Source organism: Drosophila erecta, unplaced genomic scaffold, assembly GCF_003286155.1.
Source record: "Drosophila erecta strain 14021-0224.00,06,07 unplaced genomic scaffold, DereRS2 tig00000055-arrow-pilon, whole genome shotgun sequence".
Classification (NCBI taxonomy): domain Eukaryota; kingdom Metazoa; phylum Arthropoda; class Insecta; order Diptera; family Drosophilidae; genus Drosophila; species Drosophila erecta.
In genome coordinates, this window is record NW_020825200.1 from 1,386,162 (window position 1) to 1,441,358 (window position 55,197).

A 55,197-nucleotide genomic window follows, 5' to 3' on the forward strand; every position below is an offset into this window, starting at 1 on the left:
ATAGCTTGTAAGCCCCACGAGTGCCCAAAACTTCCCCCTCCAAGCCCATCCAAACCAAACCGAACCAAATGGAACACCTTCTCCGCCAAAAAGCCCCTTTGTGCGGATGCCACGTCAAGCTAAAGAAAACAAATACAACGGACGCTTATTTACATATTCCCAAACGTAAATACGCGCCATTTTTATTTGCTCCACCTTTTTGTACTTTTTCCTTCCAGTTTTTAACGCACTCAGCAGTCCTTGTGGGTTTTTTTCATACCCTGTAAACGCGTGGGGTTAATGGCTGAGATATGCCAACAAAAAATGTGTCTTATACCATAGATATATGTATAGTAATAGGTTGAATTAAACCTCATTCATACTTAATTTTCCAGGGTAAGTGCTGTAATCCTGTACTACAGGATATCCGCCCGTCGATTGACGATTGCTGCCTCCCATTTGATTTCGTCCTTTTTCTGGTCGTTTTTAAGAAAGAATTTGCATAAAGTGAAAACAAGCATTTTAATTTCGCTCGCCGTGGCAAAAATGAAATGTGCGACTGCATATACGGAGCGGTAGTAAACGCTGCCGTTTACCGCTCCTGCTGCTCCTGCTGCTCCTGGCCCCCAAAAATCCCCAGAGCGCTGAAAAGTTTCGCCAGTGGAAAAAAGGCAGTGGAAGGTGAGCTTTGGGGGCGACAGTCGTAATTGTCGAGGACCAGTGAAAGGGAGATATCCTGGCAGTTGGAGCGGGAAAAAGCGCAATGCCAGCAGACAAAAACAAACCAATTTAAATTAGACGACCCCCGCTGGGTGGATCTTCCACGTTTTCCTTCGGTTTGGGGCCAAAGTGTTGAAAACTTTTGGCATCAACTTTTGACATTTGCAGTGCACTAAATGGAAATGCTGGCCGGGATTAGGAGCAGTGGAAGCAATGATAAATGTCTGTTCTGCTGTTTGCCGCTTATAAAAATAGTACACCTAGAGCAACGGGGGTTTTACCCTATTTAATGACTCAGTAAGCGAAAGCCAAAAAGGATATACACCCAATTTTTCCCAGTGCCTGCGGTGACATTATGAAAACAATTCCTGGACTGCCCTGTCCTGGCTCTCGATTGGGAGTCCTCCACATTTGAAATGGGACACATGCCACGCTGGCAGTTTAATATAATTTAAACCTAAACACATACCACCACACTCACACACTCACACACTCACACTGCGCCAGGAGTCCTGTGAGTTGGGTTTGTCAAGTAGCCGCCGCGTCTGCCATTTGACGCCCGGTCCCATAAATTACCAGACACTTGGCAGGGACCGTGAACGTACAGGGATATCCTGACCGAAGGCATCTTCACATTTCTGGTTAGTCATTTGCCTCTCCCAATGCTGCAGACACAAAAACAAAACTATTAAGTGGGCATAAAACTGGCTACGGCCTGAGTCCTTGGGCATTTCCCCACCGGGGCTCAAGGACCTCCACTGGATTCTCCGGGAGGCGGGGACAGTTGATGTTTGTTGTTGCTGCGGCGCCACCCTCGGCCTAATGGAATATGCAAAAACATTCCGGCAGATATAAAACAGGCAAAGAGGCTTAATAAATCCCACAGATACTCTGTGCTCATGGGCGGATCATAAAACTAAACATTTCGTAGAGAACTCCAAGTGGCTGAGTGTGGGCGGCGACTTACTGTGCGATTTATACTTGGCTATTTCTATAGATTGCGATGTTTAGTTGGACTCATTACCTGTTTATTTATCATTTACTTGCTGCACCAACTGTTTCCAGCTAATTTAAATTCAGCTGCAAGTGCACTCGTCAATGGCTATTTATTGGAAACTAATTTGGCGTTGATTTCAATAAATGCGCATTTAATTGATCGAACTCGTGTTTTTTGCGGGCCAATTCAGCGCGCTAATTGACAAAACCGAGCGAAAACAAATGAGTTGGCCTGGCTTGCATGTGCAATGAGCCAAGTTCTCAATTGGATGAACCGGGCTGATGAAACCCCTGCCCTTGCAAACCCATCAATTGGCGGCGAAACAACTCTGCCACCTTTTTGGCGCACTGTATCTGCCCTCCGTTTTCCAGACATTGTCAAGTGCACAGTTCCTTCTTGGGCTGGTGGCAATGGCATCTCCTGGGACTTTAGCACCGCTTTGGCTCAAGGACTCGCAGGATTCGGGGGTTGTGCATTTGGCTGCTGTCAAGGATGCGCCGTGCAAGGGGGTTGGCTGGTCTAAAAAGTCAATCACAATTCCCAGTGCAATCACGGCACGCGTATTAATATTTAAAGAGGTCATCGGAATTGGTTTCTCTGTCTTTGAGCCACTTATTGCCGCCAAAGTGTGCGGAGTTCGAGATAAGACGTAGCAATTTGTGGCCTGCAATATTTTCCACTTATTTGCCGATTTGTTGCAGTTAAGTGGCGGCGGCATCAACCCCCAGATGTTCCCAACCAGACGTATTTTATGTCTGGCAATTTCCTGCCCACTCTCTTTTTTATGATTTGTCTTGGTGCTGCTAGGATTTCGCTTTCATTGTGCCCGGGCTGTTGCATCTTTAATGCCAGTTCCCGGATTGATTTCGCATTTGCACTCTCTCCGATGCCCCACCTTGTATTTATGATTTCTCGCCAGGATATGCATCTTGTGGATTCACAATGACAGCCACTGTCTGCTCGCCGTCTAGTCGAATGGCATGGAAAACTGCCTGTTGGCTCTGGGGAAAGGCGAAGCGAAGTGAAAACTTTCCCTTTTTGTCACTGTCTATTCAGCTCCGCCGAACTTGGCGGCATTTCAATTACGTTTCCCTCGCAATCAATCACACTCAAAGTTGGAAAAGCGCTCCTCCACATCCTGGCTGCCAGCGAGTGGAAAAACATTTTGCATTTCCCTCGCAGAGTCGCAGTAAGTGATTCGCCCATTGATCATTTGTCTGAGCCCTTGGACATTCCGATTTACTTCTGATTTGATTTGGGCGCAGTCAAAACTGTAAGCCAAACTACTACAAGATATACGCATTTAAGCCGCAGTTCGTTTCCATATTTAACACTTGTTTTTTGGGCCAACATTAATAAGTCGCACTTACCTCGTGCACTTTTCTTATAATTTGTTATGCCAGTTGCTGGCCAAACTTTTAATTCAAGAGCCAAACCCGAATGAATAAAATTATGCCAGGGCAAATGAATTAACACTTTTGGCTGTGCTACACATTCCTTTGCCGCCGACCTGCCACGCCCCCCAGCATCCCGCCCACTCCCTGTCACCGCTCAACTTTCAGATATAATTCCCGGCTGAAAACTTTTCGCCGGGAAGACAGAGTGCGAAAGGGGAAGGAGCCCGGCTCAACCGGAACTTCCGTGCACTGCTCAAGTTCTGGGCCGTCGCTTCGCCTTGGCTGAAAAGAATCTCTTCCGCCCTCCCCCATCAGCCCCTTTCTGTGGGCGTGGCGCAAAATAAATTTGTATTGTTTTGTCTGGGGGCGAGGCGAGGCCAAAGAGCAAACAATTCGAGCTGCGAGAGCTCAAAAACCGCAGCCACTAAATGCATTACGTGAGGGAAAGGCGGCAGGAAAAGCGGGGAAAACGCGGGCGAGGGAGGGGGGGAGTGGCGGGAAAACTGGATGCCGTCTCCCTTTTGCGGCTACACTGTAACGGCTTTTGTGTGCGGGTGAGTGCTGGCTTTGGCATTGTTTTCCTGCACGGATATCCTTAATGAGTGGAACTGGGCTACCGCTCCTCGAGCAGCAGCAGCAGCTGCCACCCACAACCGTCATAATTACCCCGCCCCCGCGGGCAACCACCACCCTCCACCATCCCCCACCCAACTGACAAACACACTCGAGCTCCTTGGCACTCAAGCATCCGAAAACGTCCTTCGCTTCTCTGACCACATGAGCACATAAATCTTGGGGCACGGCGGCAGTGGCGCCCCCTGACGGACGGACCCAGCTTGACGTCCGCAACCACGGTGGCCGCCGGGGTGTCAAGGAATGCGGAGGAAGTGCTCCCTACTTTTTATGACAGACGGCTCATCTGCCATCCAATAAACGCGTTTCGAACTAAATTAAAAGTTCAGTTAAATATCTATAATTGTCCTTAAGATTTTAATTTATGCTAATATATAATATTTAATATATAATTATGCGATTATAATATATGCTGCTTTCGACCCACTGTGCGGCAGCCGCATCATTATGGCCGTGTAATTATCACGATGATCACTTTTCAACATCAGCAAAGCGAGCAAACTTTTATATTAAAAGTAAACTTATGACAAACGAGCACAAGAAGGCCAGCTGCGGGAAAAAGTGGAGTCCTGTCCAGGACTCCACACACACGCATGTGGGGGTGCCATTGTCAAGTGTAATTTATCATTCAGTCAACGTCCTTCGATTGCAGTTTATCTTCGGAACTTACTTTACTGGGTCGTCACTGTAATTTCTCACTCCCCGCGTCTTTCGCTTCTGTTCTCCGCTTTTCCTTTTCCCTCTTCCTGCTTTCCCATTTCCCCATTTCCCACGAGTAAGGCAGAGGAAAGTGAACTAGGGGAGCAGCAAGGATATTCCCACAGAGTTGTTATTGTCCGTTGGCTGGCTGTAGAATGAATGGCAAATCAGGAAAATCTGACCCCCAGGTTGTTAGTTTTCTTGCAAGGATTTTTAAAGCCAATGGGAGCAAAATAGCAATTAACATGGATTTTGAAGCATCCACCTCGAACTCAGCCACCCTCCCATCCTCCTGCTTTTCCGCCGAGTGCCTCCTGCTAATAATCGCAAATAATTGAAGAAAGAGAAAAACAGCGGGGAGCGGCCAAAGGAGGATACTTACCGGACTGAAAAGCTAGGGCCACATCCTTTGAAGGATGTCTGTGGGTGTGTGTGTGTGTGCAATTTGTAGCGTTTTAATTGTTGTTTATGCGATCTAGAACGGGGCCGAGGGAATGTTGTGGTGGGCACTCCTAGGGCGTGGGGAGCCAAGTGCATCGGCACCGCAAGCCACTGAGCTAATTTTGATTGCGGTGCCTGAGGACGACAGGAATCAGCAGGTGAAAGACGATGTCGGCTGCCAGGATCCTAATTAACTATGCCACTGATGTTTGGTTCGATTCAGCAGATTGCCCTCAAATGCGGGCTGGCAGGAGTTTAAATGCCTAGTGCCCCAGTGAAAACAGAGCAGTAATGAATATGTAGAATGATTGGTGATTAATTAAAATATTAGCACAGCCTTGGGTTTCAGTCTTGCCATATCTGTAAGCAGAAGCTTAAAGGACTTTACTGTAGCCACATTTTAAAGGGTATGTAGCTTACTGAATATAACAATTGCATTGGAATTTAACGGCCATTTCGAAATGTTCAAACTTACTCGCTACTTTTCCGGCTCTCATTCAGTGAATATATTTCTCTCTCAACTGTTGTAAGCATTCAGAGAGCGAAGGAATTCCGGTGGCAACTCCGAAAATGTTGTTTATTTGGCCAGTGCGCAGACTCACCACTTTTGCCGGCAGGATTCAGCAACAAATGTTTATGCTCGGAACTGCGATGATAAACAAACCTGCCTGGGACCAGAAACTAAAATGTTGGCTAGCCAATTCCATACCTTCAACTTTGTATATATACTTCAAATTTATTGAAATTAAAAAAGGGATTGAACTGCAAATTGAAGGATTGCCCTTTCGTATCTTTAGTATCTTAGTATCTTTAGTATCATCACACAATATAGATTGTGTATCTTAGTATCTTTAGTATCATCACGCACAATATAGATTGTGATATGATGGCACTGCCTTATCAGCCAAGTGCCCAACGGAATTCTATTACTTTTCGTTTTCCCGAGCTTTCCCCGCGGAAACAGCTGATTCCCTGCAGGAATCCACTCCGAAAGTTCCGCCTCCGCCGACTTCCCCAGGCGAACTGGCCACGAACCGGCCGAGCTGCTCCGAAGCCCGGAACTCACCACCCAGCGAACATGGCTGCGGACTGTTCCCGGTCGCCGGATCTGAGGAACCCCATATCAAGTTGGCCGTGGGACGCCGTTCAGTTGAGTTTTGGTTACTGCCGCCAACGGTTATCGAGCTGAAAGTGAGCGCGTGTCGAGCTTTTTGGCCGCCAGTTGTTTGGCCAGCACACTGCATTGGCAGCAAACATAAACAAACGAAGTGCGGAATCGCTCGGAAATCAGCTAATTGACACTGCGGACATGCGACGGCCAGATTTTGGCCAAATTTGGCCTGGCCAAAAGGAAGCGGAAGCACTGTGGCCGCAACATACATTGTAAACTCCTAAACTGCAGGGGAAGTGTTGCGAATTGTGTGCGAATGGAAGTCGGGTAAAAATCAAGCAACTCGAATATAAATATATATAAATATATATATCTATATCTATATATCCCCTCGCGTGGGTGTGTCGGTGTGCATTTGTGTGTGTGTCTGGAGTTGGCTGGGCAAATAGTGCTCGTGCTCCGCTTTTTAGCCAGTTTATCTTAAGGCGAAATACTGTAAAAAATTGTAAAATGGATTTACGTTTCGTATTCATCGTTTTCCTGCTCAAGTGGACCCATGCACAAGGTAAGCTCGCATAAAAATATAAAACTGGTGCAAAAAACCCATCCTGGTCAGGGACTTCCCTACTTCCTTCCTCTCGGCCGTTTGCCTGGCATTCTCTGTTTGTGCAGCTGCCACAAGCTCTGGGTTCCCAGTGGGTTCCCGGCGGGTGGCTGATGTGGCTGATGTGGATTTGGATGCGAATGAAAAGCGGAGACTGGTGCAATTCAAGTGCAATTCAGCCGGCCTGCAATTGCAAATATTCCATAGAAAATTGCTCAACAGAGACAGAAGTGCCAGCTCGTGAATGCACGACATTTTGCCATACAAATGCGATCCGTAATGAGTTGCATTTAACTCATCCGACTCGACTCACTTGGCCGAGATGTTTGGGAGCCTGGCATATTTATGATGATTGCCGACAGGTGTTGAATGGCTCGTCCCAAGGATTCCCAGGATGTCGGATGTCAGGCTTGGATTCACCTGAATGCTGCTTTATTGATACGGACGCTTGTCTGGGCGCCTGCATTCCAGAGACAGACTTGTCCAGAAAGATAAATACTCCGAGTTAGTAGACAAGGTCCTGCTGACAGCTGAGGGAGCCACCCTAAATCTAGAGCCTTTGCACAAAGGGGAGCTAAAATACAATTTATACATAATATTTTAAGTAGAGGACTCAGTTTGATTGGACTTATTGTGCGAACAATTTGGCCTAATATCTGCAATCGGAGTGAATCACTCATCCTAATCGCTAGCAAACTTTAGCTGCAGATTAGCATATTTCCTGATTTGCATTTATTGGCCTAAACTGGCAGATAACTTAAGGCATTTCCCGAATCGCTCCATCCGCCCAAACAAGCCTATGCCTAATGCATTGATTACTTCCTCCCGAAAACTTTTGCCAACTATAATTCATAACTCTTGCTTATCTCACCATTAAGTTGTAGCCATCAAATGGGAATTCGCATGTGCACAACTTTTGTGCCAGACGCAAAACAATTTCCGCTGCTTTCAGCCCAGCAAATTAGTGGAAAATGTTCTGCCAAGAAACGAGAAACAAGCCGCCGAGTTCCCTCGGGCTGCCTAACTAACCGAAATGAGTATGAATTCGAGTCGTGGGTCTGAATACAAGTGAGTACTCAGGGGCATTACTCATGCGGCCTGCTTTTGTTGCATAAAATATGCGCATTTAATAAGCGGCTTCCCACACCTTGCCCCAAAAAGCAGTTGATGGTGGAGCCCACAAAAAGCATTGCGGCCTGGTCACAAATGATACAAAAGATTATTCATATTTTTGGGAGGTAGCACGTATGTATATGTTGCCGCTGTGCAATTTGCGTTTTTTACGCTCGGATCGCCTTTTTTGGCTGGGGGCATTTTTATTATGTAGTTCATGCATGTAAACGAATTCAATTGAATAATATCCTGTCATTTTGTTGTTACATCCTCTTCGGGCCACCCATTATCCCCACCGAGCTTCTTGTCCTGGCAGCTGCCCCCTTTTGGCATGTCAAATTTTTATCAGCGCACAAAATCCGCCAGTGCAGGATGAAGGATATGGCGGAGTAAATAAATAAATCCCGACAACACGCGTGTCCTTGTACACCCGTCCTGCTCGCGCAGTTCCTCGCTGCGCTGCAAAGTATGCAATAAATTCGAGCAAAAAATATATTGGCATTTTAGTGGGTTGGCTGCCTTGCTGCGTGTGCGGTGTGTCCAATGAAAGAAAATTAAATACTTTCGGCCAGCGATTTTCCTTTGGGTGAATTACGCGTACCTCTGTATTCTGTCGGTGTTTCAGCACCCAAATATGGATTACAATTCAGTAAAAGCGCTTAATTGTTATGGTCTTTTCCCAGCTCTTTAGATATAGATACAATATTTTGCCATATCCGATACATCCTTTGCCAACTGGCTGTGCCATACTTTTCGTTTCCCAACTCGGCCCAAGTTTGCTTAATTTATAAATTATGCATTTTGTAGACTGCGTTACCAGGCAATTATCATTTCCCTGCGAAATTGCTGGGCGGCTTGTTTTGGTTTTGGTTTCGGTTTCGGTTTCGTTTTGTCTTCGCTCATTTTTGGACGGCCCCAGGAAAGTAGGCTACGCAAAATTAATTTCTTCTGTGTGTTTTTGCCTGTGTGCTCGGCTCGGCTCGGCATGTGCGTGTGCTTATTTATTTGGCTGGGATTCGAGGAAGGACTCGGATCGGTTGTCTTGTATTTGGCCCTTGTGCCTGGCGGCCAGCGAAGGCAAAGGGCATAAATTTATTTGGCAAAAACAGGGCCATCCGCACGGAGTAGTAGGAAAAAGTTTGGCAGACCGGAATATTAATGAGTGTTTAACCTAAATTGTTGCTGCCTTTGATAAGTGCCACGAAATATTCCCCATGCAGCACCGAATCTATTCTTGCCCCTTAGCCTGCGGCATCAATGGCAGACGGGCAACTTGCGTCTCTCTGCGGAATGTGTGGGCTTCCCTCGTAACTGAGGCATTAAATTACTTTAAAAGAAAGGAGAAAAAGGGTTAAATTATTTTAGATGCAGGGGCGAGCCCCACCGGCTGCCTTTAAGACTTTCCTGCCACAAACTCAAAGGACCTGCTCGAGCTTTGCTCTTTTGCGACTTCGGGTCGGTGCCAAGAGAATAGGTATTATTATTTGGCCAGACTCGAGTTAATTGAAAGGACGAAGGTATTTATTCCTTGAGGGAGAAGGACCCGGTCGCCCAGTAATAAAGTAATATGGAATTAATTTGGAGTCCATTAAATATAGAAATATTTCAGAAATTGACAGTCAGCCGGGTGAGGATACAGTATTTACTTGTCTGTTTATCGAGCACAGTGGTAATTGACAAGGAACAATTTCTACAGTAAATAATAGTAACTAATATACTTGATTGAATATATCAACATATAGAAATAACTTGCATTAGTTGAAACTACAACCGAATTAGACAAATGAAACAACAAGACTGTGCAAAAATATTTGGCTTAGTATAAAACCCATTAGCTAGTCGAATATTTATTTTAGCCAACTCCCACTGCTCTTACACACACAATTTCCATGCAAAGCAATTACCAGTTTCCAGTTGTATTCACAACGTCCTGGCAAATTGTAATTTATCTTAGCCTTGGGCCAAAGGACAATCCAGGCAGATAGTCCTGTGGCAGGCACACAAGCACACGAACATGCGAGGGAAAATTTTAATTAATTTCAGCATCAATTGAACGGCTGTCATAATACAAATAGAAGAGATGCGCACAAAAACACACAGGACACTTGTTTATTTGCTTGCTGGTGCAAACGCACTAGGCAAACAATGCCCACAAAGGACATGCAGGACTCCATTCAGAGCGAGCCCATAATCGCCATATTTTGATTAACTTAATTAAGCGATTTCTCGATGTCGACGTCGATGTTTTGTGTCGCCCAATGCTAATCCTATGCCCCCGCTGAGTTGGAGTGTTTGCCATGGGAAAACATAATTCACTCCATTATTATCCGAAGTGGGGCAACAACAAAGGAACAGCGGGTAACGAAAACTGCAACAACATAAAAACAATAATGAAAATAACAACATCTCGGAGCGGGGCAATTGAGCCTAATGAATTGCCATAGTAAACGCGGCTCTAAAGCAGCTGCCAAGGCGCTTGGAGGCCATCAAAACTTTAAAGTGCTCCAGTTCCCCATTAAAAATGGAGGAGAGCAAAAAATAGCACTGGCAGAAACACGGATGCAAAGCAGGGGTTTTCCATAATGAAACAATGCGAAACTTTCATGCTCTCGGTGCGAAGCGGAAAAGTTTTCGGAAAGCGTGTTGTGGGATTGGTTATCAGCCAAAGCCACCAAAACAATACTATCACTATGGAACTATAGGTCCAATGTGGAGCTGTATGCTCGAGAGGATTCAGTGGAACAATTGCTTAAACTTGGGGAGAGAATGAAGTTTAACTTAAAATTCAAACGATCTAGTTCGGCCTAAGCCGGAATATTTATGAATATTTTGTTAAAATCCACAGTATATATAACGTTTTCTTGTATAATATTACATGTTGTGATATTTAGTTAGCCAAACAACTTGTTCAACCCTTTTCCAAAGCCATGACAACCGACTGTATCCCCTTGAAAGTAGAGTGCGCGAATATGACGACGTAAACAAGTGTCGAGCACATTTTTTACGACAACTTTGATATTTTCCAGCCCCATTTCCACCATTTCCACCAATCTGCCAGCTTGCGACGCCGTCAAGTAATCATAAAGCACTGCGAGGGCGGCGGTAAAAAGTGTGGAAAAAATAAGAATGCCATGCGGTCAGTGATGATGGCTGGGCACCACCATCCATCCAGCCATCCCATCCATCCATTCCGCCAAACAACTGGTTGTCCGCATTCCTCGCGCATTTTTCAAATACTTACCCTTTGGCCGGGAAATGCGGGAAAAGGGTCTGCGGACCAAGTGTCATTGACATTTTAATGTGCTAATGAAGATGGCGACCCCAAAATGCGGAAGAAAAACGCTTTAGTTCATAATATAATTAAATTGTTATAAAAATAGTCGGCGGTGGCCAGCCTGACAGGTCCGTCGCCTTCCTGGCCAGCTTTTTATATTGTGATTTTCTTTCTGCCCAGGTCGCTTTTCTGGTTTTCCGGGCTTTTAGTGGATTTTTATGCTTTGTGTTCCTGCATTCAGCTGCTTAAGAACTTGCAGTGTTTATGGGTTGTTGCAATTTATTTATTTATTTCTCGGTTTTTACATCCTCGCATTCTGGGTCCTTTGGTGTCTTGGTCCTGGCAGTCAATTATGTCAAAGTTGTCAATTCAGCAATGAAAATTGCAGGGCGTTGGCGTAAGCAGCTTTCCACCAAGAAGGTCCCTTTTTATGTTTTTTGTAAGCCGGAGTGCGGAAAATGTTAAATGTAGGTTATAATTTCAAGTGCAGCAAATGGAAGGCTGAAATGGAAAAAATTAAAAAAATTGAGTGCTGCTGGCAGAGAGTACAGCTGACAAACTCAAATTGAAGGGGGCACGAAAGTTTTCCCTTCAGTGCATTTGGATTGGCTAAATAAACGGAGCTGCAGTAATCAAGAATGAAGTTTTTAATTGAAGGACTTCATTCGCCGCACAAGTTTATGAATAATGGGGCCATTACAGTTTCAGTTGAGTGTGCAAAGGAAGGGAAATATTAATCGCTACATTTAGGCAATATTTTCTGTAGCATTTTTGCATAAATATTAGCAGCTTTTTCTCGCCCAGCTGCTTAAATATGCTCCACGTTTTGTGCCCCTCTGGAAATATGTAACTCCATTAAATTTGAAGTCGAAAACTCTTATCAAGCGCAATCCCTAAGCGGCTTCATCTCTGGGGCACTTAAACTTTAAATGCCATTTGTTAACCCTTTCGCCGCCTTTTTATGACTTATAATTTCTGCCAACTCATTGCCTTTGACTTCGCCGAGGAAAATCGCAGCCACACTCTTCGACTTCACCATTTGTTGCGCCGGAAATATCCGAGTAGGCTGCATAATTTATCAATGTCAAAGCTGCCCGATGATGAACGCCCGAAAATTGCCAGGACAGCAGATTGTAGCCGAGCCCATTTCATTGTCCTTTCCCGGCAAATCGATAAACTGACTTGTTGCCCCAGCCAAGAAGTCGGGGGAGGCCATAAAATTTGAGCTTTTTAACAAGCAAATCGAATGAAAGGCCGACGACAGGGATATTGTTGATATGAGAAAAGAAAAGAAATGGTTTGAAATGAAAAGGACATGCCTGCTGACCCGTGTCCAAGCTGCTTATCAATGGCCTAAGCTAAGCATTCCATTCCATTCCAGGCCGCTCTTTTGTTGACTTACCTTTTGTATGGCAGGCAGTCAGGACATTTTATATTTATTAAAAAGAAGACGGCACAACTTTCGCTCCGTTTCTGGGTTTTCGGGTAATAGGCATCCGGTCATAAAAACATGAATTGCGGCTCTTAGCAGCAAATCCAATTGGGCATAAATCGGCTTTGTCGGCAGCACATGAGATGGATCCTTCCTCTCAGATAGGTCCTTTCACCTCCCCGGTTTCCTTTCTCCTTTCTCCTTAGGTTCTTAGGTCCTGGCTCGTTTTATGGCTTTGCTCGGCTCTCCATTGTGGGCTTTATTTTATGTGCATTTAGGCACAATGCGCTTATTGACTTAATGACAAATGTAGTTAGGCAACACAATGACTGACAATGCACTGCGAGAAATGTGCCTTTTTTTGGGGGCTAGGTGATGACAAATAGGTTAGTTTCTCAAGGAGTCTTTTGGAGTCTTTGGTAGTGATATCATTAAATATTGCTCAGTAAAATCTGTATTATTGCAGCCCAAATTCTGTCAGTGTTATATCCCCCGCCCGCTTCCCGCTGCCGTTAACGCTCCTGCTGCTGTTTGTGAGCCAAAGTGCTTGAGTTTCCTATTATAAGAGACTTAACTGAAATTGCATTGTGGCCTGCATCCTGCACTTGTCACCGCCAGCGCCCCGAGCTATTTTCTTCTTCATTCTCCGCTGCTTTTCTCAAGGATGTTGACAAATTTACAAACGCGAAAGTGAATTTTCTTTCAATTTTGTTGCAACGACGGCAGCCAGGAGCTGCTATTCCGATCGCCCCTCTCTTTCGCCCCGCCTGCTGGCGTCTCTTTCACGCCAACTTCCCCTCTCCCCCTCTTATTCCTTTACCGCCCCCTGCCCCTCCTCACAGGCAGGATGCGCGCCTAAGTAGTTTTTGTATAATTGCACTCGTCATTGTCGCCGTCGACATCCTTGCCGCGGATCCTTCTGCCTCTCCCTTTCCCGTTCCCCTTCTCGCCAGTCAACCCCTCTCTCTTGCACCTGGCCGCCCCTCTCTTTCACTCCTCAGCGGCTGTTGGCCCGCGGCAGTGACAACAACAGCAATTAAGGAATGTTAACAAGCGCACTTTTCAACTTTGGCTCGCGGCTCTCTGTTGCACTTCAAAGGTGTGCAGCTGTGTATGTGCTGGTGCCACGCCCCTCCGCCTCCTTTCTGCGGCTTTGTAAGGACGCAATCTTGTGCTCACTCTTCAGTTTAGCGACTGATTGGTTGGGAATCCAGTCGGATAAGATACCGGGGGATATATCGAGCAGGCCCCATCATTAAATAAAGTGGAAAATGACTCTTGTATTCGAAATTTGAGCAATCGTGTACATCGATTAAATAGTAAGGACTCAAATATGGACAGGGCCTTTTAAATCATCATTAAACCGATTCGCTAACCCACTTCCAGTGGGTTAACCCCAACTTCTGAATAATTCATAGAGCCATATAACCCGATTGCATTTTCAAACAGACGATGATTGACACGTAGCCCAGAGCACTTAAAATACCCTGCCAATTAAAAATCAATTTCAACAGGACATGACTTGCTGGCAGCGTATGTCTTAGTTTAACAAATCTGAAAATAATTGAAAGTTGGCAGCATAAGTCCCCAAAAACTATGGCATAGTTTTAAAAATTCCCCTGTTGACAATTAAGCTAAGCAGAAAACACAACAAGGACCCTGGGAACTCGAAGTAAAACCAGTCGCAGACACAACACAAGCAAAACAAAAGCCAACTGAAATGCGTCAAAGGCACGCAACCCTAAACACCGAAAAAGGATAAAGGACTGCGAGGAACGGGAGGATTGTTGAAAGGAGCGTGGGTGGGCTTCAGATATATCCACCCACCCATGAGAAAGGAGGAAAACTGGTTTCGGTTTCGGTTTCTGCTGGTTAGCAACCCTAATTTACTTTTAATAACTTCATAGGCAGAGCTCAAAACAGGGAGCATTAAAAGTGTCCTTTTTCACATGGCCGAGGAGCAGGACGAATGTGGCGGCGTTAATTTCGATTTTGCTTAACGAGGGTTAAATGCCTGCCCCACGCCAACAGTTTAACGCAACTTGTCAGAGTTTGTCAGCCGCACCGGCAGCCAACTGGGCGTATGAGCGATATCGATAACGATAATTACACATGCAGACATGCCCCACCACGCCGCAACGCATTCAGGTGAAAAATTCAATTTGCAACGTGCAGATAGGCCCGCCAGGCCGAACATGTCTAAGTGTGCGATTGGGTTTCACTTGGTGTATTCTGCGTGTTTTTTTGTTTGGGGCACAAACTTTGTGGGGCAGACATTCGGTATTTGGATGGCTGCTGGCTTGGGGCGCATCAAGTGTGCGGCTGCATGACTGAGTGACTTTGCTGTCGGAACATAGATTTGTGATGCAGGAGATGCCGAAAAAATGAGTTGAGGCAAGGCAGCCAAGACAGATGACAACCACAAGTGTGTTGCAAGTAAGGATGGCACCGTGTCACGTTGCGTTGACAGCTCAGTTTACACAATTACTATACTTGCAGTACTACATCATTAATTCTACGTTTACTGCATGCACTAATACTTGGTCCTTCGAGTCGCACTCCATTTGTTGTAAATTTAGTGGCGATAAAAGTCAAATAAGTCGATAAAAGTAGTTTCAACTCCCATCTCTAATCGCCTTAGCAGCTGCAGCTGAACACTTGGTCCATCGAGCCGGATTCAACCTAGTGTAAATTAAGTAGCAGAGCGGAAAATTGGTTAAAGTTTCGACTGACATCTCTAATTGAGATGTCCAAGCAGTTATTAAAAGTGGAGGTTAGCCGGAACAATTAATATTAATTTAAATTAAGTGCAAATTCAGTGGCGATGCGGACAATCGATTAAAGCAGTTTCGACTCCCATCTCTAAGCGTTCCAACAGATGCGACACTCAAAGCGAAGACGAGCGAGAAATCGAAAAGACACAGCCCAGAATCGATGGGAAAGCAGACTTTGAGTGACTGAAGCGGAACTGTGAACGCAGATCCTGTGATTTGATGCCATGTCCTGGCGGCGGTGGGTGTGGCTGTGACGACGCCTTTGCCGGCTTCCAACCTCAGATTCAGCATCGTTCCATCAGCTCCAACAGCTCCTTTCCATTTCCATCTTGGCCGACCAGCCCAATGCCATTGCCATTGCCATTCCACATTGCCTGCTTTTGACAGTCGTTTTGCAAACATGTCGAAGCCATTAAGACAATCATGCGTTCCCTCTGCTCCGGGCCCCAAATCCCCCATTCCACTGCATCAAGTGTTTTTTCGGAATGCTCCTTCTGCGCACACTTCTCATTCCAATTTTCTGGGTTTTTTTTTTTTGTGTGCTGGATCGTTTTGTGATGCATGTTTTGTTTTTGAAAAATGGCTGTCGCGTCACTTCTATTGTGTTTTTGAGAGTCTGTCCTTCATTCTCCTCATCTGCCACTCGCTTTCGTCTGTTTGTCACAAAGATTTATGCGTTGCAATTTACACAGGAACAAAAAGGGGGAAAAAATGCAGAAGTGCGGCAAAAATGTTTGCCCAACGCTTAGATTGAGTGGAAGTCCTTTTTGTGGGCACTGCGGAGGTGTCGAAACGGATTCCAATACTGCGGAAGGACCTCGTCCTATCCCTCAGTTTTTTAGCTGTCTCATTCAAGGGCTTTGCAAGTCGAGTGGGTGTGTTTCTAGGGACTCATTTTTACCACCTACTGTTTATTCATCGGGGTGTTGAATTACCAGAGTGGAAATACGTTCATTGATATTGTTGAGGCCGAATAATGCAAATGCAGTACAGATACTATGCATTTGAAGATACTAAAAGTTGCGTTGTTAAAAGTATGCATTGAAATATTAATAGTACAAAAATACACAACTCGTTTCCCTTTTTTTATTTTAATTTGGTTTCATGCCGCCATTAAGCTCAAAAATAATGTCGCCATGAATTTTAATCAACACCGAAAACAATTCAAAATAATATTGCGCCGGGCAGGAAAACTTAATGACTTATGAGTGGCATAAAACGGGGCCCAAACTAAATTATCCCACATTTCAGAAAGGCCCACGTCCCCACGAAACACCCCAAAAGTGGAAAACCGCTCGGCAGTTCCCAAACCGAAAAACACAAACGCATTGCAGCATAAAAAGTTTCGAGGACCATAAAAAGGCGGGGCGGGGAAAAACTAATGAAAGGAGCGCAGTGGGGTGGGCACTTTCCCAATCGTTATCACAACAAAAAACAAGGACAACGCAGGACAGGACCGGGACAAGGACTATAACGACAGATTGAACCCTTCGCTTTTAATGCAATTAAGTTTAATTGAAAATTTTCACTCCAAAATTATGAGCCGAACGTGTTGCTGGAGGAGTTGGGCGCTGGGAGCTGGGAGCTGGGAGCTTCGGCAATCAGGCAGATAGAAATTAACATGAACACACTGTTATGGTGGAGTGCCATATCCTGGGTGCTCGGCACGTAGCCGTCTCATACTTCGTCCTGCGTCCTGCGACCGTCGTCCTGACTGAAAGCAATCAAGCGTTCAAATCACTAGCCCCAAAAAGCCCAAGTTTCTTTGATGCTGCGTGGTGGAGCAGGGCGGGAGGGGGCGTGGTTACCCGGCAGGACTTTATTACAAAACAAACAAGCCAGCAGCCAAGTGAGACAGGAATACCAAGCCCCCCAGCATTTAACTTATCTTTTATCTTGATTGCTGTTGACGATGACAGGGATAATGATGATGATGGCGCCTGTTCACGGTGTCCTGTCCGCCGACCGATTTCAGTTTCAGTTTACCTGTTCCCGGATGGGATTTGTGTTTGAACAAGCGAATGGCGCTTGATTTTAATTAGCATTTGACACAGCGGCCTGTAGCCTGACAGCTGGCAGATCCTTGACTCCTGGCCGCTGTAGCTCTGCTGCTCCTGCTTAATGAGCCATCACCCACCCAACTGGAATTGCAAATGTCCCCGTGTGCAAATAAGTGTATCCTTGTGGCTCCTCTGGACCAAACAAAACGCTGCGAATTCCCCTCGTAACATTTTACGCTCGACAAAGTTTCCGAACACGAAAAGTAGTTGCAGTCACTGAAATTAAGCTTGAACTTGGCTAAAATTCAAAATACTCCAGCCGCATTATGACAGACTTTAAAGGACTGCCTTAATAGAAATTTATTTAGACTCATTTAGACACAACTCAGTTTGCTGTAACAGCGTTACCTTAATTTCCCAAATCTCACTGAATTTCCAGCTTGAGCTGAAGCCCGGCTACAAAGTCTGCACGCTTTTAGCAGATAGATCTGGCTGGGAATTGTAACTGGGATAACTGACACTTTCATCCATCCACCCAAACACACGCAGGACATGGAAGCCCGTCCAAGGATTTGTCACCGGATGCGCTGCGCCGGAAAATTCAATGTGAAAACTTTGCATTCGCCATGTGCGATGTGCGATGTATGAAAGTGTTTGTGTGGGAGGATGAGGATGAGGTTGAGGCTGAGGATGAGTGTGTGTTTTTGCAGATGGCATAGTGTCAGGCATGCTTGGCTGGAGACTAAGCTGCCGTTAAGGCTCCAACTGAAGCCAAGCCAAGTTGCAGCTACTCGTACCTGAATCCAAACGTACATACGTGTATGTATGCCAGATATTGGACACATGCTATTTGCCAAAAATGTGGAGCAATAGCTGGCAATGATTCCCTGCAGACAAACTAACCCACATGTGGGAGCAGCAATAGATATGCACAAGACTGTAAAAGCTAAGCACTGGGAACAGAGTTTCCTATTTCATATGCCATACGGTTTAATGTGTTGCAGTTTATTGTTGGTCCTTCAAGGCTGCATGAATTTTGGATTGACGGCGCTAGATTGCAGTGTTCCTAGCTCCTTTCACATTTGGCACTTTTCTCCCAGTGCATGTGTATATGCCACAAGTACTTGCACAATTTTGCTTCTCCCTTGCAGCATTGTAATGCATTTACCAAGGGGCACAAAACTTTCTGCTCAGCGCTCAATGCAAATGTGTGAGCTCTCCCGTGCGCCCTGAATTATTTATACTGCCGGCACTCTATATGCAGAAGTCGAAGTTGCCTAAGCATAAATAAAGTTGGCAACAAAAAAACCGGGAAAATTGAAGTTTTCCTGGGCTGTCGAATGCATCATGACTCTTGAACATTTCACTGGTCAAAACTCACTTCGAGGGGTGTTGCGAACAATTAGAAGAAGTGTCACTTCACCACACCCCCGCAAAATGGGAGGGGAAACAACAATAGGAAAAACAAGTTAAAAGAAGTGAGTCATGGCCAAACACCCAAACACCCTTGTCTGCGATTGGAAGAGTAAAATGGTAAAATGGCACAATTTATGGTTGTTTCGGGTTGTTTCTGCCGTTGTTATAACGATGGGTGTGCGTCGTTATGATTCATAACTAAACAAGAACAACCAAAGAACTCTCGACAACATCCCCGGAAACAATTTGCGGCACACGAACACGGGGCGTTTACAAAAGTTTAATTTTACTCACTTTTTGTGGACGGTGGTTTCTGGTTTCTGGTTCCTGGCAGTGGGAAATGCTCACAAAAACTTGGCCCGTTTTGTTGTTTCGCTCGCAATTTACATATGAAATATATGCTCGAATTGTGCACGGTACTTTCAGACTCTCGAAATGGAGTCACCTAATTTAGCTTCGTGCGACTGCATTAAACTAGAGCGATAGCAGATTCTAATATCTAAGATATTTCCAGATACTAAGATACTTCCTCAGCTGCAAAACCTTCTACTTAATTAAATTGCTTTGCTGGTAAGAGCCTCTTCCACCAACGCAATCATGGCAGCCATCATTTAGGAGCATGAACATGAATATACATATTAGGTGTACATATTCAGTCCAATTTGGAGAGCTCCTCCATCGCTAAATGCCCCACTGACACCCATCCGCTATTGCCGCCCTCGCCTTTGCCTACAAGACACATTTCCCAAGCAGCTGTTGCTGTGTCTGCTGCTTTTCACGTAAATGATGGCAAAATTTAATTATTGCATTGGCCGCTCTACTTTACTTGGCCTGCAAGGACGAGGGACGACTAACATAGTTCCTTAGCCGGTGGCAGCAACAAACACGATTACAACAAAGGCCGTATGTCGAAAAGTACGCTACTAAAACAATTAGCAAGTCTCAGAACGGGGCTATAATTAAAACAACAATGGGGCTAAGGAGTCGCTGCTGCCTCTACACATACTTGCCGCCTTTGATTGATGATGCAAAAGCAGCTAAGCCGGCTGCCCCTCGAAGTATGCAACACACACGCTTGCAAAGGCGCCGAAGGAACTCGCACTTTTTGGGGCAGCAGCTGGGAATGGCGGAAGTGGTGGAAATGGTGGGGTGGTGCAGCTCCTGGGAGCCTTTGCTTTGTTTTTGACCCGCCAGCAGCGGCAACAAACTATGCAGTGCCACAAACAACAGGAAAAGGAATCGGTGGCCAGAGCTGGGGCAGAAAGGAGAACTTGGAATACCCTAGTATTTCCCAAAACCATTAGTGCAAGGCTCGGAAAGTTGGCGTATCTCTTCACCAAGCTCTCTTTAAATAATAATATTGTAGAATTAAATAATTGCTCAAGATGCATGACATCGGTCATATCCCGATCCACTGTGACTCGTCTATGCCCAGGAGGTAGCCAGGAAAATGTGTGTTGTTATACACACATGCCCCGAGAATACCCCTCTTTTTGCAGTGTCTGCCAAAAGCAAAAGAAAATGTTTAAGGAAATTGCAGCAAATATTTTGCTTGTTAAGTGAAACCCAGTTTGGCGAAACGTTTGCCCAGCAATTTCTTCGGGCATTTCGACAACGTCTTGGTCCTGGAGCTCTGGCGTCCCGGAGTCCTGGAGTCCTGGAGAGAGCCCTGCACTGGATGTTAGTTGCTTACTCCAGAAAACCAACGCCCCTCCACCAAATGCACTGCACACAGCACTATTTGATGCATTTTGCATAAGCGCTGGGCAAATGCCTTTGCTGCTTTTATGCAAATTTCTAGCATTTTCCATGTCGTTACATTCCTCGTCGTGTTTTAGTTGCCCGTAGATGCATATATGCATGGCTGTACGGGGCATATATGCGAGTGCAACTTTCCTTTCCTTGGCATGCAATTAAATCTAAATTAGTAGGCCTCTGGGCCACATCTGGTCGGTTGCAATCGCAGCCGCTGGCAATTCGCCCTGTTTACTAATTGAATTATTCGGCTGCAAGTCGCCAAAGTTGCTCCGCCTTTTCGTTGGGCTCGAGGAAAATGAAGCGCAATCAAAACAAAAGCCCCCAGCCCCCAACCATTCGTTTGAACCCTTTTTTAGGTGTTGAACATCACCGCAGGGCCCAAACCGCACAAGCCAACTTTCGTCCTGGCGTGGTCCTTGTGCCTGGTCAGCAAAGATATGCACAAACAGGAGTAGCAGCCAAAAAAATTATGTCCTGGTTGAGCAACTTTCGGTGGTAAACACGCCCTCAACGCCCCTTTTTTTTGCTTTTTTTTTTGGTTTTTTGGACAACCCCACATGCGACATTTAACCCTCGAATTGTGCTCAACGGACACATTGAATGCTTACACTTGGTCACGAGTTGTGTTCCCTCTGCCGAATAAATGTGTGTGAGGAATGGACGTTTTACGTGTTTCCCTAATATAAACAACAGCAACTTTAGTTCAAAAGCTTAAAGCACAATACCTACGACTGCAAGGGTCTTTTAGTATCTGCTGAATCATAGGGTATCCAGAGATCGTTCTTCTACCAGCTTTCTTTCACTTAGAACTTCTGGCTGCCATCGCTTTTGATGCTCCCCCACCATTTGCAGTTTTTTGTGTCCTTGCATGTTGATTTTTCGACTGCCATAACTCCCATTTCCATTCCCATTCCATGCCCACTCCAGCTCAGTGTTTTATTTTCATTTTCGTTGTTGAAATAACATTGACATGCCGTCTTGCTGGCTGACCCCTGGCTGCCCCACGGGGGTGGCAAGTTCTCCTGGCAGCAGGACATGCAACACGTCTATGAGGTCCCGCCCCCCGAATATTTTCCCCGAACTGCGATCCGGAATTCGATTTCCAGCTTGCGACTTGCTGGGTGCAACGTCTGCCGCTTTGTTGTTGCTCGCTCCGGATGACATGCAACTTTTGCCCCGGGCTGTTTGTTGCCGTCGTTGTCGTGTTGCAATCGACAACAAACTGGAAGAGCAACAAATGCTGCCTCGACTGCCTTTTATTAAATAACGTTTCAATATTCCAACATTTTCTGACATATCAATTTTCGCGTGGCGCAGATATATAAAGTCATGCACTGGCAGAAATAAATGCAACTATTTCGAGTCTCCTGCGAATTATCAGCACCTTATCGTATCTCAAGATTGACTTGACATCTAGTATCTAGCTTTTTCTGCTGACTGAATTTCTCAGTGCATAGGAAATACGTTTATAGATTTCAGCTGCGATATGAATAAAGTTTTGCATCTTGCTCCGCTTGCTGGGCGAGTGTTTGTGGGTGACAGCAAATTGTTTAGATATGGCATGAAAATTGAAATTTATGTCCTTGCGATTGACAGATTGCTAGCAGCAAATACTCGAGAGTTGGTCTGCGGTTAGCAAATAAAGATTGTGCGCTTTCGCAAGTGTTCCTGAATGGTTCGCTGGGGTGTTGGGCGTGGAAAGCGAGTGGAAAATGGATTTTCTTTCGATTGCGGGGGTGGTGAGTATTGCAGAAGGCTCCGATCAATTTGAGCAATTGAGATTGCGGAATGGCGCCCCAAAAGCCATCCATTTGTAGATTAACCGCGATTTCAGTTTCAGCAATGCTGCGCCAAAGTTGCTCTTTAGCAGCTCAGCAAATCTTTCTTAAAACCTTTTCCGCCGGCGCTTAAGTTCGAAATAAAGTTTTTAATAGGAAGGCCAGAGCATAACAAAAGACTATGCTAATCCCTGGCTTATCTAACCTATGAACGGAGCCCTTTTGCTACCTTTTCCGCCCAGTTAATTTCCCAGCGTTTGCATTATGCAAAACAAAGCAAAAAGGGGTGAAATGTACAGAGAAAAAAACTACTTAGCAGCTAAGCTGCCGGCTCCTTTGCCGCATATGCAAATCTAAACAAATTAATTCCAAACTGAGTCCTTTGAGCGGGTGTCCTGCGCCCCCCACATTCAGCGCCCATTTGCTGCAGTTTCAGCTGCAACTTCATTTGCAACGTCAACGGCAATGCGCATTAACATTGTTTTCCTTTGCCAACGAGCGTTTTTCCCTCTTTTTGAATTTTTTCGCTTCTTTTCGCATTTATACAAACCGCTGACGATGACGACGCCGCCGCTGACTGACGCAGCGGAAGCGGAAGGCCCCATCCCCATCCCCATCCCCATTTACTACACACATTTATAGGAGTATCTATCTGCCACATTCCTTTCATGCCCACCTCTCCCTCGCTCTTTCAGGATCCCATCCGCCGCGAATAGTGGAGCATCCCATAGATACGACGGTGCCGCGACACGAGCCAGCCACGCTTAATTGCAAAGCCGAGGGCAGCCCCACGCCCACCATCCAGTGGTACAAGGATGGGGTGCCCCTGAAGATCCTGCCGGGCTCCCACCGCATCACCCTGCCAGCCGGCGGACTGTTTTTCCTCAAGGTAAGAAGCGGGCGGAAAATTGAAAAGGTTAAGTGCAGCCAGGGGGCAAATGGAAGTTGGGATACCTGGATGTGCAACTTGAACGATTGTGGTATTTGTAGTACAGCATGCTTAGCATATAATCTTAAAAACTTATGACATCCGGAGCACAAATATAATATGAAATAAATTGTTCTTAAAATCTTTATCTAAACAATATCTATATGAATTTATAAAGCGAGTTGCTGAAGCGTTATCCTTCCAATGATAATATCCTGCCTTCTATAGGAGCAGCCCTAATCAAATGGCCCGCGGTGTACTACATTATTTCGCCAGCTTGGATTTTCTCCACTTCAGTTCGTCCTCCTGTTCTATTTGCATGCATAATTATTATTTCAGTTGAGTTCCATGCTTTCTTTCATAATGAAAGAGACAATGGAGGGGAGTGAAGGAAGGTCCTGCGAGTTGCTTAAAAAATATTCATTTTGCCAGGCCATCTGTTGAGTGATGAGCAAACTAATTGCTTTTATTTTTAACTCTCCTTTGCCGGCCAACTTTTTCCGTTCGTATCATTTGGCGGCAAGCTGCAAAAATATTTTTGCTGAAAAATTGTTCGCCGCTCGCTGGCAACAACTTCATTAACGCAAGGTAAACAAACATTAAGCGGGGAAGGGCGGAAAAGCGGAACAGGCGGGGAAATCGGAAAAGGCGGGAAAAGCGGGAAAGTAAGAGAAACCGGCAGACAGACAAATAAAGACGTAACGGAAGCCGACGGAAGCGGAGGCAGCAGAAGTCAGCTGCAGCCTGATGAGTTCTGATTGGGATAGCCGCACACTGAGCGAAATTTGTGCATGCTTCAATGCATCGGTTATTAGTTAGATTCGTTGGCTATTCAAAACACTAAGCACTTGGGCTGTGGGACCCTTTTTAGCCCAGTTGTGCGCATAGATTCCTAAGAAAAGTCGCCATAACTCAAAATTCTGATATTTCGCTATTAAAAGCTAGTAATTTGTCCATAACTTTCTTATAAATTATCTGAAGAATGAATGTCATACCTCGTTAAACTCGTAATAAAATTTAGAATCGAACTGCATTCACACCTAAAAACCACAAATTTTAGCCATTTTTCGCAAAAAATGATGATGTTACCCCTTTCCAAATTTGCAAAATTTTGAAAAATTTTTTTTTTTGTGAAACTTTCAGAAAGCGATTGTATTGGTAAGTTTAGGTCATTGGAAGTTCGGAGCAGTCAGAAACTCGACTGTGCGGCGCTTTTTACACTTGTGGCGATCAAGGATCTGCGCTATATGGCAGATGTCTTATGTCCTTTGCAAGTACGCTTTTCTCCCAGTGCAGCAAGTATGAGTGACTGCTGCGAGTGACTCCCTGGCCACGGACTCTTCGCTGAGCTGAGCAGAGCACTCAGCAAATTTACGACGCAAAAAGCCAACGGGAGCCGCGTTGATTATGCTGATGATGCAGTTGGAATCGCAGCCACGACTGCGTGGGATGGGGATTCGGGTTGAGTGCGGCACTCGGGAAGGAGGATTCGGGATTCAGGACTCAGAAGGCAGGATTCATGGGGCAGGGAACTGGGGATGTGGAGGCACTCCGAGCTTGCCACTTTTCACACTCGATCTGCCGGGTGTCTGGGCGCTTATGGTTCTGTATTTGTGCTTGCCGCATGCCACTGTATTTGTTTATCACTTAAGTGCAAAAAGGGATTTGAGCATTTTCCTTCAGCCATTGCCACTGGCATTTCCCGACTCCGGCTTCCGCTGATGCCTGCGAAATGTCTCTGTGCCAGCGCTTTTTGCGCCGCTCTCCTAACGACTTTTAAATGAATTAATTCCACTGGTGTCCTGGCACCACATCCTGCCGTCTAATGTGTCCTTTGCCTTCGCTGAGCCACGTTTTATGGCATTAGTGGCAATGCTGGGTTCGCCTTTGATGCGCTTTGGTTCTGAAATCACTCTGTTCCAAAAGTTAAAGTAGTGGAAATGAAATCGTTTCATATTTAGCGCAAAATAGAGGCCTGCGTCGTCCTAGAATTTAATAACTTTTTCGAAGGTCCCTGACCTATCTTTTACTGTATTTGCAACTGTTCCGCATATAAGAACCTCCGCAAATGTTCCGCAGGCCCAACGAACAAATATACTTCACATCATTTCATTGCTCCCCAGAGGCATAATTTAAATTCTAATTCCGGCAGCCTCCCACTCCCCGAAAAGGACATTCATCTTACTTATAAGTGCCGGGCCACTTCGAGGGAACTTCAACCAGACATTATTGCTACAACGATGGAGCCCAGTTGCGAACGAGAGGGGCAGAAAGCGTGCAACACTATCGAATGTGGCGCCTCAAAACAGGGCGAGCTGAAAGGAAAATCCCTCTTTAATTTGGGGGCGAAAATAAAGTTTCCCTGTTCTTTTCGAGCTTTAAGTGCTGAAGGCAAGTGGTGTGTGGTCGGAAAATGTACGGGCGAGTAGGGAATATGCAATAAAATACAAAAGCATGTACAATGTGTATATTTGTGGGGCATGGAGTTTTGGCCAAAAAAATAGGAGCGGCAAGCTGGAAGCGTAGTGAGAAGTGAGAAGTGACACGGAGCAGCGAGCGATGGCAAGACAGACAATAATTTACGTAACTCCACGACAGGAAAATGGGCAAAAAGGCAGAATCGAAGAAAACACACACACACTCGCAGTGGAAACAAATGTCTGCGTGTGTGTGCCCAAGTGTGCGTGTGGTCGTGAGCAGCACTTTGCGCACATCATCTGGTGGAAGGTCCTTAAAGCCGGCACTCGTGTTGAGTTCTCAAGGAGTCACTCTTCCGGTCACGAAAACGGCAACGGGTTATTCTACGAAACTAGTTTTCGACAATTTCTTAGGCGTAGCATGCATTTTTAAGATAGGAAATCAACTGGCATGTTTATTGAAAACAACACTAATCTAAGGAAACAGCTGAATATGCTTAGCATACCAGGTGGAACATTTCACGGCTAGCCATCTCCAATGTCGCCGCCTGCAGAGACATCCTTGCTTTCACGTCCTTGACTAAAGTTACCCGACTTCTCTCAGTTTGGTCTGTCTGACTCTGAAGTCCTAGCACTTACACATACGTACTTTCGAGCCACCCCACTGCCACGACTCTGGTCCACCCTTGACGTTTATTTAAATGTCTGCCACATTTGGCCATAGTTGCCTGCCGTCCGTAGGAACTTTAAAAAGGCAATCAGCGGACGGAGGACGAATAAATCAAAGCGCGACTTTGGATCCTGGCTGATTGCATTTTCGAGGTGCTGCCCGGGAACAGCTTAATTAAAAAGCAGTCGAGGCTCAAAAGTTAATGCCTCCCCTTTGGGGCGGAAACAACTTTATGCACTTCACTGTACAGTGAGCACATTTTAATGAGTTTACAAACGCTCGACACATTCGCAGGGCCATAAAATAAAAATCCCTCCCTCTATATGCACATAAATAAATAAATACAGGGCTCAAGCCCAGTTGAGTGGTGTTGGGGCCACGCTGCGTATGAGTTATGTTTTTATGAGCAGGGCGACGATTTTTCCATCATGTGCTTCTATTTTTTTCTTTTTTTTTGCCGCTGCCTCAGGGCTGTTTATTAACTGAAGGTGTGAAAGAAAAATGCTTTTGAGTCGCGTTTAATGAATGAGTGGAGGGAAATGGGGTGAGCGGGAAAACAGGGCTTAAGAAATTCCCCTGGATGATTGAATTAGTAGCGGAGGGAGGGAGGGGAGCAGAGGTTAAGGCGGGTTTTTAATGAGCAGATTAACGGGGAAGTGGGGTTAAGGCCTGAATGATGCAAGACTTATTAAAAGGAATAAACAAGAAGTACACTTGCTTTCGCAACACTTTTTTAATGGAGTTTTGGTGCTTTGCAAAAGTTGGAATCCTTGCAGAACTTTGATTGACATGTTTTTAATTTATTTGTATCGTAATTGTATGAGCGACAGACATTAATTAAAAAGAACTCCTTCCTTTATTATTTAATAACTATATTACGCTAATCTAATTCATATCTCCTTTTCTACTTTCATACAAAGGGAATACGGGAATACCCTTATTTTTTAACTGTGTTCCAAATTGAAAAAGTTGTAACCCTTTCGCTTTCCAAATTGAAAGTGAGAGCGTTTTGGCCAAAAGCAGATTTGCCTAATTCCACTTCGTTTCAGACTCGTTTCGGGCTCAATTAAAACCATTTACACGTCGCACTTTACACGGGCTTTAAAATTTAAATCAAATTATAAAACACTCAGCAGTTAGAGGGGGATTCCCCCTCGTAAAAAACGAGCAGCTGCGAGTGCGAGGGAGGCGGCGACAGATAGGCCATCTCCCTCTGCCGCACGCAGCAGACAATTACGAAATGTTGCAACATGAAAACGGGAATGGCTCCCAAATGAAATGTTTGGAAATTTATGGGTATTTTAAATTAAAACGGAAGCGTGTTTTCAACGCGCTCCTCTCGCACAAACACAGCGACACTGTGGCAGTCACACAGATACAGCCAATATATTTTATAGCTCCCCCTTGTCACCCGAAAGCGCCGCGCAAGAGATTCCCCCACAAAAGTTGCACGTAGAACACGGCAAATATTTTTCCCCAGCTGCTGCTGTTTTATTTTTTGCTCTTTGGTGTCAAATCAGTTTCAATGTTTGCACGCACAACAGCAGAATAACAACAATAAACACAAGCAACCAATTCGCTGCGATTCGCCTGGCTCAAGTCATTAAAGATATAAATAAATTTATGTGACTTCTGGCCATGTTTCCTCGCTTTCCTGCTGTAATCCCACGTTGTTCCTCTTTTTTTCGGCTCACCAAGACGGTTGCTTGCAAGTCCAAATTAAATTTTCAGCAGCAGGAAAGCGGGAAAATGGAAAAGCGCAAGACACAGAGTTCGAGAACAGCTTAGTCACCAGTTACTTCCCAGTCTACTGGCTGCTTTTTCAAATCATAATACTTTTTATGGCGAAATTCCTATTTGAATAAAAGTAGGTTCCTTCATCTCCGACGGTTGCCATTGCAACGAATAGTGCTTAATTTTATTCGAGATCTGTGCCACGAAAGGATAGTGAGCACGGCTCCTGGGACGCAGCCTTAGCAACTCATTTCAATTTTTAATAGGAATCCGCCCTGTGCCCAGCTAATGAGCTTAGCTTCGGCTTACCTTTGCCAGGGACCACGTTGCGTATGCTGAATATTCAGCTCGCCGGTTGATGATGGAAGTGGGTCAGTGGTAATGGCTAGATTGAGTTGGCCAAGTTCCCTGCTTGGCTGATCAGAGTTGACAAAGCCGAGTAAGAGTAAAAGTTCAGCTGGAAAGTGGGGTTTGACTTTAAACTGCCCTGACTTGAAAGCGGGTAAGGAAGTACAATAAATTAAGGAAAGTTCTGGCCAAACTCCCCCTTTAAGTGCGGCTTTAATGTCCTTTAAGACTCTGTAAGCAAGCGATATCCTAGTAAATGTATCTGTCGCACTTTGTGCCACGTAATCTTGCAGCCTTTGAGCTGCCGCGTCTGTTGTTTCTGTTTTTAGTCGCTGTGAAGTATGACAATCGAGGAGCCCGAGGCGCTCGAACTTATTTGTTTTATAAAGCGCACCCGCGGCTCGGGACACGGGATTCAGGACTAAGGAGCAAGGACTCGCCGACGACATGTGTGTATACAGCTGGCGAGGGAAGATTAAATGAAAGAATAATACAGCTGAAGAACCCTTTTGTCATCTTCACTTAGCGCAACACTTAATTTCACTTGGATGAGGCACAAGTTGTGTAAATTGTGCGAACTTTGTTGCCGCTGCTTCTTCTCATTTTCTCCTGCTGCAAGGAGCAGATAAATATGCCACACACACACACACACACGCAAGCACACTTGGTTTGACATTTAATTTTAAGCGCATGTTGGGGAATTCTTTTGTGCTCCGAAAAACAAATAAACAAACAGTGTAGACAACAAACCCAAAGGGGGAAGGGCTCCCTCAGCAGGGGCATGCCACGAGATGTAGTAACTATAAAGTTGCTCGAGAGACATTTTATGATTTGAGCACTTGAAGGCAGCAGACGCGCAACAGACAACAGATTGCCGTCTGTTTTATGGCCTCGCATAACCGAGGGGTTCAAGGATGTGCCGGACGGAAGCCCATGCCTCCAAGGAGCAGGGATCTAGAGATCCTGGAGAGGCGGCAAATCAACGTCTTAGGGTTTCTGGCTCGTGTATCTCAGAGTTGTGTCTCCGCCAGTTGCCATTTGTGAAATTACAAATTTGTGAAATTACGGATTGACGAGGACAGTCGAATGGAAAGTACCCCTTGTATTCAAAAAAAGGGCATACCCTTTATACTTAATGCAACCAACATAGAAACGACTATTTTGGGGTTGGGACTCAAAATTCAAAGGGATAATGCGACGCAAATCAAAGTCCAAGTATGTCGGCTGAAAGCCTGTCCATTTACTACTAAAACGTGCTCATTTCAATTAAAATTACCCACAGCTTGCCCCTGGCCCTTGATCCTTTCTCAAGGTCCTTGCAAACAATTTTTTGCCAGCTTAACTCATTCTAATGCCACCATCGTTTCTTATCCGCATCTTTTTGCAGGTTGTCAATTCACGTCGCGAAACAGATGCGGGAATCTACTGGTGTGAGGCGAAGAACGAACTGGGCGTGGCAAGGAGTCGAAATGCCACGTTGCAAGTGGCGGGTAAGTCATCGCCATGTCCTTACACTGCTAAAAACACACTGACTGGTGCGAAGAAATGCGCGAAAATGGTACGAAAACTGTGGGCTGGAAAACTTTCAAATCATATGGTTCAAAGGCGTCTAAAAGGCAATAAAATATAATAGTACTAGCTGCACACAAATGATTTCGAAACGACTGCAAGTAAGACCCTATTTTTCTCTCTGCATCAACTCCTCTCTGGAAGCGTGTGGTGTGCGTTTTTAATATTCTAAATTGATGTTGATTTTTGCTGCTGCTGGTGATGTTCTGGATGTTGTTGTGGGCTGAGCGGGGTGGGGAAGTGGGGCGTACTAGCCTTGCCCTTTTCCCAGCCAGCAGCCCAAGTCACCCGCCCACTTAACTAACTAGCTGCGGAGCTGCTGCGTATACAAGTTTTCCGCTCGAACGCACCCACTTGTCTTGCCAGAGGTCTGCTGCCATCTCGCTCCGCCCACTGGTGCCGTCTCTTTCTCTGGCCACGCTCTATTGCCGCCTCCATTAACCCGTTTTCATTTCAGCTTTTCCTGCTTTTTTCCTCCTATTTTTGGCTATTTTTGCCAGCTATTTTTTGCGATTCCCATGCCTTTTTAGCTCGTCTGATGGCCCAAAATGGCTGCAAGGGTGAAGTGTTCGCTTGAGTGTGTGTGTGTGTGTGTGTGTGTGCAGGATTTATTGGACCATATGCAGCAACAAAAAGGCAGTGGTTAGCCATTTCCAAGTTGGGTCAGGACTGAGATGAATTTTGATGGCCTATGTCATGGATTAATGCGTGGCCAAACAGCAGAGGGATTTAATTAAAATGGGTGCACATCTTCCCTAAATTCTTTTCTATGTTTTTCGCTACAAAGCTATCAAGATGGTTCATTATGTCCTGGCAATGGAGAACATCTTTGGTTGTTCAATATTTTTAATAGTTAGCAGATACTTTTGTTTTAGGAACAGTTTTCCTTCTCAACAGTTGGGTGGCTCCTATCCACAAACCAACGCCACCCACTCGGCACCGCCACTTTGTCTTTTGTTGGCTAATATTTCTTTTATTTGCCGCTGCCTTTTCACTCCTGATTGTCTGGCCGCCTGTCATGTCCTGGATCCTGGATCTCCTCCCACATGAAAATCGATATTGCTCAGTGTGGAGTTTGTTTTGCCTTCGTGCTGGATTGCCCCTTCCCTTCTGCTTCTGGCGTGTTTCCTGCTCTGCGAGTCCTGTTTAGGTTCAGCCCGAGTTGGGTTTGCTTTTTGCGGTATGTCCTTGGGGAATATTTTTCAATATTTGCATGTAAATCACGAAAAGCACGTCAAATTTGTTTGCTTGGTTAAAACGTCGTTATTGCGGCTTGCGGTGTGGGTGTTCCGAAGGCAAAAGGCGTTCACATTGATTGGGTTAGGCAATAAAAGAGCGAGCTGGCAAAGGAAAAGGAACAGGACCTCCATTCACGTGGCTTTTCCTACGCTTTTTCCGGTGGCCGGGCGCTTGTCAATAGTAAACATAAGTTGCACATTGTGGGCACATAAGTATATACATTTGATGTTGTCAGCGCAATTTCGCTTTGAGGGCTGTCAACGCACATGAAGCCTTTGACCTGATATTAAAACGAGTCCTTTGGAGGACGGGCATGTGGTAAATGCGAGGAATTACAAAATTGTAGGGGCATTATTTCCGCCGTTTCGCAATCATATCTGTAATTTGGTCGGGCATTTACTTGGTCGGATTACAGATATTACAAGCTGACAAAACGAGAGGTAAATGCAGACCTCCCTTCTATTCGCATGTTATTAAAGCGACTTTGAAATGTGGTAAAGGTCCTTAAACTAAATGCACTTGACACCTTACTTAAAGCGGCCAAATGCCCAATTCAGCGGCTGTCAATTACACAAAAAGTGTCCGCACAACTTGGCCCTAGTGTTTCTCAATTAAGCCCGAAATGTGTGTTCATTAGCGTAAATGGATCACGTCGCCGACTTGAAGTAGCATCCAGTCATAAATCTCCCGTGAACAGAAACACAGCAGGACTGATAAATATAGATAAGCGCTCATTTATTAACTCATTATCAGCAGCTGTCCGAATTCGGCCGCTGGAAGCGATTTGCACCTTTGGAACCTTGGCTTTTCCGCTCCGCTGAGCGCCTGACCCATGACCCCTGACCCGGGGGACCCCGACGCGCACAAGGACGAGGCCTACACAAGTTTTGCCCAGTGGCACTGAACCTGACACTGATTATGACTTTGATTAATTTATTGATGGTTGGCGTGTTTCCCGCTGTGTGGGCTTCCTTTTTTCCGTTTGCTGCTGTTTTTCAGGGTTCTATCAAAAGTTTGCCACGACTTCCATGGGCGGGTTGAAGTTGGCTGCCCTCTTTGATTCACGCTGATTTATTGCGCTTCAACTTTAAATTTAATAACAGTCATGGCTTTAGCACATTTTTGCATAACCAAGACGGGCAACTAAGCCAAAGCAAAAACCAAATCTCAACCGAAAAAATGTGTAAAGAATTCGCTTATTCACTTTGTAGATTAAAAAAATAAAGGAAGAGCGAAATTTAATTTACGTAAAAGCTGCTTTCGCTATGGATTTATTCCTTGAATATACCATCCACATATATATACTACACTATATTTTTAGCTGCACAAAAGGTTGCTTTTGAGGGCAGACGAGAAGAGTCGAGAAAAGCGGAGAAATTCGCTTTTCAAGTGCCTGAAAGTTGCTTGATTTATTACACCAGAAGCACAAATAGTACCGCAGTTGGCCAACTTTCCTTGCCCGATATGCACACAGGACAAATAGAGCTCCACCTGAGGTGTGTGCGGATTACCCCGCTCCCCGCTGACCACGCTCTCAAAGGACACGGGACAAAGGACGATAAGAGGCAGGAGCAGCCGAATTATCCTGCCGCTCCGCGCAAATCTGCAACTGCCGAGGCAAAATGTTGATAGTGCTCTGATTTACTATGCAAAGGGAAATGCGTTTGGGGAATAAATGCAGTTGCGCGAAAGTAATGGCAACTAAAGTGAGATTTTGGGGATAAAAACCAGTCTTAAAGCGCTCTTTTGTGGCCTAGGAGTCCAATAAATTGCCCACTTCTGCGCCTGGAATATCGAACCTAATTAAATTAGCCTAAAAGCTGCGTGCAAATCCCTCTACCCGATGGATTTTTTACAAATTAGAGGGTCGTCTTTCTGCAACTTGTGGGGCATAAAAATCACATTTATGCCATTTACCCACGATTTATCTTTGCTGTCAGGCCGCAAACAGGCCGAAAGAGGGATGGCCGGGGGTCAGAGGTCAAGGCAACGGCGGGAGGGACGCAGAGACACCGACGTGGGGCATTTATCATGCAAAACCCCACGGTAATTTATAACCGCCAAGCACCAATGGACAGGGGCCACACACACTCCGTAATAATCATTTGCTCATCTTTCAACCAATGCCCCATCTTCTCCATCCCGCCATCCAGTTCTCCGCGATGAGTTCCGCCTGGAGCCGCAGAACACCAGGATCGCCCAGGGCGACACCGCCCTCCTCGAGTGCGCCGCCCCCCGGGGAATCCCCGAGCCCACCGTCACCTGGAAAAAGGGCGGCCAGAAACTGGACTTGGAGGGCTCCAAGCGAGTGCGCATCGTTGACGGCGGCAACTTGGCCATCCAGGATGCCCGACAGACTGACGAGGGTCAGTACCAGTGCATAGCCAAGAATCCTGTCGGGGTGCGCGAGTCCTCGCTGGCCACACTCAAAGTGCACGGTAAGCGATTAACCCTTTCGTCAAGTCTGTATTATTTTAGCAGATTTTTAAAAAATCTCTTTAAATAATGGGGTGTTCCTCTTATTTGAATAATTTTTCCTGCTACAATAAGCTCCTCCTAAACAGGCTCCTAAATCCTACAGTTAGGTTTTCATTTTATTCCTCGTTACTGGGCTTGTGAATCCCGTGTGCGCTCATGGGTTAACGGCTAGGAAAGGGTGCTCAGCCCAAGCACCTCCAATCAATGTGTCATGTCCAATTTGCCGGAATGTGACTAGGGTTGGGTTCGGCCCGGCAGAGAGCGGACTTGGGGCTTGAGGTTTTTGATTAAATTGCCGCTTATCATTGCCACGTCGGTGCTTCCATTGCAGTCAAGCCGTACATCATCCGGGGTCCGCACGACCAAACGGTGCTGGAGGGCGCCTCGGTGACCTTTCCCTGTCGCGTGGGTGGTGACCCCATGCCGGACGTGCTGTGGCTGCGCACTGCCTCGGGCGGCAACATGCCCTTGGGTGAGCTGAGACAAACAGGGATTTCTAATTGAGTTGGAGCTAAGTCATGTCTTGAAATTCTTGAAGATCGCGTGAGTGTCCTGGAGGATCGCAGCCTGCGGCTGGAACGGGTCACCATTGCGGATGAGGGCGAGTACAGCTGCGAGGCGGACAATGTTGTGGGCGCCATCACCGCGATGGGAACACTGACCGTTTACGGTAAGTTCTTTTCGGGGGATTCCCGATATAGATAGACAACCGCTAGCTGGGCACTTTAGCTAATTAGTCTACCCATGCTCCTCCACCCCGCACTCACACTGTAGCCCCCCCGAAATTCATCCAACGTCCTGCGAGCAAGTCCGTGGAACTCGGGGCCGACACATCCTTCGAGTGCCGAGCCACTGGAAACCCAAGGCCCACCATCTTCTGGACGATCAAGAACAACAGCACGCTGATATTTCCGGGCGCACCGCCCCTGGATCGGTTCCACAGCCTCAACACCGAGGAAGGTCACTCGATACTCACGTTGACCAGGTTCCAGAGAGCGGACAAGGACCTGGTCATCCTGTGCAACGCCATGAACGAGGTGGCCAGCATTACCTCCAGGGTGCAGCTGAGCCTGGACTCGCAGGAGGACCGACCACCGCCGATCATAATCTCCGGTCCGGTTAACCAAACCCTGCCCATCAAGTCCCTGGCCACTCTGCAGTGCAAGGCCATCGGCCTGCCCAGTCCCACCATTTCCTGGTATCGCGACGGCATACCAGTGCAGCCCAGTTCCAAGCTGAACATCACCACCTCCGGCGACTTGATAATATCGGACCTCGATCGCCAACAGGATCAGGGCCTGTACACCTGCGTGGCCAGCTCGCGGGCTGGGAAGTCCACTTGGAGCGGCTTCCTCCGCATAGAGCTGCCCACCAATCCGAACATCAAGTTCTACAGGGCGCCGGAGCAGACCAAGTGTCCCAGTGCCCCGGGTCAGCCGAAAGTTCTGAACGCCACTGCCTCGGCACTGACCATCGTCTGGCCCACCAGCGACAAGGCGGGTGCATCGTCGTTCCTGGGCTACAGTGTGGAAATGTACTGCACCAATCAGAGCAAGACCTGGATACCCATCGCATCGCGGCTGAGTGAGCCGATGTTCACGGTCGAGAGTTTGACCCAGGGAGCGGCTTACATGTTCATCGTGCGAGCGGAGAACTCCCTGGGCTTCTCCCCACCCTCGCCCATCTCGGAGCCCATTACGGCGGGAAAACTGGTGGGCGTGCGGGATGGCAGTGAGAGCACCGGCACCTCCCAGCTCCTGCTCAGCGATGTGGAGACCCTGCTGCAGGCCAACGATGTTGTGGAGCTGCTGGCGGCCAATGCCAGCGATTCGACGAGCGCCCGGCTGTCCTGGGACATAGACAGTGGTCAGTACATCGAGGGCTTCTACCTGTACGCCCGGGAGCTGCACTCCACCGAGTACAAAATGGTGACACTGCTCAACAAGGGCCAGGGCCTGAGTTCCTGCACCGTGCCTGGACTGGCGAAGGCCTCCACTTACGAGTTTTTTCTTGTGCCATTTTACAAGAGCATCGTAGGCAAGCCCTCGAACTCGCGGCGCATGAGAACCTTGGAAGATGGTAAGGATCTGGTGTGGCCCTCCTCTGCTCGAACATGTACTCAATCCTTATATTTCTGATCTATATTAATTACCTGCTCCTACTAAATTGGTTGCAATTCTTTCCACAGTTCCGGAGGCGCCGCCCTATGGCATGGAAGCCATCCAGTTTAATCGCACCTCGGTCTTCCTGAAGTGGCTGCCTCCACAGCCAAATCGGACTCGCAATGGTTAGTACACATTTGTATGCCAATAGGCAGTTTCTGTGCGGAGATTAGATAGATCCTGTTCAGATTCCACCAGCCAGTCGCTTTGTGCGGCTGAATTCGCAGCCTTTGTTTACATTTAATTTCATTTTCTCTGTCCAACTTTCACCGCCCGAATTCGCACGTGGCACAGGCATCCTCACCAGCTACAATGTGGTCGTCAAAGGGCTGGACGTGCACAATACGACGCGGATATTCAAAAATATGACCATAGACGCGGCCACGCCCACCCTGCTCCTGGCCAACCTCACCACAGGAGTCACCTACTACATCGCAGTGGCGGCTGCCACGCGGGTGGGAGTCGGACCCTTCAGCAAGCCCGCGGTGCTCCGCATCGATGCACGCACCCAATCCCTGGACACCGGCTACACGAGGTGAGTGTGCTGCACTGCGAGAAAAGGGATCTACTCCATTGCAGTTACAAGTTGTGTCGTAACGAGTCCATTTCGTAATATGGGCATCAATAAGTTGGACTTACTCAGTATGTTGGTCAACTTTCGCTTCACACCCGAACTTTCGCGCAGTGCAAGTTCCTTTGTGTGGGCTTTGTGGGCGTCGGGCCGGCGGAGCTGCTCATTTGACTGCCAAGTGTCGCATCGGGGTCCACATCAATCCATTAACGGCCAACGACAATGGCCAACGACTTTTGCGACCATTAAACTAAGCCTCCGCCCGGCACGTACGGAGCTCCATCCTGGACAGCGTTCTCATTCCGGGTTCTCTATTGTGTTGTCCATTGCAGATACCCCATCAGTCGTGATATTGCCGATGACTTTTTAACACAGACCTGGTTTATCGTCCTGCTGGGCTCCATCATTGCCATAATTGTGTTTCTATTGGGCGCATTGGTTCTATTCAAGCGCTACCAATTTATCAAGCAGACCTCGCTGGGCAGTTTACATGGTGAGTGAACTTTAATTTAAATTTATACCCATTTCCCCCTTGTGCACTTCTTTTTTTCGGGGCAGCTTGTGTGGGGATTTACGGCTGAGTTCGAGTTTAATTTACTCGCGAAACGGGGGATGTTTAGCCAGGATAATGGTTATAGTATTTAAGGTTTAAGGGGCTTAAAAACTGTGTACACTGTAAATGAACATTTATGCGCATCGTTTTATATTCCACTATAGAACGCAATTTGCATTCTGAATTTATTTCCCTGTATTCCACCTCTGGCTCCTTCATCTGGAAGTGCTCCCCACTTTTATTGGACAATCTCCATTCCAGTCCGGGACATGCAAGCGTTTTGCTCCAGCTCCTCCGCTCTGTAATCTATGATTTATGACTGAGCATTTATGGCCGGTCTCAATTAGGTTGCCATTTTGTAAGCCACAATAACTGCAGACATCGGGACACGCACTCATAACATTGTACAGACTCGAGAACCAAAACCAAGGGTAATAATCTTTGGCAGTAAGCCACAGCGCCAAGGTTAAACCGACTATAAAAAGATAAACAAGCCACGATAACTGGAGCAGAGGTCGGGGTCTCCTGGGGTAGTAAGAGTCGGGAAAATGGGGGCTTGTGTAGCTTATGAGAACGACAAATGCTCACGTGAAAATCACATCAATTGTCTGACTGGAAAACTCCAAATATACTTAGAAAGCAACTAGATGTAGCTGCCGAACCAGGGATACCCTGCGAAACATACTTGTAAGGGAAAGGTTGAGCTACACTTCTTGTGTTATTTACGGACAGACATACGGACAGACATACGGACAGACATACGGACAGACATACGGACAGACACACGGACAGACACACGGACAGACATACGGACAGACATACGGACAGACAAACGGACAGACATACGGACAGACATAAGGACAGACATACGGACAGACATACGGACAGACATACGGACAGACATGCGGACAGACTTACGGACAGACATACAGACAGACATACGGACAGACTTACGGACAGACATACGGACAATGCAATGGCACCAACACACAAGCAGAATAATGAGAACCTTGCTTAAAGACCAAGTTAAGACAGATTTGCAGACTGAATAGTGAACACACAGATGGAAGAAAAACCAGAATATGAAGCAGATTTACATAAGGACCTTAGCTCGTTTCTGAAATCAAATGCCAACTTACTCGTACCGACCATCTAGCTTAGCTGAACTGCAGGGCATTTGCAATGCTGTTGGAAAAGAGCGTGCAGTAAGTAAGGAGCCTCAGCCTTGGCCAATTGAATATAAAAAGTAATTTCCGTCTTTTATTATTTGCACGTTACAGCAAGCTGGGCGATTTTAGTTTTAACGAGCCGTAATCATTGCCAGTAACCAGCTCCCCCACATGGAAGCCATTTCGATGTACTCAGTCTCCCGTATGTATTTTTTTATTTCAGGCAATCACGCAATCGGAACCGTGCGAAAGTTTCCAACATTGCCGCTAAATGGAGGCGGAGCCGTCGGTGCCGGTGGCTCAAATTCGACAGCCGCCACCGGGCAGAGTGGCCATGGGTTGTGGATCGATCCCACCAGCGGCGCTTGGCGACAGGGAGCAGGAGGTGCGAATCCTGGCGGAGTGGGCTCGTGTTCGACAAAGGAGCAACTTCCGGGATACGCACAGGCCACCGCCCAACAGGGACAACAGCCCACGCTGCTCCCTGATTACGAGAGGTGAGTCTACCCGGCTGTTTATCTGCCCAGGAAGTTGCCTTAATATCCTGTCCACGCCTCGCTGACTGTTTAATTACAATAAAAAATTGGCCAGCACTGGCAAGGATATGGGGTAGCGATTGGTGGCGGTGCACTTTGAAAAAACTGCAAAAAGTGAAGCTATTATAGGACCATGATCAATCATCTCTGCCACTTCCTAAGTGACTCTTAAGAGCTCCACCACATTTGTTATTAAAGCTGATGTGATATGTTTTTGGCTCCGTGTAATAAGTTGCTGCAAGTAGAAGATCCATGGCACTATTTACGAGCCGGCTCGTAAAAGATATTTTGCGGAGCTGCAACCGCCGCCACCATAAAGATTCCCCAGCCAAACCGAGCCACCCTCGGAATGGAGGACCTGAACCCTCTGCTCCATCCAAAAGCCGCCGCAGCAACACAAACGCCATTAAATTGTTACACTCGAACGGGTTTTACTTTGGGCCATGGTAACTTACTCCGCCACGAAATGTTTACGTTGGCAGGAGCAGCAGTGCTGCCGTTATTTAATTTCCATATACGCAATTCGTTCATATTTCCTGGGGCTGTTTTATCTCCTGTTTTCCTTTTTATTTTCGTGGGGTTTCCTTTAAGGGCTAATGAATTTTCCATCTGGGAAATGCATTTCAGTCGAACGGACTCTTAACCCACTTCCATTTAAGTTTGTTGCAAGGAAAACATGTTGATCTTATTACCTTTAAACTAAGCCCTCAAATTTGACAGTTTGTAGCAGTATTAAGCAGGATTAGTCTGTCGGCGTTTTTCGAAAGTTTTCGATCCCAATTTCAGATTGCGACTATCAGCCAAATAATTCAGTCCCATTTGTCAAATGACTCTTGGAAAATCCCTAGAAAGTTTCGATGAAGGTTTTCGCTTAAGCGCTTTAATTCGGGCTGCCCATTCGTACTTACCCATCCCATTGGATTTTCCTTTCGGTTTTTGCTCAGGAATTTATATGAAAAACAAATTTTCTTTTGTTTCCCCGCTGTTCCTTTAAGCTTAATGTACCGTTGTGGCAACAATAATAAAACAAAGGCAGTAATGCAAAAAATAAAACAAAATCCAAACAAGGGGCAATAAAAAGTGGCAACTGCTGGCGACATATTGCCATCCCGCTTCCACCTTACACCTGTCCCACTCTTTCAGGCCGGAAAACTTTCGCGTATTTATTTGCGGCATCTTACGCATTTATTTGTTTAGACTTCCTTTCTGCGTTCCATGAGTGAAATATCCACCCTCCACCCGCTTTTCCTTCCACTTCACCTACAATTCGGAACAATTGCTGCCACCCTCGCAGGGCGAGAAGGCCCCCTCCCCCCGGAAAATGCGCCACCCCCAATGCCGTTGCCACTTCCGTTACGCGATTTTCATTATTTCCGTTTCAATTTTTCCGTTGTACGAGTTTTCCTGGGAACCGAACTTTCCCGCCGCTGCTCACTTGGCTCACTTGGCTCAGTTTGCCCGCTTTTAACAACGCTGTAAAGTCGTAAAAAGTATGGCATAAGTGCTGGAATACCCAAACAGGATCTTCTTTTATTCTCCTTGTTTACATAAACACTCCCCAGAAGTTCGCTGCTGAAACACGTGCGTCATTACCTAAAATTTCCAATTAAAATATTTAATTTCCTTCGCGGGCTGTCTGATTCGAGCAGTTCTAAGCAACCCGCGGAAAACGCAATTTTCACCGCTAAATTAACAATTAAAAATTGATAGTCCTCGGGGAAGCGACGCAAACTCCTCGTTTCCATATTTCCCCAATGTCCTTGAGGTGGCCGCCTTCCAATTACTTGGGGCGACTTTGGGAATATGCCATTTAATTGGCTCGAGTTCCAACAGTTTACGACTGTGACATATTTCAGATATTATCATGCAAAGCACCTGATAATGGAAGAAACCCAAGCATTACCAAATCAATCTCTATTTTGATGCATTCATGTGAGTTTCATTCCCGCAGCTATTGGCCAACAAACCCAGCCAACATGAAATTGCCAAAACTCTTCGCATTTCAAACATTTAGTAAATTTTTACGAGAACTCATTGGAAGCGCAGAGCGCTAGATAAGCATTATATCATTAGCTAATTAGTGTGCGGAAATTTGTGCAATAAAAAAGTTTTCCCGCTTTTCTGTCTCGGAAACGTTGATTTTTCGTGTTGGCAGCGGAACTCGCACGGATAAAAGTTTGATTTGAATGGGAGTCCCGGTTTTTCCATTCCCAAATTGGTTACTCCTCGTTCCTTGGCTGCTCCTCCATTTCCATTTCCGGTGCCTGTACCTTCCATGCGCAGCTCCCTCTAATTACGAAGTTGAATTGCTAATGGGGGAATTTTTGTATTGTATTTGCCATATTTAACCAAATTGCAGCGGCAACGGAGGTGCGGGGCGCTCAAAGGGAAATTGCAACGAAATTTTTAATGAGTAGGTGTGAGACGGGCACAATTTCCGGAGTGGCATTCAGTGCCTAACAAAAGCAATTTCCTCCCATCAACAACAACATCGAATGATTTATGAAATCGTTGATTCGAGCGCCAGACGAACATAAATCCACATAAACCCGCTTGCACAGCAATTTGTGGCAACCTCATATGTTGCATGACTACTCTCCGATCTCCCAGATGAACTCGATGCACGCTGAACTTTTTTCCAGTGTACTTATCATTCCCATGTCTGCACAGAATCCATTTTAACTGCTGATTTCAACACCCTCCAATTCCAGACTATCGCCACTGAATATGCCCGATTACGCGGAAGTCGCCTGCTCCACATTCAAAAGCCCCACCCATGGAGCACCACTGATGGGCGGTGGTGCTGGTGGCCAGTCGGCCTCCCTGTACGACAGCTGTGGGGCCTACGCCACCACCAATGTGGTGGCCAATGTGAAGCTCTACCAGAACCGCTATGCGACCAAGCCGGGCCAGAGCAGCGGCAGCAATAACAACAATCAGCAGGGCAATGATTACCAGTCGACGGGCATGTACTCCGCTCCTCCGAGCGCCCACTATGGTTGCCTGGAGCCGAAGCAGCAGCAGCAGCCCAATCTGATGACCACCTCCACGGCCAGCACGGCCATACTGACCAACTCGCCGGCCAAGGTGAAGAAGATCAACATCACCGAGAACAAAATGGAGCAGCTGGAGGGCAAGTCGGAGCGGACGAACCCGTTCAACCAGCAGCAGCAGCTCCTCCTGGCCAGCAACGCCCTGAAGCAGGGACTCGGCGCCTACGCCAACACCACCTTGGCGGCCCAGATGGCCAGTGGCGGCGGAGCGGGCACCTTGAGGCGCCAGCGGCAGCCCAAAACGCTTTACAAAAGCGAGAACAACATACTGGGCAAGTCCGGTCTGCGGCAGAACACCATGAATGCGAATGCGGTTGCACCCAGCAACGGGCAGATGGACTTCCTCACCGGAGGTCCTGCGTCGGAGGGCGGCGACTTCTCCGGACTGGGCCTGTGCAACTCCACCAACCAGCTGCTCAACGACTGGGCCTCCAGTGCCTCGATCGCAGCTCCCGGGGATTACCATTTCGGCAGCAAGCAGCCCAGCAAGCAGCACCTGTACGTGAAGGCCAAGGACGGCACCTGGTCGGCGGTCAGCTCGGATGCCTATCAGTCCTTCAAGCACCAGCAGCAGCACCATCCCTTCCTGGCAGGCTCAGGTGACAACACCAAGTCCCTAGCTAGTGTAAGCAGCTTAGCTGGCGATAGCAAATTCCTGAGTAGTTTTGGCTCCAGTGCCAATGTCTAAAACCCTTGCTTAGAAGTCAACCCTTGGGCTTGGGTCAATCGAAAAGTGCTCAATAGGTTGGAGGATTCTAGAGGATTCCCGGAGGATTCCCGGAGGATTGCACTACGCAGATGGGTTTTGTGGGGTGGAAGCTGGCTGTGCAATGTTGTGGGGGTTGACCTTCTCTAAGAAATGTGTAATACCTTTCCTCTTGACAGCAGCATCATAATATTCCAGCTAACCTGGCAACTTATCACCCATAGAGCAGTATGTAAACGCCATGGCCCTCATTTAGCAACCCATAGCTCCACTAGACTTCACCCAACCGAAGAAAACACCCAAATCAGAATCAACAACGAAATGTATGTAAAGCGATACAGAAGACCCGAGAAATTGGCTTGTAAATATAACTCCCCTAACTATATCCTATATGTAAAACCCTAACCCTAAAGCATTTAGAATATTGCATTTGGAGCAAGCAAAAATAACATAAAACATTAATTTACACAAGAAACCAGAATCCAGAAACCAGAATCCAGAAACCAGAATCCAACCCCAAATAGCACAGACGTAGTTAAAGTAAGTAAAGCGATGAAAATCCCTGAAAGTTTGCAGCAAACCATTACGAACTTTTGCAGAAGCGTTCCCACAGATAAGAAAACCAATGTCGAAGCCAAAAAGATGGATGCCCAACCCTAACGAAAATATTACTTAGACTTATATGAAAGCACGATGAAGTTAGTTGTGTGTTGAAAATATTAAAACTCACCTCCGCAAAAGCTAAATAAATGCTAATAATAAGGCTGTTAAATGTAAAATATCATAAACGAGTCAGAAGCGAGTGGCTAAACCTACATTTAAACCGTGTAATTAAAGCATTAAAATGTAATTAACTGACACTAGACTTAGTTTGAATAGCTAAAATCGGAAAACCGAGAGGAGAGAAGAGAAAAGCGAAAGTGCAAGGATTACAGCAAATAGGGGATTTAGCTGGAAAAAGACAAAATAAATTAAACTAATCAATTAATTGATAAATTATGCAATGAGACAACTAAAAATAAAGAAAAACATAAAGCAACCAGTATCTGACAAAGTAACGTGCGTTTCGTATTGGTAAATCGGATGTCCTTTGAATAGAAAACTCGATTCGTAAAGCATTATTTCAAATCGATCGATGGTAAGTAATATTCTGGCTAACAAGCTTGTAGTTCTCATAATTGGCAGTCATTGGCTTCATTTAGATGGAAACTAGCGTCCCAATTAGACACTGCGCCCAACATAGTTATGAATCGCACTGTACTTAGCCGCAGCCAAATTTTTTGTGCGAAAACGCGCTCTAATTTGTGCGCAAATTTTCCATTTCAGCAAGGACCATTTGGCGGCGACACAGTTGTGCCTACATGGTCCTGGACAATTCGATGGATTTTGTGATTTGAATTCATTCGCTCGCCGTGTTTGTGGGCGGAAAATTCAGGTAAGCCAACTATTCTGCGGCCTGCCCACAAAACTTTTCACTGATTTTCGGGCAGCGGCAGTATTTTCCCGCCAACCGACCAGCTAATTAATTATGCACTCCGCCTCCCAGAGCCAAAATCCCAATTTGTCCTACAAAATCATTAATGCAGGGCTCCCTAATGAGGCATTGTCCTTTCCCGCCGAAGCCCCTAAAAAATATTTGCAATTGCGAATTCATGATAAACCGAATTATTTTAGCTTGCTGTCCCTCTTTGTTTGCCAATGATTTTTTATTGCTCGATTTTGAATTGCCAGCATTGTTTCAATTTGTTGCTGACAGTTTATGATGTCTGTTTTTGTTGGCCATACACTGGCTCTTTGAAATTGAAAACCAACGAGGCTTTAAAAAGAGAATGCATCGTGTTTGCATGGGAAGAAGTCAAATGAAATGAATATCAATTTGATTTAATGAAGCGTAATGTTTCTCAACTTTTTATCGCCATTGGCTCGCTGAAGTGCGGAGTGCCAATGAGTAGTGAAATAATCCATAGTTGTGTATGGGTTTTCAAGGGATTTCGGGCAAATGCTACTGAAGTGCATTTGAAATATGGAAAATAGATGCCATACTAACTAGCATTCCCATTTGCCTGGCAATGCGGATCTTTAACTGCACTGCCAGCTTATTACCCTTGGATGAACTTTAAGCTCTTGCCGCTCGAGCAGCACCAGCTGCACTGGATGCCAGAATGCCCAGGATAATGTATCAGTGACCAGGCCCACACCATTAGCCTCGACACCCCGAATGGATGCCCTGCGATTTCCCATTTCCCCATTTCCCGCTTTCCACATCGCAACCCACGCATCCACATCCCCATGCCCAGTCGACTGGCCAGGCCTAAACTGCAAACAGCCTTGGTGTCCGAAACACTGGCTACCGATTGCCATTGCCACTGGCCGCCAGCCGATAAATAAGCCCAAATTTATCATGAACATGGAGCACACATTCTCCGGACTGTCCCATATATCGTGCGACTATAATAGCACTGGCAGCCTCATAATTTTGGCACCAAATTGCCCGATAGGCGTTGAAGCGTTCAATTGAATGCCGTCTGGCCGAGGAGCTTTCCTTGGGCCATGTCCATGTCCACGTCCATGTCCATCCACGCCCACTCCGCCCAACTATTGTATAATCAAAACTAATGGTCTATAAAGAATCAATTCTCAATTTGTTTAGCCAGCTGCTGCCCGATCCAATCCGAGCCGAGGACACGAGCGACCAGGACAATGACACAGGATAATGCTGCAAAGCGCTCGCTTCCATTTCGCCAGCTAAAACTTTTCACTTCCCTTCGATTTTCCCCGCTTTCCCGCTTTCCCGCTTTCCCTGGTGTGTGTAACACATGCGACGAATAAAATTTAAATGCATTTTGTAAATAGTTTCATACTGGAAGTGGTTATTGTTTTGGCCGTGGGCAATGTGTGGGCTCACAGTAAGTACCATAACTTTAGGGGGTTGTGTGGAGCTGGGAATTTAGAAATATACTCATGTCGGTCATGTTCATTTCAGCAACAGAAGCGTGGAGTAATTTCCGCTTTCCAAAAGAGTAACATCGCTGGCAGTGAATGCAAATAGCTGGCTTATTAGCGATATTGGCACAAATAGTTTCCGCAATTTGATGCATCGTAAAAAGATGGCAGCTGTGGGGTGGGACTCGAATTTTTGATGTAATTCTGCTTAGGCAGTCGAGTGTCGAGTGTGAGGCATTTTGGGAGGGGCGGGGAGTGGGCGTGGCCGAAGGACGAAGCACTGATTCAGCAAATTCGCCATAAAGTTTAATCAGCAGCTTTTGGCAGCATCGCAAAAAAACTCGTAAAAGAGCAGAGATACTCGCATGCGGGGACAAAGTTTTATGTGCATTTGAGTGACCATAAAAGTGCTCCATGGACTCCATGGACAGTGAAGTGTCCTGCTAGTGCTGCGGAACAGAAGGATAACGCACAACAAATTGGCGGACAAGTCCTGCGAAACCAATGGGGTTCGCCATGAGCTGCGATAAGAAAATTATGCCAGGGCAATTTGAAGCAAGTTGTGGCCACAGATACGAAATTCAAACAGCAGCGCAATTAAACTTGGAAGATACAATTTTTGCCATTTCTAGTAACAAATCACGTGCAGTGCTGCCAATCAAGAATTCGCAAATGCCGGGCATGGTTTAAGCCCATTGGTTGCCTTCCATGAAACAAGTGACCTTTGCTATTGTTTCCAGCCAAAACAACACTAGCTTTTAGCACACAGCATGCAAAGCAAGGAAATTCGGGAAAACCAATTTCATTTGGACCACCCGACGGATAAAAAAGCAGCAAGAATTTAAGTGCAGCAGACAGAGAATCGAAATAGGAAACTGGCCAGGAATGTGGAAAGGGAAAAAAGTCTGCCAAATCTAGTGGGGAATTTTCGTTTATTGTGCGGCAGGCAGAGCAAACATTTTAATTTGTCCATTATGTTATTTTTGATTTTTCGGCTTTTCCTGGCATTCTCTCGGATTTCCCGCATCCCGAATCCCGAGCACAGTCACAGCTTAATTGAAAATGGTCTGCTTAGCTCGCAAGGGGCGCCCCAAGGGTTGATTACACATTTCTCCTTCACTTTCGCCCCAGAAGTTGAGTCCTTTGCTACATGCACACACTACACTAATTAAATGCCCCCGACAGAAAGTTTCGGCTTCTAAATGAAATGCTGGCCGTGGTTTCGGCTTTAAATGGCCAAACTTACATGCCAAGTTAGTCAAAAAGTTTAATTTGACCGTTGCAGCCTGCACATCTTGTTCTGGCTCCGCTTCCTGAGCAGATCCCTCCTGGCCACTCCCTTGGGTGGGTAATTAGCAAAATGCATTAAATTAAACGGGCTGGAGGGCGCCAGGACGAATGGAAGTCACTTGGAGCGGACTCACCTGTTTTGAGTGACTGCGCTGGAAATATTAGATTCATTTTCGTGTATTTTGCTGCAGAACTTTGACCTTTGGCATTTAATTATGCCAGAGTGGCATGTTTTATATTTAAAGCCAGTGTGTAAGGCTTCTGCTTTAATGGTTAGTCAGGCCATTTCCGCAATGCTTCTGCTTTTACACAACTTTTTGCGATTCGCTTATTCAATCAACACATTACGCTCGTCTGGAATTCGGGGTGAATTGCGCATCCGCCCCGTAGACCAAAGCGACATGACAACCTGGACGTTTCGAGGAGACAGCGCATTCAGCAGGCCATAAAACACATTTCGGACGCCTTTGTGAGTCCTTTGCCGCGGGCCTCGGGCGCTGTAATTTCTTGAATGTGTCAGCCAACGACGTTGTCATCCTCCAGTCTGCGTCTATTCTAATTGCAAAATATGGCGACAATTTCAAAGAAGTTAGGGCCATTGACGCCCCTCGGACTGGCTCGGACTGGCTGCCAGGGGATAATACGATTTCGAGTGACATTTTCGGAGCCAGTTGTAATAAATATCCGGAGAACCCGAGGGGGAGTCGGGGTCACCTACCCACTTGAGCTGAACCGAGCAGGACTCGCCTCGTTATGTAATGGATACTTAGTGGCCGTAAGGAGGAGGGAAATGCCAACAAAACTATTAAGCGGGCGTAAAAAAAGCGGGAGAATGTGCAGTTGCGACTGTAGCACACCCTGTAGTCGCGGAAAATGCCAGACCTTTTGGGCATTTTAAAGAAAAGGAATTCACACATGTAAATAACACTTGGAGTTGTCGATGCCGGCGAGCCCACTTTTCAGCCAACTCGAACTAGTCCGAAACCCAAGCCGTTGCGCTCACCCCGCGCCCACTGTTTTCCCCAGTGTATTTCGGCCCCACTTTATGAAACGTTTTATTATACTAATTTGTAGGATGGCAATGGTCGCAATGGCAGCCAGTTTCGGTTACATCGAATGGCCAACTAAAAATGGCAATTTGCCATTGCATGAAATGAGCGTGCACTGCCGGCCGGCTGGATGTGGATCCTTCACTCACCCGGGCGTCCGTGGTCCGTTGTCCTGAGTTCGGAGTCCTGCGTCCGGAGGAGCAGGACACTCCAGTCAAGTCTCTATTAGCAGACAATGCTCTTGAGGGTCGCACAAAGTGGAGGGGCAGCTGGAAGCAAACTGGTTTCGGTTTGATTCTCAAACGTGGCCAGCAAGCTGTCTGCTAATACATATGGAAAAGGTAGTTATGTGCATTAGTTGCAGGGTAGCAGCGGGCGTAGTCGCACCTAGTTGCTCACCTCTTACACTTTAATATTTGTTGGGAAATTACCTATGAGTGCCTAAAGGTGTGCAGCCTTAAGCCCGGTTTTTAAGGGATATCAGGGGTGCCTTACTCTCGCAAACTTTCAATCGCTTAAATGCGCTCACGAAAATTGTTTAAGTGTATTCGGGTGCGAGTGGCACAGTTAAGGGATTTTCGCCTGAGTTTTATTAAAATGCCATTGTACGGGTTGCAGACCAAGGCCCACAGAGCGCCAAGTGGACATGGCGCTACGCACAGGGACCCCACTTGGTGACCCCTGACCCCCGACCCCCCCCACACACACACACACACACACACAGCAGGAGAGGTGCTCGTTTGGTGGATCGTTAGCATTGCATCTGGAATGCAGGGAAGGCGGTGGCAGTTGGGGATTGCCAAGTTTTAACGACTTTGTTTCCGTTACGTCTAATTTAATGAAATTCGTTTTGCTTTTCGGTTGGCCTGCTCCTTTTGCCAAGTTTTGCGCATAACATTTTCCAAAAAGGAATTCTAATGACTGGGCGTCGTTGCAAATCCTTCACCACTCCAGTCTGCTTTGGTTTGGGTCCAGTCTGGCAGTATATGTGGTTCGGTCTATAATATTTTGTTTGGCTTCTGATTTAATGATGGTGGTGGGTGGGAGTGCCCCACTTGCGGGTGGCCTTGGTGCCCCCGAGCTCTGCGGGGAAATGAAGACATCGCAGTGGGCAATGGTGTGGTATGGGGCAGTATGTGTGCTCCAGGGGTATCGACTGGATGAAATGTTAATGTAGGGGGCGTAACCTCGATGGCTTCTGCGATAGGCAAACGATTATGGAGCACTTAGCAATTAGCTTACTTTCGCTTTGCGGGCTGCGGATAATGGATGAGTTACTTGCACTTTGTTTGCCCGTCATTTTGGTTGGCAAGACACATTTTTACCAACTCCAGATAGCTCAGCAGAAAATCTAGTCACAGAAACTCAATTTCAGCCAAATCGCCTGGCAGCGCATCCAATCCGTTGCATCTTCAATTACGTGCAACCCATAACCAACCAGCGAATTTCAATTTGGTTGCATGTTGCACTCGGCCACGCCCCCGCCCCCGCAAAAAGGGCAACAGCATAAAAGGCGAGTAAGAAGTGGAATAAATTTATGCGGGGTGGCAGTTGCACCGCCTCAAAAGTTATAACTATTTGGGCAGATATATGTGCGGCATTGCGCGGGTGGGGTAAACAAACTGATTTGCATTTATGGAAATGGCATTTTAGCACACATTTCGCCCCGCAGCCCGCAGACTTCACGTAATGGCGTAAAAATGCAAAGGCAAAGGGAAATGTCTGCAGGAAGGCGGGAAAGCCCTTTCGGCCAACTCAAATAGAAATGTCCAGGGAACGTGTGTGTGTGTGTGTGTGGCATAAGTAAATATTTATGTTTTATGTTAATGAGAATATGTCTGACTTTTTGCTATTTGAATATTGGCAAACGGTTGCGAATGGCTGGCTGGTTGTCCTCGTTGTCCTCGTTGTCCTGGCCCAGGACTTTCCCTGCCGCACATTTGTTTGCATTTGCCCTGTGTGTGTGTGTGTGTGTGTGGGTGTGACTGTGTGGGTGTTCGCAGTTTGTTGTCCTGGCCCCAAGAATGACAAATGCGTCGGGTTCTGGTTAAAGCTGCGGTTGCAGCTTGCATATTTTTCATTTAAACAGCAAACAAACAAATGCCGGCTTCTGTGGCTTTATGTGGGCGTGGCCGGGCTTCGGGCTCTGGGGGCGTGGCACATCGGAGGTCGCCTTCATTACTTGGTGGGCATGACTTTCGCTGGCAGCCGCCTCCCAGTGGCTTGTTTGCCAATAATTGACAATTTAATTTGGCCAAAGTGTTTGGGCGGCGATATGCGCGGTGGAAATAGGGAAAATAATATGCTAATTAGGTGGCGGAGTTTCGCATACGCTCACTGGCAAAATATGTGCTTTGTGTCCTTGAAGGCGTTGATTTCGGGAATCTGAATGGGGTATGGTATCTGAATCAGAAAACTATTGTCTACCCACAAGTCACGGTATAATAGCTAAAAAAGCTGGCAAATATAAACAATGATGCTTTCAGTGTTGATTTCAGCTTAAATTAAAGCCTTCATCAGCTTTGTTTGCCATAATTAGTCACCTTATAATGGTATCCATTAAATGGTTGAATTTCAGTTCTATGCACATTACTTTTATGACGCAATGAAATGCGATACAAAATGCCGCCATTTCGGTCTATTTAATCAATCAGGCACTTTTGTCAGCCATTTTTGCAGGGCATTTATTGTTCGATATTTTGGGGCTCAAATTAATGCATGCATTTTTTCCAGGCATATTTAATTAGTTTGTTGTTCGCGGCCTCCGTGAAAGTTGTTTGTTTTGTCTTTTTGTGCGCTTACTGATTTTTGTTTTTTGTAGTTTGTAGTTTGTACATGCTCATATGGTTGTTTGTGGTCGCTTGTTGTTGTTTATTTATTTAACCCTTTTTCGCTGTTAATTTATTAATGCTGCACTGATATGCCGTTTAAGCTGACGTTTAATTAATTTTATTAATTTTTTGCCCGGCCGGAGTATCAAAATAAAAACTGCATTATTTTTGCGGCTTTTCGTGTTAATGAAAATTGTATTTGTAGTAAAAGAAAAATCGCCATTAAGTAGACTAATTCAATCAGAGCCAGCATGCGTTTTAAATACTAATAAATTGATTGAAAACACGGCTGGCGCTTTAAACACTCGAGTGCGTCATAATTTACTTAAAGCCAACGAATTAAAGCACTAAATGCGGAATAATTAAGTTGAAATATTAAAAATACTAGAAGCCCCATAACCTGCAGATTTCGCCCTGTATCCTGGGGCAGTTTTCCAATGCGATGCCATTTATGTGGCCTTGGTTCAATAAACTTTTATGCTAAACCTGGCCATTCATTCGGCGTCTGAGGAAAAGAAAAACAAGGAAAGCGGGCATAAATATGCTCGGGCATGTTTCGAGACTCCAAGTGGGCTGGGGAGGATGGGGTGTGTTGGTGGACACACACCGAAACCGAGATTGTCAACAGGAGGGGCCCAAGCGAAAGTGATACCGGGATTTGCCACAACGGCAACACGATGTGGCAGAGGCCCAAAGTAGACAGCGGGAATCGCTGCCGTCACTCCATCCCGGCGATGATGATGATGATGACACGCGGCGGCCGAGCAACTGGGGCGGAAGCTGGGGAGCGGTCTTATGTTTGACTTCGGAGCTGAAATATGCATTATAGTTATGGTAATGGCCTGGCTGGAGCTGGAACTACCCACACTCGCCCCATCAGCAAGCTGATGTCAAAATGATGACAGGCATATTTACGCTCGCTTCGGATACCCTCACTGCAGGAGAGGATCGCGGGATTTACGTGGGGATTTTCAGATATCTGCTAGGATGCTTTCTCTCGAGACTACCCACATACTCTATATAGAGTAATGAAATGAAGCCAAGCCACTACAGCGTCAGAGATGCACTTCTTACTAACTTTCAGTGGATAGATACGTTCAGATACATATTCCCCTGAATGTATATAGATGTCACAGCTGACTAAGGATGCTTCGATCATATCCAGATACTTTGCGTTCAGGGAAAGCAATATTCGTTGCGTAACTACGCTCGTTACAGTTTTGTCTTTTGCAGCACACCGTCATTGTTTTTTCCTTCGGCTCTCGGTTGTTTGCACGCCGCGTCGTCTTTGGTTTTATGGCTTTTCTTTTCATTTTCCACGCCGCTTTGCGAAAATTTACAGACCCACGAGGAAGCGAGAGGCAAGGCGCGCGAGGGAGACGGCACGGGGGTGCAGATGACAGGCCGTGCAAGGTTAAAGTGACAAGTGCGATGATGTGGCGCCCAGCATAATGCCCAGGTGCGGGGTGGGTGGGGCGGAAAACTAAGGGGTTTTCCGGGGCCCTGTTATGGCCAACATATTTGCGTCGCGACAAAAACAAAATTACGTGCAGCCATCAGCCGGGAAAAAATATGAACGAGCGGAAAAGCGAGCGGTAGACGCATAAAAACTTTTGCAGACTGCAAAACGGGCGTGCTTCGGGCTTACCTGCTAGTAACTGGCGTCGAGGGTATGCTGTACTCCCCAGCATTTCGAATTATCAGAGTGCAACCTAAATTACTCAGGGAAGTGCCACATTAGGTTGCCGCATACTTCGAGACACCTTTACAGCAGTAAGCCACTCGAGTTAGAGGGTGTCGTCTAGTCGCCACTCGCCGGTGCGGCTCGTGTTGCACTTACATATCCTCCAGTTGTTTTTGCCGCTCGGTGTTAGCTCGCTGTTTGACTGCGGCTTTCGCCTTTTGTTTTTATGCCACAGTAAAAACACTGAAATGCGATACTATTGTTGCAACAATTGTTGCTGCCTCGTTGTTTCTCTTGTTGCTGCCGCAGTTACAGGCACATTATCCAACACCTCGATGTTTTGTTGGCTGTCTCGCACAATGTGTGGCCATGTTTGCCACGGCTGCCAGCATGAAATCTATGGATTTAGCAAGCACTTAAACTTTGTCATATGCCACACAAACGGGTTTCAGCCTGATGTCGTTGATGAGGATGATGACGATGTTGTCGCCGGCTTTGGCACTGCTTTGCACCTTCTCCAAGCCCTAAACACTAAACACCTCCACACACAGCCATGTGTGCCATATGTACACTTAGCCCTGGCCATTTGCACTTGAAATCCATTGGAGCGGCCACCGAGGAGACAGTTGAATGGTGCATTAACCTTTGGCATTGCAGTCGCCACTGCCAAGGCTGGAATGAAATTATGATGCCAAATGGAATTACAGGAGCTAAATGGCTGAATGGTTAAATGGTTAAATGGTCGAAACGGAAAAAGAAAAGGGTCGAAATGCTAAATCGATTAGGGAGAATAGAAGTGTCTGCTGGAACGCTTCAAAACAAGAGTCTCCTTAAAGTAGTGATGTCCACTTCAGATTATGTAAGGCATATAAGAGGCTCCAGTATCAGTTTAAAATATTTCCGCTGAGCCAATATCCGATTCCCCCTGCGGATCAAAGTGCTAAGGCGGAAATAGTTCAATCAACTTAGAAGAGAGTGCCAAACACAAATCGAATAACGAAATCAAACTCCTCAGCCTTGGGCTCAATACATCTACGTACAGATATGCAGGGATATTGGCCCGTAATCCACGTGGATTATGTCAAAATTGGTATATCATAAAAACGTCGCGTACGTGATGCGAATCCCAAGGCCCGTTGAGATCCAAAACTCGGCAAAATACTGCCGAAACCCACTTCGTTCTCAAACTGGCGAAATGGTTGCACTCGCGCCCATGGAGCCCAAACCCAAACCTTTTTGACCAAATGATTAATTTGTATGCACCAGGCGGTGACTTTTGCGGTGCCGGGACAAAGGCCAAAAGTGTTTGGCATGTAACGGAAATGCGCGGCCAGGACACCAAGAAGGAGGAATGGAAAGCGGGAAAACAGACTGACTTTTGGGTGTATGCAACCGGAATGGGCGAATAAAGTTTTGCCCGACTGTTTTTTCCACTCGCCCAACGGATTTTCCTCAAGGGAACTTTTCCCTTTATGGCCATGCCATATAAACTTCTTGGCCTTTTGCCAACAACTTGTTAAAAAAGCAAGGCAAGGGAAAGGCCAAGTTTTCCCCCTTCTTTGTTTAATTTTTTACAACTTGTAAAGAGCAAAATAAAATTCATTGCGCGACAATTGGTCGAGCCGAAAGGGTGGTAAATTGGTCCTGCTGGAGTCCGTGTCAAGATTTCATTAAGGTCCTGGCCAAACAGCAAAGCTCGGCCAATGCATGTTGGAATGGAAAACTGGGCGAAAGCGGAGACCGGAAAAGTTTGCCTCATTAATTGAGTCGCTCTATTAGGCTGGCGAGCAGCGGCGGAGCAAACAAAAATTAAACAAAAATCCGGCAAACAGAAAGAATGCCCATAAATATAAACGATCCTAGTTCTGCTGGAGTGGAGAATTTCACTTGCTGAGATTAAGCATAGGTCTGGATACCCTTTGAACAGGTTTTGAGTTTGAATTCTTATAAAAAGGGTGGCAATAATATGAAGTTCCTCATATTCCTAACACTCTTGGGGAATTGAGTGCCCATTAAGTGCGAATGGAAAACCCGCTGCCATTCCAATATGCCCGCCTACGAGCTCCTTTTTGTAATTCCTGCAATCATCCTGCGGAATGAGCTTCCTTTGGGAGGAAAACCGGGCTTCCTATTTCAATTTCGTATATCAGCAATTTGAAAATGAACTTTACACTTGGCCTGGCGCCGTGTTCGTTGCGATTCGCTTGCCCCGCCAGGATATCTCAGGCATCTGTATCCTTTTCTTTTTATTGTATTACCGCGAGTGTTATGCTAATTTCCGGAACCGGAATGCCAGCTTCATCTCCTCCGCAGCCCCGTGAACTTAGCTCCTTCGCCTCCATTCTGTCTCGCCGTACGGAAATGAAATTTAACTGAATTTGCATTGGAATTCGATTAAATCGTTTATGCAAACATTTCGTTTCATTTCATTTGCGGGTTTTTCGCTTTCCCGCCTGAGAGACTTTCGGGCCGTCTTGGCTCCATCGTCCTCTTCCGCTCGCAGGACTCCATGTGAATGTGGGAATCCTTTTGGCCTCCTTTTGGCTGCTTGCCGCGCGGAAATTTCATTGAAAGCCCAAGTTGATTTTAGCGCTTACACCATTTGCATAACACTCATACATTTGTTTGTTCGTATCCCATCCGTTTGTTGCTCTGCTAAATTCGTGTTGGGCTTGTTATTTATGAATTAATTTCATTCGGCATGTAAATGTGCATCGGGGTAATCGAGTGTGCCGCCTTTGAGATGTTCCAGCAATTTGCATAAAAATATGAACACATTTTCGAAGGAGTCGTGGAAGAGATTGATGCCAGATGACAGGTGGTGGGGGATTTGTGGTTGATATGGCGAAAATAATAAAGGAAACTCTCTGAAGGTGTCGCATTTAAATGTGCCTGTGGCGCTAAAAGCCCATTTCAATAAATATACCAACCTTTTCTGCTTGTATTTACAATTTATGGAGCTAGACAAGTATTATGTTAGGTACTATTATAAACGGTTTGATGTGAAGGGATAATGCCTCAGCTTGTAGAACATAAGCCTCACATCGCCCATATATTAAGCTTCAATTTCAACGTACATAATACATTTTGATTGCTCCCATAAATATTGTCTTTAATCTTTAACAGACCCACCACCCCGCT

General features: G+C 46.2%; 1 protein-coding gene across 2 annotated transcripts; it reads left to right on the plus strand.

Moving 5' to 3' along the window:
* Positions 1-5,982: 5,982 nt before the first annotated feature.
* On the plus strand, positions 5,983-43,335 carry LOC6542225 (roundabout homolog 2). Of its 2 annotated transcripts, XM_001968237.3 has the most exons (12): positions 5,983-6,542; positions 22,822-23,015; positions 29,611-29,713; positions 33,185-33,469; positions 33,841-33,981; positions 34,048-34,179; positions 34,284-35,588; positions 35,698-35,796; positions 35,966-36,206; positions 36,575-36,735; positions 38,188-38,461; positions 41,212-43,335. In XM_001968237.3, exons 1-12 carry the CDS (start codon positions 6,488-6,490, stop codon positions 42,239-42,241), a joined length of 4,020 nt encoding a protein of 1,339 aa, XP_001968273.2. In that variant the 5' UTR covers positions 5,983-6,487; the 3' UTR covers positions 42,242-43,335. The 2 variants fall into 2 exon arrangements, with proteins under 2 accessions (XP_001968273.2, XP_026834915.1); XM_026979114.1 differs by lacking the exon at positions 34,284-35,588 and having other exon boundaries at positions 41,212-43,333.
* The last annotated feature ends 11,862 nt before the right edge of the window (positions 43,336-55,197 follow it).

Bases quoted from the DNA above. Each gene is read 5' to 3' on its own strand.
- LOC6542225 (XM_001968237.3), top strand. From the start codon at position 6,488: ATGGATTTACGTTTCGTATTCATCGTTTTCCTGCTCAAGTGGACCCAT. The intron at 36,207-36,574 runs GTGAGTGTGCTG...TGTCCATTGCAG, and splicing joins CTGGACACCGGCTACACGAG to ATACCCCATCAGTCGTGATA. The intron at 36,736-38,187 runs GTGAGTGAACTT...TTTTTATTTCAG, and splicing joins CTCGCTGGGCAGTTTACATG to GCAATCACGCAATCGGAACC.